Genomic DNA, 72,089 nt, shown 5'->3' with positions numbered 1-72,089 from the left:
AATTAGTCTTCATAAAAATAAAAAATAAAAAATGCTGTTGTTGGAAAGTGATTTGGTTTATTTACTCATAGATGTGCATGCCAAATTGGACCACAACAGAAAAACCGAACCCACATAACTAATTTTTTAAGCTCATTATTGAGTAATTGATGCCCAAAATATTTGTGCTGTATAAATTTTATATATTATTAGTTGATATGATAATATCATCTTATTAATGAAGTGAATTAGATAATGTCACATCATTAATGAGTAAATTTTTAAAAAAAATTAATTTTTATATATTTATTTTAAAAGTTAATATTTATTTATTACTAATGTGATATCATATAATTTATTAATAATATATAAAATTTATACACTGATAATATATCAAATATAAACTATTTTATTTCATTGCACACCTTCGTCTTCACTTCCTCTGGACAATATAAAATGCCGTAAGGATTGATGCCAAAAGGCTTTTCGGTCCCAAAAGGCATCTTTTGCTGAGAAAGATACATGCATGATTGTGACAAGAAACCAACTTTAATTTAATTTAACTTAATTATTATTTGATCCTATAATTTTTATTAAGCAATAACATAATCATATGATTATATCTACTAGTAATTGTTTGATGTGTTTTTCTGTGTAGGTTGTGGTATAATTACCAGTTAAATTGAGCGGCAAACTAAATATGTTTAATGGAATAAATGAGAAGAAAATTGCAGTTGCTAGTAATTCTCACATCAACTGCTCCCAATACTTCTTTTTTTTTTTTTTAAGTTTCTCATTAATTTAGTTTATTCTTATTTCTTTCTCTCTCTTATTTTTTTGACTTTTTATGATTTAATTAAAAAATAAAATTTTTTCATTAAATTAGGCTATTAAATTTGTTTAATGATAACTTATAATTAAATTAAGCTATTTGATTTTTGAGAATTATAATGAAAAGATAAAATAATCATTAAAGACATTAAATTAAAATTTACATATAATAAAATTTATAAAATATATTTGATATTGTGATTTTAATAAATAATTAAAAATTATTAAAATTATTTTATATCAAATAATCTTTTTATTAATAAATTGAAAGATATTAAAATTATTTTTATATTAAATAATAATTTATTATATATTTAAAAACTATTTTTTATTTATTATTTTTTTATAAAATAACAAATTAAAAAATTAAAAAAATAAAAACAAAACTTAAAGCTAAGGGACACTTTTGTTCCTTCACTATTGTTTAAGGGGTAAAAAAGATAAAGAGAAAAGAAAGTAAAGGCATTATAGAAAAGGATGTTGCGGTGGGAGGAATATTTTTCACTGGAGTGGGGACTGGCCAGTGAAAAGAAGGGGATATGGCGCATTGAAACTCAACTCCAATTGCACTAATATTTTTTAACAAATGCATGAATGATGCGTTTGGTACAATTTTTCATACAAAAAGTATCTCTGCTGGACCCCTATTTGATTCCAAACGGAGCTTTAGTATTGAGATAAGGTTTGATTGGCCGAAGAATGATTGACCATTTTTTAATAAAAAAATATTGCAATTGACAACTAATTAGTCTTTCCAAAAAAAAAAGATTTAAATAATTTTGTTATAAGAAATTAAAATTATATAAAATTATGATAAAATAAGATAAAATAATATTATGGATAAGATTAGATTAAATAATTTTATTTTATTTTATTTTTTATATATGCAAAAATTAGAATAAAATAATTTATTTATTTATCAAAATTATCTTTTTTTAAAGTTTATATAATTTAAATTATTGATAAAATTTTTAAAGATATAATTAGATATGTAAGTTTAATCTCATAAATTAAAAATAATCATTTCTATTTTGAAAGAATTGAATCATCTTTTTTAGATACAAATCAAATATGATATAGGATGATTATTATCTTATCCTATCAATAATCTTATACATTAAACAATGACTTAGTCATAGATGTGCATGCCAAATTAATTTCATTTGCACCTTTTACACATATAATGTATGTTTTGAAACTACAAAATGAAGATTTTGAGAGATGCTTCAATGGCAGTCTCAACATCCAATTCATGGCAAAGATCTCGAAACCTCTTCTCACGTGAATTCTTTTCCTTCGTACAAGAAATGTAGAATATGTGAAATTTTTTTCTCAAATCAAATGATTATTGGACTAATTTTATATCTCCGCAAGAGAATAATCATATGCACACAAATCAAAACATCATTGCTATGCTTAAATTCAATGATCAAAACAAAATTTTCGTAGCAAAGGTTTGATGAATTTAGAATTAAAAATTTTCTTTATAATCAAATAATTTAAAAAATAACATATTTCATACATTTATAAAAAAAATAAAAAATTAATTAAATAACTCAAAATAAAATTAAACTAAATTCAAATGCAAAAAGACTTAAATTTAAAAAGCTTATTCTTACTATTTTTCTTCTTAAAAATGACTGACTATTTTTCTGTATAAGATATTACAATTGACGTCTAATTAGTCTTTCTTAGTTTCATTGAAAAAAGAAAAAGTTTTAACCAATATTCTTATAGGAAAGTGATTTAGTTTAATTAGTCGTGGATGTGCACTCCAAATTGGACCACAAAAGAAAAGCCGACCCCACATTGTTAATTTTTTAAGCTAATTATTTATTAGTTGATGCCAAAACACTAGTCAATGAAAGTACAAGGCTTCTTCCACACAACAGAAAACCTACCCCACAAAATTAAGTTTTTTTAGTCACTATTGACTAATTTATCGGTGAAAGCATAATGCATGATGAGCAACTTCCTCTTGGCTGCCTCTGCAAAAAGGTAGATGCCAAAAGCCACCCCGGCCCCAAAGGCATCTTTTGCTCAGAAAATACATGCATGATTGTTGCAAGAAACTAATTTAATATAGTTATTATTTGATCCTAAAAAGATAAATATCATTACGTGTAAATTGTCTAATGTGTTTCTCTCTGTAGGTTGTGGTCTAACTACCAGTTAAATTGGTCGGCCAAAGGAATATTTTTAATGGAGTAAACAACCTTTTGTTTAAGAATCTTTTACAAGGAAGAGGGCAATTGTAAAGTTAAAGCTCGACGTTGACAAATTTTCCAAAATGAAGGTTTTCTTTATCCTCTGCCTTACGACTATATTGATAATTAATTAATTATAATTTTAAATTATATAGAGTTAATCAAAACATAGAGAACATTTTATCTATAATATTTTTATTTATATAATTTTATAATTATTCTAATCTTAATAAAAAATTACATAACATTTATTACTTATATATATGAAATTTATTATTATTTTAATGGATTGTACACCGTTTTAATATATGTAAAATCCACATTTAGATAAAAAATAAAAATTACACATAGAATACACCCCAACCGCTTAATAGAATACACTATTGCTATCTAAAAGGGTGAATATGTCAATGAAGCTTTAGGAATTAATTATCAAGAAAAATGTAGGAAAAAAAGAAAGAACATGTCAAAAATGTTTTTTTTTTAAGTTGAATATATTGAATTTATTCACAATTTAAACTTATAAGCAACAATTCCGCATATGCGATATAAAATATTGGTAACTCCAAAAATACACAAACAATTTTATTGATATTATAAAAAATTTTACGAAACTCCTTTTCCTTTTTTCTTTTTTCTTGTTGAATATTTTTGGCTTTATAGTAAACAGCAAAGAAAATTTCAAGAGTCTTATATATCTCGTAGCTACATGGCCTTTTCTCATAAGTTGCATATCTTTCAAAAAAACTTCCAGGAGATATTCTCTGCCTTCCGTGCACTTCTGCATATCTTTCTTTCATTTTTTCACCCTTTCGCTTGATATTCCAAAAAGCATCTTTGATTTCGTTCCTTTTTCTCCTTTCCAGAAATTGTTCAACTCCCCCTTTAAAACCAAAGCCTAACTATGGGTAACATCTTCTCGATCTCAGCTTCATGCGACACTGTCATTACCCGCTGCTGTGATTGTGTTGCCGGACAAGTACAGTTTGTATGCAAGCTTGAAGAAAACGTAGAAGCTTTAAAAATTGCACTAGCAGAATTGACGGATCTAAGGAATGATGTGATCAGAAGAGTGAAAATAGCTGAAGATCAACAACAGCTGAAGCGGCTAGACCAAGTTCAAGGCTGGCTTTCGAGGGCAGAAACTTTGATTAATGGAGCTCATTTGTTGATTGAGCAAAGTCCTCAGGAAATTAAGAAATTATGTGTAGGAGGTTGTTTTTCTATGAGTCCCAAGTCCAACCTAAAATTTGGGAAGCAAATTACCAAAATGCTCCGAGATGTTGTAGATCATAAGAGCAAGGGAGTTTTTGACAAGGTGGCTGAGGAGGAACCAACACCTCTAGTAACTGAACGACCTACTGGGCATACTGTTGGTTTGGAATCCACATTCGATAAAGCTTGGAGCATCCTTGAAGCTGAACAAGTGGGCATTGTTGGCCTGTATGGCATGGGAGGGGTTGGCAAGACAACCCTCGTGAACAAAATCAACAACAAGTTCTGTGAACCCCCAAATCGATTTGATGTAGTTATTTGGGTTGTAGTATCTAAAGGGTTTTACATCGGAAAGGTCCAAGATGACATTGCTAAAAGGGTGGGAATAGATGATGGAACATGGCAGGACAAAACTCCAGAGGAAAAAGCTCTAAACATCTTCAGGGTTTTAAAGGAAAAGAAATTTGTTATACTGTTAGATGATATATGGGAGCGAGTTGATCTATCTAAGGTTGGGATACCTCTCCCAACTCAAAAAAATGGTTCCAAACTAGTTTTTACAACTCGTTCTATCAAGGTTTGTGGCCAAATGGAAGCTCAAAAGAAGATTGAAGTGCGGTGTTTGCCTGAAGAAAAAGCTTGGGAATTATTTCAAGAAAAAGTTGGTGAAGAAACACTCGATAGTAATCCATGTATTCGTGAGTTGGCTCATGAATTGGCCAAAGAATGTGGAGGCCTACCTCTCGCACTTGTCACCATTGCTCGTGCCATGGCTTGTAAGAACAAAGTTGAAGAATGGAAAGATGCAATTGAAGTGTGTCGGAGATCATCTGCCTCTGTTTTTCCAGACATGGGTGAAGAGGTATATCCACTTCTAAAATTCAGTTTTGATTCTCTTCCCAATGACATGTTTCGAACTTGCCTCTTGTACTGTAGTTTGTTCTCAGAGGACTACCCAATTGATAAAGAGAAGCTTATAGATTTCTGGACAGCAGAGGGGTTTTTGGATGGACATGGGAATACAAGTCTAGCTCGAAACCAAGGCCACCAAATGATTGGTTCTCTTCTTCATGCATGTTTATTGGAAGAAATAGATGAATTTCGCATAAAGATGCATGATGTGATTCGTGACATGAGTTTGTGGATAGCATGTAAGTGTGAAGAAGAAAAGTGGAGGTTTTTTGTGGAGGCAGGTTATCAATTAACTAAGTTACCAGAAGTTCAGAATCGGGGAAGCATACGCAGGATGTCATTGATGAAGAACAGGATAGAAAATCTAGCAGAAGCACCTAACTGTCCTGATCTCCAAACTTTGTTTCTTAACGATAATCCGTTGAAGGTGATCAATAATGACTTCTTCCAATTTATGTGTGGCTTAAAAGTTCTAAACTTGTCAGGCAATAGTGGTATAGGAGAATTGCCAGTGGGAATTTCGAAATTGGTGTCTCTGGAATGTCTCGATCTCTTCCGTACAAGGATAAGACAGCTACCAATTGATTGAAGGCTTTAGAAAAGCTTAAATGCTTGAACTTGGAGATACTTTATTCTACCATAAGAATTCCAAGACAGTTGATATCTGCTTTTTCAAAGCTGTTAGTATTGAGAATGTATGGCTGTGATTATTCTTTGGGCCAGGAAGAGGAAGATGATAATGAATGCTTGGTGGAAGAATTGAAGTGCTTGAACCATTTGAATGTGTTGACTGTCCCTATAACAAGTGCTTTGGGTCTCGATAGACTTTTGAGTACTGAAAGGTTATGCAGCTGCACTTTAAATATTCAGCTTAAATTGTTAAAGGACTCGAAGCGATTGAATATTTTATCTTTAGCGAAAATGAAGAGTCTAGAACATCTAGAACTTAGGAAGTGTGAAAGTTTGGAAGAAGTGGAGATGGAGTGGGGAGGGGAAGGCAGAATGATAAAAACACAGAGCCACATTCAAACCTCTCTGATTGCAGGCAAACATTGCTTCCAAAGCCTTCGGTATGTATTTATAGTCGATTGTTCAAAATTGAAGGACATAACATGGCTAATTCTTGCTCCAAACCTGAGGTCTCTTGGTGTGATGCTCTGCAATAATATGGAAGAAATAATCAATGAGAGAAAACTGAGTCAAGTGGCTGAGCTAGAAGAAACTTTAAGCCTATTTGGAAAACTCGAGTCTCTTTCCTTACAGATTTTGCCAGAGTTGAAGAGCATTTACTGGGATACACTTCCCTTCTCATGTTTGAAAGAAATTTTTGTTTGGCGATGCCCAAAGCTGAAAAGACTTCCACTCAACTCCAACAGTGCAAAGGAAAACAAAATCAGCATTAGGGGAAAGAAAGAATGGTGGAAAGAGCTTCAATGGGAGGATGAATGTGCTCTAAACGGTTTTCTTCCCTCCTTTACGTCTTTTGACTGAAAGTGCAAAGTAAACATATTACTTTTACCATTTGTCTCTGTTATAATTGTTGTGTTTGAAACTGTTGCGGTGCGTTCTAAAATCGTGGATGATTTTCTGATTTGTATCATGTTCATTAAATTGACTAAGTTAATGGTGAATCTTTTGGTTATATGGATTTAAATATAGGCTGCATTTTAATGCTGAGTAAATAATTTTAGCTTCAACCTAAATATCTCAATTTGTTTGATTTTATTTATGGTCAGCTAACATGTTATGCTACCAACTTTTTCTTGATTTAAACACGTGCAGTAACTATTTATATTCTTCTCGTCTTTCTTTAATTATAAACTATTATCTATGTATAAAAGTGTGAATTTTAATATTGTTAAAAGTGATTGACTTAAATACTTTTATAAATCTTTAAATTAACAAATTTATTTTTAAATATATAATTTTTATTAATTTATTTAAATTTAATTTAAATCAACTAAAATTAAAAATAGATTTTCTGCGGAATTAAACTGCTTAAAATTTTGAAATTTTAATTCCAAAAGGATTAAAAATGATTCATTAAAATATTCTTAGTAAATTTTTTATAACTTTTAATTTAAATTAATTTTCTTTTTTATTATTAAATTTTTTATAATTACGCTAAAAAAGTATTAAAAGTGATTGATTAAAATATCCTTATTAAAATTTTTAATTCCCAAAATGTTAAAAATGATTGATTAAAGTACCATAATAAGTTTTTTTTTTATAAATTTTAATTTAAAAGAAGTTTCTTTTCATTATTAGACTCCTAAATCATTAAAGCATATTTGTTTTTATCCCTAATTTTTTTCCTTTCAGGTTTTTATTTTAATTGATTTGCTAACTATATATGTATGTTAATAATTTTATTAATTGCATATTTCATGAGTTGATAATTTGATCATAAATAATATAATTAAATCTTTTTAGTCGCTTGAAATAATTCAAAAGATAAATTAATTAAATTTTTTTTATTTCATTGTAATTTTTAAAATTATGTATTGTAATATTTTTATATAATCAAAATTTTTGTATAATAAAATTTTTAAATAAAAGAAATTTTATGTTTTTAATTGGTAGAATGTAGAATTATATTTAATTGATGGAAGCACCAATAGAAGATTTTCCAAAGCAAAAAAATGAGAAAAAAAAATTGACTGATTATACATAGCTCTATCTTAGTCATATAAATAAAGTAAGTGCTATATGATGTTTTAATGAAAAATATATAATTTTAATGATTTAAAATTTTTTTAGGATCAATATAAAATTCTTTTTTTAGGAAAAACATTGTATAGCTTTCATTTTTCTTTTCATTATATAAGTTAAAGAATGTTCATGATTATATAAAAATTTTTAAGGTTACTATGTTAGGTAATATTTATTCAAAAGTATTGAAATTCATCAAATTAATTTTCACTATTACATTTAACATAAAAATATTATTATACATTATAATTTAACTAAACTTAAATGTGATTTAAAAGCATTAATTAACAAAATTCTTTCGATAAATTTTTATTTAATTGTATATTTAGTATTTCAATTATTTTAAATTTTGACTGCTCATAATTTCAATTTGGGTTTTAATTTTAGAATCAACTATCAATTAGGTTGAGTTAAGTTTTATTTGCATCTATTCATTGTATACTTAATTATTCACTTATCACTTGAACAAATTTGACTCAATAATTGGTGCAAACTTTTCCTTCTTTACAAAGTTAGATTTAAAATCATCTTAAATTCAAATAAAATAAAAAATGTTGGATTCTGATTGGATTGCTATTTCAATTCAAATTTTGGGTTCAATGATTTCATATTTTAAATAACCACCAAGGTTTTGATTGTTTAAAATCAATTGAATCAAGTGAAATTTGTTTATTTTTATAATTATGTGTATTATATTATTTTTAATTATATTAAAATTCAAAAAGCGTAAAAATTTTATGTATACTCAATATGAGTCTTGAATTATTTCAAGTTTGAGTTAATTAATTCATATTATTTTTAATTATACTTTTATGACATTGGTATTAAATTTCAAAATAGAATGAAAAAAAAAATTTAAGTGCAAAAGTTATGGAAATATTAATGATAATTCCAGAAGAAAATTCATATACCCAAATTGTGCAAAGATTAAATGACATATCTTCTTTTAAGGATTTTGAAATTCTTATGCCCAAGTCTTGCTAATCAAGTTGCTGTGATATGGATTGAAGGAAACAACTTAAACATTTCATTTGAAATAGATATTATAGTTCAGACTTATTTAGGAAGATAACATACAGTTAAATATTATTTGGGTCGTTATGACCCCTTATAATCTTTATTCTTTTCAAATGAAAAAGTTGGTTGACATCAAAATATATATAAAAAAAAATGCATTTTGAATGATAGTAATAAAAATAAAATAACAATTAGAAATATACTATCTTTTCATTTAATAAAAGAAATTTTTGAAAGAGAATGTGAAAGTAATTATTATAAACTTTATATTTTTTAAAATTATTGTCTATATATTTTTTATAAATTTTATTTAGTAAATTTTTTCTCATTGCTTTTGCATAATTAAACTTTACCTAAAATTATATACTTAAAGATAGAAACATAAGGTAAAGTTTATTATTTTCATTGTTGGCATAATACTTCAATTTTTTCAATCTTTTATAAGAAATTGTACTTCGCTAACAAGTATAAAAATATATAACAAATCATTCAATCAAATTATTAACAAAACTTATCTTAATATGTACTATTTTACAATGAATTAAAAAATTTAAAGAATATCTTAAAAATATTAACTTAATATATATTATACATTAATTTAACTTTGCTTTGATACTTACATTAGTATAAAAAGTTATGATTTTAACTTATTATTTTATGCTAAACTACAAATAGCAAATTAAGAGCATTTACTTATTGTTTTTCAAGTCATTTACGTTTAAACATTTTCTTACTTCTTTCTCTATCTTATAAATTACATCATTTAGCATTCATTGCGGATGCTTTCTTTTTTAATATATGCAAATTAATGACAACATAATAGTATATGATTGCTAATTTAGTAATTAATAATGAAAGCTAAAAGTAATCAGTATAACTTAGTAGTAATTATTGATAACTTAATAATTAATCAATAATAACTTAATAGTAAATCATGCATAAATTAGTATATGAATAATAATTTAATAGTCAATAATTGATAACTTAGTAATAAATCAATAATAATATAATAGTAAATGCATAATAATTTAGTAATAAATTAATTGTAATATAATTGTAAATGCATAACAAGAGAGTAGTAAATAAAGAATAATTTAATGAAAAATAAGTGACAACTTAATAGTTAATCATTGATAACTTAATAATAAATTAATAATAACTTAATAGTAAATTAGTGATAATTTAATAATAAATCAATTTTATTTTAATAGTAATTAATTAATAGTAGTGAATTATAAATAACTTTTTTTATATTGTTAATAATAACTTAATATTAAATAATTGATAATTTAATAGTTACTCATTACGTTAAAAGTAAATTAATATAATTTAATAGTAAATCATCAATAACTTAATTGTTAATCAATGATAAATTAATAGTAAATTTGGATAATGTAATATAAATTAATGATAACTTGGTAATGAATCATGGATAATTTAATAGTAAATTAATAATAATTTTGTAGTATATAATCGAAAATTAAATTGTAAATCAATTATGATATAATAGTAAATATATAATAATATAATAATAAATCATTGATAATTTAGTAGTAAATTACCAATAACGCAGTAATAAATTATTAATAACTTAACTATAAATGAGTAACAATATAGCAGTAAATTAGTTAATCATTGATAATTTTATAATAAATTATTCATAAATTAATAATAAATAAGTTATAACTTTATAATAACTTATCAGTAACTTAGTAATAAATAATTCATAATTTAATGATAAATCATTTATAAATATGTAATAAATTATTGATAATTTAATAGTAAATTATTGGTAGCTTAATAATAAATGATTAATAACATAATAGTAAATAAACAATAATTTAATTATTAATCATTGATAATTTTTTTTATTATTAAGGATTGAACCTAGTTCATGGCGGAAATGAATCAAAAACTTTCATCTTAGGGGCTAAAATCAACCTATATCAAATCTATTCAATAAAAAATTTAGTAAAAAATTTTTAAATTTGAATAAAATAATAATATTATCGTATAAAAATAAAATTATCTTATATATTGTTAGTAACTTTTTAAATTCCATATTTCATAATTGTAAATATATAGTAGCATATTAATAAATCAAGGATATGTTAATAAAAAATAAATAGTAACTTAGTAGTTAATCATATATATCTTAACAATAAATCAATGATAACTTAACAGTAAATCAATTTTGCTTTAATAGTAATTAATTGATAAAGGGTTAATGTTATGAATGGCTCTTAAACTATAGTGAAATATATAATGTGGTACTTGAACTATAAAATTATTAACTAATGCAGTACCTGGAAAGTTGCTTGTATGCCATGTATCATCATTTGAAACTAATTATGTTAGGGATAAGTACCATATTAATTAACAAATTCATAGTTTAGATATCACATTAAAGATTTTTAAAATTTAAATACCATATTGAACATTTCACTATAATTCAAGAGTCATTTGTAACATTATCCCAATGACAAATTTAGTAGTAAATCATAAATAACTTAATAGTATCAATAATAATTAAGTAGTTAATTATTAAAAACTTGAAAGTAAATCAATATAACTTAGTAGTAAATTATCGATGACTTAATTTTTTTTGAATAATCTATAACTTAATAGTTAACCACTAGTAATATTATAGTAAATCATGGATAATTTAATATAAATAAGTGATAACTTGATGGCGAATCATGATTAATTTAATAATAAATTATAATAATTTCATAGTAAATAATCGAAAACTACGTATTAAATCAATGATAACATGTAATAAATGCATAATAATCATTGGGGATTTAGTAATAAATCACTAATAACATAGTTATAAATTAGTGATAATTTAGTTGTAAATTAGAGATAATTTAGCAATAAATTAGTTAATAATTGGTAAGTTTGTAATAAATAATCGATAACTTAATAGTAAATCAGTTATAACTTTATAATAAATCTTTAGTAATTTAGTGATAAATTATCAATAATTTAATGGTAAATCATTTATAATTTAGTGATAAATTATTTATAAATTAGTTGTAAATTAATGTTATTTTAGTAATAAATCATTAATAACTTAGTAGTAAATCATTGATAATATAATGATAAATCAATGATAACTTAATTGTCAATATTTGATAATTTTTTTTATATTCAAAGTTGTCGGGTATTGAACTTTGGTTACTACTAAAAATGAAACTAGAACTTTTATCTTAAGAGGCTAGGATAAATCTACCATGAGCTTATTTAATAAAAAAATTAGTAAAAAAAATCTAAATTTAAATGAAGCAATAATGTTACTTTATAAAAAAGAAAATTATCTTATACTAACATGAAACCTACGCTTTATTGCAGGAATCCAATATTTAATATATGATGGTATAAATTTTATCAATAATTACCAAAAAAATAAGTTAAATACTTAATTTAGGATTAAACGTTTGCATGGTTACTCAATTTAAGATTAAACGATTACAATTAAGAATATAAATAAGGATTAAACATTATTGAACGTTTACAATTAAGGATATATTTAGATGACAAATTGTTCTCCATGTGGTTTAATTGCATTGTTTAGTTGTGTATTATACTAATTTTTTCCCTAAAACCCCAAAAAAATTAAAAGATAATAAAAACATCAGTTTTATAAGAACACAACAACTTTTCTTTCTTCTTTCTTTCCAAATTTTTTTCTTTTTATCTTAACTTCAAAATTTTCTCCTTTCAACTCTTGTTTCTCTACAAAGCATCCCATTGTTTTGTTCTTGCAAAGGGCTATCTTTTTTTTTTTTATTTCATTCAATTTTTTTCTCCATTCAACTACTTTCTCTTAGTGTTCACTTTCTCTCTTTAGCTGTAACTCCTTTATTGACAATATAAAAAAACTAGAAATTTTAAACCTTGCCTTGTTGAGCCGTTAAAAGGTTGTGCATGCTCAATCTTTGCCAAATTTGAAATTTTGGAAGAAAACCAGATTAACAAACACCTAATCAATGAATCTCTTTCTGTAATTTTATAATTAAGAAGTTGGAGATGGAAAAGGTGTCTCGAAGAAATGAATCAAGGGGAGGTGAGGGTTATGAGGTGTGCCTAATAAGTTTAAAGACAGAACCGAGAAAGAGAACTCAAGACAATCCTAGTTATTTGAAAAGGAAAAGAATATAGTGAAACACGTAAGCGAGAATTAAGTAAAAATAAATTTTTTTGCAAAATTAAGTCACCTAAAATTGTAAACTTTTAATTCCAAGATTGTAAGTGATTCACTAAAATATTATTATTAAATTTTTTATAACTTTTAATTTAAATTAATTTTCATTTTTACTATTAAAATTTTAATAATTACAGTAAAAAAGTATTAAAAGTGATTGATGAAAATATCTTCATTAAAATTTTTAATTCCTAAAATGTTAAAAATGATTGATTAAAGTACTATAATAAATTTTTTTATAAATTTTAATTTAAATGAAGTTTCTTTTTCATTATTAGACTCCTAAATCATTAAAGCATATTTGCTTTATCTCTATTTTTTTTTCCTTTCAAGTTTTTATTTTAATTGATTTGCTAACCATATATGTATGTTAATAATTTTATTATTTGTATATTTTATGAGTTGATAATTTGATCATTAATAACACAATTAAATCTTTTTATTTGCTTGAAATAATTCAAAAGGGAAATTAATTAAATCTTTTTTTATTTCATTGTAATTTTTAAAATTATATATTGTAATATTTTTATACAATCAAAATTTATGCATAATAAAATTTTTAAATAAAAGAAATTTTATGTTTTTAATTGGTAGAATGTAGAATTATAATTTATTGATGGAAACACCAATAGAAGATTATTCAGAGCAAAAAAATGAGACAAAAAATTGACTGGTTATACATAACTCTATTTTATTCATATAAATAAGGTTAGTGCTATATAATATTTCAATAAAAAAAATTTAATTTTAATGATTTCAAATTATTTTAGGATCAACATAAAACTATTTTGTTGGGAGAAACATTGAACACCTTTCATTCTTTTTTCATTATATAAGTTAAAGAATGTTCATGGTTATATACAAATTTTTAATGTTACTATATTGGATAATATTTATTTAAAAGTATTGAAATTCATCAAATTAATTATCACTATTACATTTAATATAAAAATATTATTATAAATTATAATTTAACTAAACTTAAATAACCACAAAGGTTTTGATTTTTTTAAATCAATTGAATATACTGAAATTTGTTTATTTTTATAATTATGTGTATTATATTATTTTTAATTATATTAAAATTTATAAAGCATAAAAATTTTATGTATACTCAATTTTAGTTTTGAATTGTTTCAAATTTAAGTTAATTAATTCATATTATTTTTAACTATACTTTTATGATACTGGTAATAAATTTCAAAATAGAATGAAAAAACAAAAAAAATTTAAATGCAAAAGTTATGAAAATATTAATGATAATTCTAGAAGAAAATTCATATGCCCAAATTGTGCAAAGATTAAATGATATATCTTCTTTTGAGAATTTTGAAATTCTTATGCTCCAATCTTGCTAATCAAGTTGCTACAATATGCATTGAAAGAAACAACTTAAACATTTCATTTGAAATAAATATTATAGTTCAGACTTATTTAGGAAGATAATATACAATTAAACATTATTTGGGTAATTATGACTCCTTATAATCCTTATTCTTTTTAAATGAAAAAGTTGGTTGATATTAAAAAATAAAAAAGTCATTTTGAATGATAGTAATAAAAACGAAATAACAATTATAAATATACTATCTTTTCATTTAATAAAAGAAAATTTTGAAGAATAATGTGAAAGTAATTATTATAAACTTAATATTTTTAAAAATTATTGTCTATTTTATTTTTTTATAAATTTTATTTCATAAATTTTTTCTAATTGCTTTTATATAATTCAATTTTTACCTATAATTATATACTTAAAGATAGTAACATAGGGTAAAGTTTATTATTTTCATTGTTGGCACAACACTTCAATTTTTTCAATCTTTCATAAGAAATTGTACTTTGCCAACAAGTGTAGACACCCTAAGTGGTCCGATCCTAAGCCCATTGGGCTTGGTACAATAAGATCCATATTATTAGGCCCAATTATCCATTTTCATTTTTATTTCATATTTTGTTTTTGTTATTATTTTTGGTTTTTTCTTTTCTGATTATTTATTTGATTTATCTTTGGTTTTCTGTTTAGGCGTTAAGATTATAGGATAATGATAAGATAATAGTTAAAAAAAGGGGGGGGGAAGATAAAATTTTACCCTGTGAATGCATGTTAGTAGAATTTTAAAAGGGATTAAATTTGTATTCGAAAAATCCAAAGTTTTTTACAATATCAAAATCTTGTCAAAGGTTGAGTTAATCAGGGATTCTTCTGAATTTTCCTATAAACTTGGCACAAATATTTTAGAGTAGGGAGATCAAGAAAGATCACTGAGAAAAACAGAAGTACATGGCACCACCGATTCCCACCAAGCCAATTTTGTGGCCATCTCCGCATTGCCATCCTTCCCATCATTGGCAATCCACACCAAAGCAACCTAGCCTTGAAATTCAATACTGTCTCCATTACCAGTCGAGTCCTTATTCATTTTTTTTTTCATTATATAAGTTAAAGAATGTTCAAAAATTTTTAAGTTACTATATTGGGTAATATTAATTCAAAAGTATTGAAATTTATCAAATTAATTATCACTATTACATTTAATATAAAAATATTATTGTAAATTATAATTTAACTAAACTTAAATGTGATTTAAAAGCTTTAATTAACAAAATTCTTTTGATAGATTTTTATTTAATTATGTATTTAGTATTTTAATTATTTTGAATTTTAACTATTCATAATTTCGAGTTGAGTTTTAATTTTAGAGTCAACAATCAATTAGGTTGACTCAAGTTTTATCCATGTCTATTTATTGTGTACTTAATTATTTACTCATCGCTTGAGCAAATCTAACTCAATAATTGGTGTAAACTTTTCGTTCTTTAAAAAGTTAGATTTAAAATCATCTTAAATCCAAATGAAAAATAAGTATAATCAATTGCTTATAATTTTAATTTCACTTTAGAAATATTCTTAAAAATTAGTTAACTAATTCAAATACAAAGATAATAAAAATGAGACATTGAAGATGAAAGAAAAAAAACTTAAATAAGAAAATTTTGAATTGATGTGAAAGATGAATAAAAATATTGGATTCTAATTGGATTGCTATTTTAATTCAAATTTTGGGTCCAATAATTTCGGATTTTAAATAACCACTAAGGTTTTGATTTTTTAAAATCAATTGAATTGAGTGAAATTTGTTTATTTTTATAATTATGTGTATTATATTATTTTTAATTATATTAAAATTCAAAAAGCATAAAAATATTATGTATACTCAATTTGAGTTTTGAATTGTTTCAAGTTTGAGTTAGTTAATTTATATTATTTTTAACTATACTTTTATGACACTAGTAATAAATTTCAAAGTAGAATGAAAAAGCAAAAAAGAAATTTAAAAGTTATTGAGATATTAATGATAATGCTAGAAGAAAATTCTTATACCCAAATCATGCAAAGATTAAATGATATATCTTCTTTTGAGGATTTTGAAATTCTTATGCTGAAGTCTTGCTGCTCAAGTTGCTGCAATATAGATTGAAGGAAACAACTTAAACATTTCCTTTGAAATAGATGTCATAGTTATACCCATTCAACAAGACAACATACATTTAAACATTATTTAGGTCATTATGACCCTTATAATCTTTATTCTTTTCAAATGAAAAAGTTGGTTGACATCAACATATCAAAAAAGTAATTTTGAATGATAGTAATAAGAAGAAATAACAATCAGAAATATACTATCTTTTCATTTAATAAAAGAAATTTTTTAAGGAAAATGTAAAAGTAATTATTGTAAACTTAATATTTTTTAAAATTATTGTCTATTTTTTTTATAAATTTTGTTTAGTAAATTTTTTCTCATTGCTTTTATATAATTAAATTTTTACCTAAAATTATATACTTAAAGATAGAAAGAAGGATAAAGTTTATTACTTTCATTGTTGGCACAACACTTCAATTTTTTCAATCTTTCATAAGAAATTGTACTTCTCTAACAAGCATAAAAATGCATAACAAATCATTCAATCAAATTATTAATAAAACTTATCTTAATACGTATTATTTTTCTATGAATTAAAAAATTTGAAGAATATCTTTAAAATATTAACTTAATATATATTATATATTAATTTAATTTTGCTTTGATACTTACATTAGTATAAAAAGTTATGATTTTAACTTATTATTACATGCTAAACTATGAATAGCAAATTAAGAGCATTTGTTTATTGTTTTTCAAGTCATCTATGTTTAAACGTTTTCTTACTTCTTTCTCTATCTTATAAATTACATCATTTAGCATTCATTGCAGTTACTTTCTTTTTGAATATATGCAAATTAATGACAACATAATAGTAGATGATTGCTAATTTTGTAATTAATCCATGAAAGTTAAAAGTAATCAGTATAACTTAATAGTTAATTAATAATAACTTAATAGTAAATCATGCAAAACTCAATAAATGAATAATAATTTAGTAATCAATAATTAATAACTTAGTAATAAAACAATAATAATATAATCGTAAATGCATAATAATTTAGTAATAAATTAATTGTAATATAATTGTAAATGTATAACAGAGAGTAGTAAATCAAGAATAATTTAATGAAAAATAAGTGACGACTTAATAGTTAAACATTGATAACTTAATAATAAATTAATAATAATTTAATAGTAAATTAGTGATAATTTGAATAGTAAATTAATTTCAGTTTAATCATAATTAATTAATAGTAATAAATCATAAATAGCTTTTTTATACTGTGAATAATAACTTAATATTAAATAATTGATAATTTAATAGTTAGTCATTACCTTAAGAGTAAATCAATATAATTTAATAGTAAATCATCAATAACTTAATTGTTAATCAATGATAAATTAATAGTAAATATGGATAATGTAAGATAAATTAATGATAACTTGGTAATGAATCATAGATAATTTAGTAGTAAATTAATAATAATTTTGTAGTATATAATCAGAAATTAAATTGTAAATCAATTATGACATAATAGTAAATATATAATAATATAATAGAAAATCATTAATAATTTAGTAATAAATTATTGATAATTTAATAGTAAATTACTAATAACGTAGTAATAAATTATTGATAACTTAGCAATAAATGAGTAACAATATAATAGTAAATTAGTTTAATCATTGATAATTTTGTAATAAAATCATTCATAAATTAGTAATAAACAAGTTATAACTTTATAATAAATTATCAATAACTTAGTGATAAATAATTTTCAATTTAAGGAAAAATCATTTATAAATGTGTAATAAATTATTGATAGCTTAGTAATAAACGATTGATAACATAATAGTAAATAAATAATAACTTAATTATTAATCATTGATAAATTTTTTTATTGTTATGGATTGAACCTTGGTTCGTGGCAGAAATGAATAAAAAAATTTCATCTTAAGGGCTAGAATAAACCTACCACGAATCTATCAAATAAAAATTTAGTAAAAAAAATTTTAAATTTGAATAAAATAATAATATTATTATATAAAAATAAAATTATCTTATATATTGTTAGCAACTTTTTAAACTCCATATTTCATAATTGTAAATATATAGCAGCATACTAATAAATCAAGGATATATTAATAAAAAATAAATAGTAACTTAGTAGTTAATCATATATATCTAAGTAATAAATCAATAATAACTTAATAATAAATCAATTTTATTTTAATAGTAATTAATTGATAAATGGTTAATGCTATGAATGACTCCTGAACTATAGTGAAATGTATAATGTGGTACTTGAACTATGAAATTATTAACTAATGTAGTGCTTGGAAGGTTGCTTGTACACCATGTATCATCATTTGAAACTAACTATGTTAGGGATAAATATCATATTAATTAATAAATTTATAGTTTAGGTATCGCATCAGAGACTTAAAATTTAGATATCATATTGAACATTTCACTATAATTCAAGGGTCATTTATAACATTATCTCATTGATAAATTTAGTAGTATATCATAAATAACTTAATAGTATCAATAATAATTTAGTAGTTAATTATTAAAAACTTAAAAGTAAATCAATATCACTTAGTAGTAAGTTATCGACAACTTTTTTTTTTGAATAATCTATAACTTAATAGTTAATCACTAGTAATATTATAGTAAATTATGGATAATTTAATATAAATCAGTGATAACTTGATGGTGAATCATGATTAATTTAATAATAAATTGTAATAATTTAGTAAATAATTGAAAACTAAGTATTAAATCAATGATAACATATAGTAAATGCATAATAGTATAATAGTAAATCATTGGTGATTTAGTAATAAATCAAATAACATAGTTATAAATTACTAATAATTTAGTTATAAATTATTGATAATTTAGCAGTAAATTAGTTAATAATTGATAATTTTGTAATAAATAATCAATAACTTAGTAGTAAATTAGTTATAACTTTATAATAAATCTTTAGTAACTTAGTGATAAATTATCAATAATTTAGTAGTAAATCATTTATAATTTAGTGATAAATCATTTATAAATTAGTTGTAAATCAATATTATTTTAGTAGTAAATCATTAATAATTTAGTAGTAAATCACTAGTAATATAATAATAAATCAATGATGACTTAATTTTTAATCTTTGGTAACTTTTTTATATTTGAAATTGTCAAAGATTAAACCTTGGTTATTAATAAGAACGAAACTAAAACTTTTATCTTAAGAGATAGGATCAATCTACCATGAATTTATTTAATAAAAAAGTTAGTAAAAAAATCTAAATTTAAATGAAGCAATAAAGTTACCATATAAAAAAGAAATTATCTTATACTAAAATGAAACCTACTCTCTATTGCAAGAATCGATTATTTAATATATGATAGCACAAATTTTATCAATAATTACCAAAAGTATAGGCTAAATACTCAATTTAAGATTAAACATTTATATGGTTGCTCAATTTAAGACTAAATAATTTATTTTATATAAATAAAGATTAAGTGTTATCGAATTTTTACAATTAAAGATATATTTAGATAAAAATTTGTGTGTGTCTCTTACGTGTGATTTAATTGCATGGTTAATTGTGTAATATACTGATTTATTCCCCAAAACCGAAAAAAAAAAGAAAAAAATAATAAAAACTCTTATTTTCTCCTTTCAACTCTTGTTTCTCTACGAAGCCTCCTATTGTTCTATTCTTGCAAAGGGCTATCTTTTCTTTTTCATTCATTTTTTTCTCTATTCAACTACTTTCTCTAAGTATTTACTTTATCTCTTTAGCTGTAACTCCTTTATTTACAATACAAAAAACCTAGAAATTTTAAACCTTACCTTGTTGAGCCATCAGAAGGTTGTCCATGCTCAATCTTTGCCACTTTTGAAAATTTAGAAGAAACCTATATTAACAAACACCTAATCAATGAACCTCTTTTTTGTAATTTTATAATTGAGAAGTTGGAGATGGAAAAGGTGTCTCGAAGAAATGAATCAAGGGGAGGTAAAGGTTATGAGGTGTGCCTAACAAGTTCAAAGACAGAACTGAGAAAGAGAACTGAAGACAATCCCAGCTGTTTGAAAAGAAAAAGAATATAGTGAAACACATAAACGAGAAACCTGCAGCTGAGAAAAGCGATTTGTAATTGAAAGCAAAAATGGGGGAAGTGTGTGTCCGAAATCCAAGCCGTTGTCACCTCGTTTACGAACTCAGAGCCTCTCAGGACCCATGCGGAGCAATCCACCTTTGGGTTTCAAGCAGAGTCCCCATCACGCTTGATTTTAGATGGAACCGTATAGTTGAACAGTGAGTTGCCTACGGACAAGTCGTTTCTGGATCTTTTGACAATGGGTTTGGGTAATTACGCTTCAGATTATGGGATGTTCCCTGGATTTGATGATTTTTCAAGGAGTTTATGATCCTGGAGCTCTATAATTGGGATAATGTTAGATCATTGGTCTCAGTTTTTTTGTCTTTTTCATAAATGTTTTAATTCCAAATTTCTAGACAAAAAAAATTTTATATGGTTTAGTTATGGGTTTTGAATTTCATGGGTATTATAGTATGGATTGGTGATTTTTTTTTTTGGGTATAGATTAATATTGAGTAATTGAAATTTTAATGATTGTGAAAAAAATACCAGAACTTTAAATTTTTATTTTCTTACTTTTTATTTTTAAACTGTATTTAAAATAGTAAGAAAAAATGAAATGATTTTTTTATTTTTTTATTTTTTTTCCAAAAAATAAATCTCCATTTTAGGATTATTTTTAATTTTTTATTTAAATTAATACTTAAACACTAAAAAAATTACACATAACCAGTTTTTTCATTTAATTATATTTTTTTTAGAGTTAACAGTGTGTGTGAAATGAGCATAAATTTTCATCCACATATATTCTTAATTGTAAATATTCGATGACATTTAATCTTTATTCGTATAAAATAAAATGTTTAATTTTGAATTCAGTAACCCCATAAAAGTCTCATATCTCAAATTGAATATTTAGCCAAAGTATATCATAAATGTTACCATAATTACATAAAAAAGTTATCAAAATTTTATCAAAAAGTATTAAAATTGTATCAATGGTTACCAAAATTATATAATAAGTTATTAAATATTGAAAGTTAACAAAATTATATAGAAAGTACCAAAATTTTATCAAAAGTTACCAAACTTCTAACAAATGTTATCAAAATCAAAATTAAGTTGTTCGTATTTATCATTATTATCATAGAAACCAAAAAAATTTTATTAAATTAAAATTTTAAATATATAAATGACATGTACATCATGCATATGTCAAAAATTAATGCACTGAAAGTATTGTAATTTATACAAGCACAAGATATTGAAAATTTCAAATTTATATCATTTACTCAGAAATTTCTAATTTCTATTAAGTTAGTATTGATACAATCTAATAATTGTAGTTGCAAATGCTCTTTGGAAGCTGTTATGAGGAAATATAGCTTTCTCAACTTCTCTCATTTTTGTTAGGCTAATTTATTTTTATTTTCATGGTGGTAAAACTTCCACTTAAACAGTTAAAAGGATCCAAAAATCATGATACAGGGAGTGAAAGATGATGGAAAGATTTATGATGAGGGATCAGGCAAACCATACTTCTAGGCAACAAAGAATATTTGATTGAATGGTTCTGCTTGTGTCTTCATCTCTTCCTAATTTTCTTATTTAATGCTTGCAGTAATGGTCCATAGCAACAATGCATGATCTCAGGGTAAATGAAAGAAACTGTTCTTTTATTAACATGAACTAGAAATAGTCTAGAACGATACGCACTTTAAATTTTTTTATTTGTAATAAACAATGTTCAAGATAAATTTAATAAATCAATGAGTATGGTTTCATTTATAATATTTTTAATAAATGCAATGATCAATGACAATCTATAAATTAATCTTTTTGCAATGTGTGCATTTTATTCTGACATTTTATATAACAAATCAAATCAAAATCCACTCTTTCAAATTTATTTTTTCAAACATAATTAAAAAATAAAATAGACAATTAAAAAAACAAAGCTAAAAAAAAAAGGAACAAAATTGAGGTGCTATGTCGATGCCTTTGTTTAGGGTGATAATAGGTTAGGTTAAGGCAAGCTTTTTCTAGCTTTGACTTTGACCTAATTTTTTAATAATTTAATCTAAATCTAACTCATACCAAATATTGGATTATTATTTTAATATTCGATCTCGTTTAAAGACATATATGTATAATCACATTGACCTAATTTAAAGTGAAATAAATTTAACAATTTTAATTTAGTATAATGTTTATAAAAATATTTTTTTGTATAAATTATATTTGAATTATATATAAATGTAGTATTTTGATTTAATTAAGTTATTAAATAATAATTTTATTATTAATATAATGCATATATACAAATATAATATTAAATAAATAATAAAATATATATTTTTTATATATCTTGAAAAGGTCGTGGCAAACTACCTTGAACTCACCTAAGTCTCGATCCTTATTTTAAAAACTAAAAAAGCATCCCCACCCAACTCTATCTCAATTTTAAAAAGAAAAATCGCTTTTGATAGATGAATATCATATGTTAATTATTTTATTATTCATATTCTAGTGACCCATTTTTTATATAATTTATCTAATTAAAAAATAAAATAAATAAAATCTAAAAAAAATTAAAATAAAATATGCTATTAGCCACTCAATTATATAAATATTTTAAAAAATCATCAAACTATTAATTTTTTTCGATTTAATCATTGTTTGAATAAATATTTTTTTTAAATCTTTGAAACATTAATATCTAACAGATTTCTGTGAGACATGCCGTATATGGTGTCAGAAACAACGTGGCATGTCTACGTAAGAAAAAATTGCCATGTGAGATTGGATTGGGTTAACTAACCATGTTCTTTTCTCTTCCTTCTTTTTTTATTTCCTTCTTTTTTTTTTCTTTTTTGTTTTTTTCTAAATCTCATTGTTTTATATAAACAATAAAAACCAAAATTTTCATTTCTTTCGGTTTCTATTTTTGTTTCTCCCTCTAAAAACCTTACTTCTTTCCCTTCTCCCTTTCTCTAACCTTTCAATCAGCAACCATCGTTTTTCCCGAATCTGGTGCTTCCCATTGCCAACGCCACCTTTCATCACTAATCGTCACCATTCACTGGCAGTTAGAAAACCCATAAAATTTCCTTTTTGATTCCTCTTCACCTCTCTGAGACTTGAGTAAGGTTAGATTTTTTAAAATCCTCTCAAAATGTTTAAGATCTAGATCCAAAGAAAAAGATTCCCCAATGCCAAGACCACCATCACCTTTCCGAATGCCCAAATTCTCTTCCTTCTTCTACTTCTTTTATTTGATCTAGAAACCCTAGCAAGAAACCTCAAACAACTAAGCTGAGATTTCATAATATCCATCACAACTCCACTGTATTCTGTTAATTAAAAAGCCCAAAATTACAAATAAAAAGAATTCTCAAAAAAAACCTCAAAACAAAACCCTTAGAATCCCTTATTTTATGTATATTTGCTATTAAATATTTTTTTGAATTCTGTTGTTAATGAAGCCTGATTGCTGAAAATTGTGTTTGTGGGTTGTTGTTTATTATGGCTATAATGTGTCATTAGGTCTTGTTCCTGTATATGATTGTCCTTAGATTTTTTAGGTGAATTGATAGTTGATGCCTAAAATTTGTTGTTGATGCTTGCTGTTTTCTGTTTATTGTTAATAGAAATTGTGTATTTGAATGGTTTGTTTATGGTCAATCGATTGTAGTTTTATTTGTGTCGAGGCTATCTGCTGTATGATTGAAGATTTAAATTGCTTCTCCTGGGGACTGCGTTTTCTCCAAATTGTTTCTTTCCAAAATGCTCCACTGATTGTTGTTGGGTTTTAAAGAGAAAAACCAAAAAGAAGGTCGCGAGAATGGGCAGGAGAGAGAAAGGAAAAGAAAAATGTGAATTTAGCAACTGATATAAATAACATCTTAATTATATAGAAATGTAGCATTTTTATTAAATTAATATATTAAAAAATAAAATTTAATTTATAAATTTAAAAAATAAAAAAATAAAAACTAAAAATGAAAGACCTAAAAAGAAAAAAATAAAAAGAAGTCAAATTTGAATGTTACGTAGATACATCTCTTAACATTTTTTTATAAAATTATTTAATTAAAAATAAAAAAATAAAAAATATTTTTAATCAATAATGTCATATGATCTCACTTTAAATTTTAAAAAGAATAAAAATAGATTATTTATTAAAAGTTGAGAAAATAAAAAAAGAAAAAGATGACATGTGGCAAATCTTGAGAATGGTCAAAATTGATGAAATTAATTGTATAGATGAATTTGATTGACCTGATAAGGATAAGTAATGTGCAAGATCAATGAAATTCTTATAAATAACAAAACATTCAATCTAAAATCAAATGAAAATTTGGGACAAAGTGTGAAAACAACAAAATAAAACTTTAATGTAAGGTGAAATATCAAATTTAAAATCAATTGCTAATAAATAAAAAGACTCAATTTAAATATAAAATTATAAATATTTAATATTTAAAAAATTCAAAATGATTATTCTTTAACGGTAGATATATAAAGCAGAATCCTGCATAAAACTCTTTGAAGATAAGTAAATATTGAAACCCGTTCACTCGAACAACAAGATTCTTGTTCTTACATATTTGGCCCTTTGCATGGTCAAAAAGAGGATTAAAAGGAAGAAAAACTTGAAGCTGCTTGTTTCAATATAACCCAACTATCCAACAAATTGATAATATAGAAAATTAATATATTTTGCTTAATTCATTAACGTAGTTACATTAATCAACTTTATAAAACATTAATTTAACTCGATTTTATTTTATATATATTTATTGTTTCGTTTCATCAATGTGAAATCTGAAAACCACTTTGATGTTCATGTCCATTTTTCTATTCAGAAGCGGCTGGAGCCTGGAAGCAGTGATGAAATCAATACTTTAATAAAAAAATATTTACTCATGGTTCTCATTGTGTTGCTACGCCAAATTACAATCAAACATTCTAGATTGCTAATTAGCATTTTCAAACTTCAATCCTTTCTGTTTGCTTGTTCTCTTTCCAACACAAGTTGATAGGTAAATCTGTTCTTTTCACCCCTTAGACAATTTATTTGTGTACTATAGAAGGGTTGTGCTCTATCTGGATTTCGATTAAGAATACCTTCTCTTTTTGCTGCAATCACGCAGCAACGCACGCGAGTTATGCCTGCAGACAGGGAAACATATAAGTGTTCTTGAAACCAAAATGAAAGAACGAAAAGCATTAAGAAATGACGTGAAGAGAAGAGTTCAGATTGCTGAAAGGCAGCATATGAAGCTGCCTAACCAAATTGAATGGTGGCTTTCAAGGGTTGAAGTTTTGGAAGAAGAAGTTGATGATCTGATAAAGAAAATTGATCATGAAAAAAAAAAAGCGCTGGATGTTGCTGCCCTAAGAATTGCTAACCCAGTTACAAGCTAGGAAAAAATGCTACCAAGATGTTAAAAAAGGTGAGAAGACACATAAAGAAAGGCCAATTGAAAAATGTGACTAAAACACTACCTTCAGTACCATGGGATATAAAGCCTTGTGAACAAATTGTGGGCATGGAGTCCATGTTTACTACCATTTGGAACTGCCTCAGTGAAGATCAAGCAAGAATCATTGCCTTTTATGGAATGAGAGGCATTGGCAAAACTACTCTTGTGACTCAATCAACAAGATGCTCCTTAGCCATCCTAGCAATGTTGATTTTGTGATCTGGGCAGTGGCTTCTAAAGACCTAAAACCTAAAATATTCAAGAAGAGATTGGGGAAAATATAGGATATTTTGGCAATAGGTGGAGAAATAAAAGTATTGAGCAAAAGGCTATAGACATATACAAAGTCCTAAGTACTAAGAAATTTATTTTGCTATTGGATGATTTATGGGACCAAATTAATCTAACAAAAATTGGAGTTCCTATACCAGACCAACAAAAAAACTGCAAGGTAGTTTTCACTAAACATTCCAAAGAGGTGTGTAGTCTCATGGAAGCGCATAAAAGTTTCAAAATAAAGTGCTTGCCATCACCTTTTGATTGGCATTTGTTTCAGAAGAAGATTAGAAATGATACTCTGAACCTGCATCCAGATATTCTTATGCTATTAGAAATTATGGCCAAAGAGTGTGTTGCTATGCCACTAGCACTTATCACCATTGGTCGAGCCATGGCCTGCAAGAAGACACCACAAGAATGGATTCATGCAATTGAGGTTTTAAGAAAATATGCCTCAGAATTTTCAAGCATGGGGGATAAGGTCTTTCCTCTTATGAAGTTCTTTGATCATTTACCTAATGAGAAAGTGAGATCTTGCTTCTTATATTATACTTTATCTCCAAAAGACTTTGTCATTCGCAAAACTAATTTAATAGATTATAGGATTTGTGAGGGACTTTTAAATGAATGTAATGGCAGAAATGGAGCTCAAAACCGAAGGTATGACTTTATTGGGACACTTGTATATACATGTTTGTTGGAAGAAGAAGGTCATTATGTGAAAATGCACGATTTGATTTGTGATATAGCTTTGCGGATAGCCGATGGGTTCAATATTTTCAAGGAAGGTATTTTAGTGCTATAGACACCTCATTTTGTCCGAGATTCTTTGTCATTTGAGACTAATCCAAGCTCAGTTGCATGGATTTTTATTCATTTTTATTTTAGATTTTGTTTATTTCATATTTATCATTTTTTTTATTTTATGATTTATTTTCTTTTTCTTTCTTTTGATTATCTGATTATTTAAAAAAAAAAAAAGAAAGATTGAGATTAAGTTTGATGATGATCAAAAAATTAGGTGCTAATCTTTAGCATTTGATGACTAATGGGAATCAAACTGAAACACAATCACTTGGTTTTATATGCCATTACAATTCACAGCAATAGAAAAAAAAAAAACAAAACAGAAAAAAAGATAGAGGAGGAATCTGGATAGCGGGAGAAAAGATAGAAGAAGAGTCCGAATAGGAGACGAAAAAAAAGGAGAAAAAGATAGAAGGAGAATCCGAATAGGAGAGGGGAGGTCGCAAAAGAAAAGGTCAAACAGAAACTAAGAAAAAGGGATGAGCGAAAAAAAAATGAGGAAGAACGGGACGTGAGTTTCCTGGACGAACTTATACAAGTTAAAGAAACTTTTTTTGCTCTCCTGCTAACCGAAACAGCCCTCCTTTTTCCTCCTGTTTACCACCTTTGCCACGGCCACCACCACCAATATCGTCACATCATTAATCCCCGTGTTAAGATAGCAAGGCTTCCTCCCTTTGAAAGTCCCTGAAAACCGTTCGCCCTTTCAGAACCCACCCGTGAAATATTTTGTGGAGTTTGTGTGGCAATGTTCTGGTGCCCCGATTGTTCTTGAACCCAGGTTAGTACTCCAGAACTTAGTGATATCATCAACAACGACCAGATCAGAGTCCAAATAAATGTACTACTCCTTTGACTCCTGTGTGGCTAGTTCACGGTTTTGAAAACGCTAAGAATCTCGAGGTTGAGTGCTTAAAGAAGGAGTTGGGACAAATTTCAAAACAGCTAGCAGATCTGGAACGAGAGTGTTCATAGTTTAAGAAGGAAAAAAATAAGAAGGAAACAGCTTCTTTGTTATTTGAAGGTTGTAATACATCGGGGCTGATCGGATGTGAGCAGCCTAATAGGAATATTTATGAGTTCACAGCCAACATGGAGTTTAATGGATAAAAATTCCCCTTCAGCCAATCAAACATTGTTTTACGGGGTTATCAGCTGAAGAACATGGATTGGATATTAGGCGTGGTGGTTTATGCTGGGCAGGAAACAAAAGCAATGCTAAACAGTGCAGTTTCTCCTTCAAAGCGAAGCAAGTCAATGGAACGACTTTGAAACATCGGAATCTCCGCTCACATCGACTCGGGCAAGACCACGCTAACGGAGTGGATTCTCTATTATACGGGTCGGATCCATGACATCCATGAAGTTCGTGGCAAAGACGGCGTCAGAGCAGAGATGGACTCCAAGGATTCAGAAAGAGAGAAAGGAATTATTATCCAATCTGTTGTCCCGTGTTGCACCTGGAAAGATTATCAGATTAATATAATTGATACGCCTGGTCATGTTGATTTTACGATTGAAGTGGAAAGGGCGCTGCATATTCTTGACGGTGCCATTTGGGTTCTGTGTAGTATTGGTGGTGTACAAAGTCAGTCAATTACTGTTGATCGACAAATGAGAAGATATGAGGTTCTGAGACTCACCTTTATTAACAAACTCGATCGAATGGGAGCTGATCCATGGAAAGTTCTCAACCAGCGGAGAAAAAGTTGATGCTAAAAAAGTACCAACAGAAATGGAAGCCACAGTTGCAGAAAAAAGATGGGAACTGATTGAAATGGTTTTTGAAGTGGATGATAAACTTGCTGAAGCATTTCTAAATGTTTTCTGAAAACAGTCAGTTGCTGCCACCCTTTGCTCAGAAGGACGTGGAGACTGTTCGTGTGTCATCTCTAGAATTGACGTTAGCACCAGACATCTCTGCATTTATTCGAAGAGGGGTAGCTGCTTATCCTATGTTTGTGATGATAGAGAGAAAAATACAGTTAGCAAAAACAGCTTCAAGACAGGCTCACCCAAGACCTTAAACCCGAGCCATTCGCTAATCAAAACCAAAGCCTTGAGTTGGAATCCATTTTAAGAAACAATCTAAGCTTGAATCAGAAAGTTGACTTAAATTGATTTTGATCTGGGATTAAGCTCAACTTTTAGTAAGATATTTTCTTTCCCGTTTTGAATTTTTTTGGCTGTAGCATGTCATTTATTCACTCATTTTATTTTATGTTTTCATGATTTAAAAACATTGGTTAATAATAAAAATAATAATTTCAAAAAAAAAATTTTTTTTTGAGGAAAAGTTGAAAGTATCAATTTTCCTTAAAAATAAATTTCAAAAAAAGGTTTTTGAGGAAAAGTTGAAAGTATCAATTTTCCTTGAAAATCAAAATTTCCAAAAAAATATTTTGAGGAAAAGTTGAAAGTATCAATTTTCCTTGGAAATCAAAGTTTCAAAAAAAAATATTTTTGGGGAAAAGTTGAAAGTATCAATTTTCCTTACACAAAAACAATCAATTCTTTCCTTCCTTTCTATTTTGATTTTTATTTTGATTTTTCTTTAACTAATCCGACGATGGAGCCTCTGCAAGTGAAACAGTAGTTTTTCTTGCATACTCTTGAGGTGAAGGAATTTTCTCAATTTTCTGCTAAAAGTATTAGAGTCAATTGAGAATAATTTCCAATAATTAATTACTTGGTAAAATTTTAAGGCTTTTGGATAATACAAATCTAAGCTAGTACCATCTTTTGATGGGCGTTGTGAGGGTGCTATAACCTTCCTCACACGTAACTGAACTCTCGAACTTTGTTCTGGTTAGCAGACCTGAACCTATTCTTTTAGGGACCCTTAAGCTTAGGTGTTCCCTGAAAGGACAGATTCCTTAGGTGGCCAATCGCACCTAGATAAAAAAGATTGGTGGCGACTCCCTATAAGTCAATGTCTAGCGATAGATCCCCGGATCTAGATGTTATGACAGCTTGGCGACTCCACTGGGGACGTGAGAGTCAGGCCAGCAAATAATTTGTGTTATCCAAAAGCCAAATGAAATTGAACCTTGTTGTATATATGTGTTGTTATTCATTCATGTTTTATTTACTTTGTTAATTATGTCATTCATGTGCATGTGCATAACATGAGCTCTACACCCGAGCTCCGTCCCTCTAAGAGGGAGTAAAGTACCTATTGCTTTCGTGAGGTCTAATGCCTCCGCAGTGGCTAGCGAAATACTCCCACTCAAATTGAACCTTTTCCGCTTGTAGCCTGTAATGGGTAAGGATTAGGGTGCCTTACTAGTCTGTGATGGACAAGGATGTAAGGAACAATTTGAGGACCTTTAGACTTTGACCCTAAAACCACATATAGTGAACCTTAAGAATGTCTAACCTATAGATAGAGCTATCACTCTTCCTTTTTAGAATTGACCAAAAGCATAGGATTCATCCCTTTTACTTTGTGTGATGTGTGATATGTAAAATTACTTAGTTATTTGTTCTTTTTCTGGGTATACTAACCTTTTTCTTATTTCTTTTGCATTGGTTCATACGCATATCATAAGGTTGCATAAAAGAACATTTGCTTGAAAAACGGTCTTCAACAAATTTTTTTCATGGACACCAATGAACACCTAGTTTGCTCTTCATCAGTATTAGCACCCTGTGGGACACCTAATGAAGTTAGGGCCCTATCAGAAAAGACTCAATTGAAGATGGGAGATTGCTTGCCAATTGGGTATGAGTCTACTCTGTCTCAAGAAACATCTGTCCTCCTCAAACAGAACAATTTAGAAGATTTGGTTGACATCTGGAAAAAGATGAGTCTGTCAAGACAAGGGCAGTTTTGTCAGAAGCATGGGCATATAGCACACCTTCTAGCAGTGGCTGTTGATGATCAACTAATTAGAGCTGCAACACGGTTTTGGGATCCTGCATACAGGTGTTTCATCTTTAATGAAGCTGATATGACTCCCACCATAGAAGAATATTCGGTCTTATTGGGTTTGCATCTAAAGACTCCTGACAAGGTATATGTCAAAAAACATAAGTCAGGATTTCGTAAAAGTCTGGCTCAACTCATGGGGATAGACAAGGAAGTTGTGGATTCTCATACAAAGAAGAAACAAGAACAGGTTTGCTTACCTTGAAAGTTCTTTCATGAGTTTCTGATGCAACACGTCAATGAAGAACGAGGGTTAGACATATTTGCCTTGGCTATATACGGACTGGTAATCTTTCCAAAGGTTTTGGGATATATTGAGATAGCAGTGGTTGATTTCTTTGAGAGTGTGATCAATGGCTGTAATCCTTCAACGGTAATATTAGCAGAGACTATCAGATCTTTGAGTTATTGTCATCGAAATGGAAGGCGCTTCACAGGATGCATACAGCTATTGTACGTGTGGATGAAAAGCCATTTTGAACAAAGAAATGGTGCTTTCTCGAAGATTTATATCCGTAACCGCTTTCCGATCAAAGAGTTCTGTGAAAGTGGGTGGTCAAAGCAGAAGTCTAAATAAGAATGGATAACTTTCTTGCAAAAGTTGGAAGGTGCCAGAGTGAGATGGTTAGCCCCATGGATGAATCGAGAGCCTATGTTATACCAATGTAGAGATAGTACAGTGGTTCCACTTCTGGGTTTATGGGGAGTGACGAATTATGCACCACTCTTAGTGAGGAGACAATTGGGGGGAGAACAGTTTATTCCTATGACTTATGGGCTTCATCAGTTAGATTTCTCTTACAGTGAGCCTAAAGCATTTCAGAGGATGAATGGGATGATCAAAGCATGGAAAAATCCCCAAAGAGTGAGTCCTGGACCATTCACTGAAAAAGTCACTCCAGGTTACTTGGTTTGGAGAACAAAGAGAAGACAAGAAATGGTATTCACTTATGAAGTCTCTCAACCACCGACAGAAGAAAAGCTTGAAGAGATACCATCAGAGTTAGAGCTGGCAACAAAAGAATTTGAATTTGAAAAGATCAAGTTAAAGAAAGAGATTCAAGAACTCCAAGAAGAAAAAGCCCAGTGGAAAGGTAGAGCTGAAAATTATGAAGTTAAAGTTCATAAGATTGCTAGAGAACGTGATGCAGCTACTGAAGATCTAGTAAGGTTACACCAGGAGCATAAGAGGCTATGTGTGAGAGAAAGGGCCAAAGAGATAACCATTGTCGAGCTGACTGAGGAAAACACAAGACCGAAGCAAGAGTATGCCAAATTGAAAGAAGAAAGTACTGAAGCACAGGCAGAAATTAACATGCTAAACAGTTATTTGAGCGGGCTAAGTCAAAGGTTGGATGAACAAGGAGACCACATTGCTGCATTGGTTAGAGAACATAGAGAATTATCATACCAAGTCTGGTGTGGTAAAAGAGAGAACCTAGGGAGGCAGAAATACATTGAGCACTTAACAACCCAAATTCATAAAGGGGTGCGTAAGGCAAGAGAGATGGTGGAAGAGGTAGAGGCATTAAGACAAGTGGTGCCCCCAGTAGGAGAACATGGACAGCGTCTCTTGAACTTCATAGAAGAAGCCAAAGCTCAGTATGAACAGATCAAACAATTTTATGGCTATAATGCTAGGATGATAAACTCAATGTAGACCAAAGTTTTTTTTTGGAATAAATGAAATTTTTTAGTTGAATACCGTTTTGAGGCAAATGTTCTTTGCATACATGCATTTCTCATTCATTACATTCTCATTCATTGCATTCTCATTCATTACACTTACAAAATAACCATGTGATGATCATGCCAATTTATTGATTCTAAGATATGGTACTCAAGGTTCCATGATAGCTCCGTCTAGCGAAAATCCTGCCCATCGATTCAACACAAGATTCAGAGTAAAGCAAATGGAGCAGGAAAATTCCCAAAGATTTGAAAAGATAGAGAAAGCCCAGGAGAAGATTGAGGGTGAGCTAAGCAAGATTCTGGAGGCTCTTAATAACATGAACAAAGAAAAAGGAGTTAAAGGAAGTACAAGCCAGCAAATTCCCCCATTACAAGAAATAGCTGACCCCCTGTACCCTCCAGGTTGTGGCCCACCCCAAGCTCAGTCTGCTCAAGAGGTCCCACCACAACACTTCGTATATCCAACATATCCTGGAATGCCATCGACTTTCAACCCCGAGCAGTATAACAGCTATATAAATCCTGTCTTCACTGAAAAGGCAGTAGAACCAATTCCTGATCTAGATGATTTAAAAGAGAAGGAGAAGGAAAAGATGAGAGTAGAGGCTGAGGAAAGTTCCAAGATTAGCATGCTAGAGCAAAGGCTAAGGGCTGTGGAAGGATTTAGCTTCTATGGGTCAGTTGATGCCGCTGGGCTCTGCCTAGTTCCTGATGTGGTTATCCCCCATAAGTTTAAAGTACCAAAATTTGAAAAATATGATGGTACAAAGTGCCCCAAAACCCACATCACCATGTATTGCAGGAAGATGACAGCTCATGCACAGGATGAGAAACTCTTGATGCATGTTTTCCAAGACAGTCTTACTGGCTCTGCGGCCAGATGGTATGTTCAGCTGGACAGGACTCGCATTCGCTCTTGGAGCGATATGGCGCATGACTTTATCAGTCAATACCGACATATCATCGATTTGGCCCCAGATCGTTTATCTTTGCAGAATCTGGAGAAAAAGGCAAACGAATCTTTTAAAGAGTATGCCCAGAGCTGGAGAGATATTGCTTCTCAGGTACAACCTCCTCTGACCGAGAAAGAAACTACAGTGCTATTTGTTAGCACTTTAAAACCTCCCTATTATGAAAAGATGATAAGGAATGCAACAAAAAATTTTACTGATATGGTAATCTCGGGAGAGATCATTGAGAGTGCCATCAAGAATGGTAAGCTAGAAGGAAATGAAGCATCTGGTAAAAGAATCCTGAAGAAGAAAAAAACTGAAGCTCAGGCTGTGAGCTTTGATAGACAGCAACTTAGGGGTTATTCACCTTACCCCCCACCAGAATATCTACCCTATCACCCCACTGTAAATAACACTTCTTTTCACCCATACCAACCACCATACCCCCAAACCTATCAAACCTCTCATAGACCCCAAAACACCATGTACAGTTCTAACATTCAACCTACCCCAAAACCACAAATTCGCCCAACTAACCCTGCTGGTGGCTCGCGGGAGCAACGAACCACTCGCGAAAGACCTATTTTTGACCCTATTCCCATGACCTATACGGAATTATACAAGGAGCTCTACAACAATCATTTGATTGCTCCAAGTAAATTGGAACCCCTCAAGCCACCTTACCCCAAGTGGTATGATCCCACTGCCCACTGTGACTACCATTATGGGATTGCTGGTCACTCCATCGAAAATTGCACTACTCTGAAATATAAAGTGCAACGGTTGATCAAGGATGGGATGATCTGCTTTGACACTGGAGGGATGACTGCACCAAATGTTAATGGCAATCCTTTGCCAAATCATAATGTGAATGCTATAGGTGAAGAGCATGAGCGCCAAGTGAAGAAAGAAGTGGTAGATATTAAGACACCTCTCGATCAATTGTTTGATGTCTTACGAAAAGTAGACATGATACAACTGGTAAGTCCACACAGCTATCATGAAGCATATATAGCTGGTACTAGTTGTAAGTATCATAGTGGGGCAAGAGGCCACTCTATTGAGACCTGTAAACAGTTTCACCAAGAGGTGCAAAAACTCCTGAATTCACATCAGTTGGAGGTCTACGAAGAAAAAGAAGGCTTGAAAAATGCTGAGGTGTGCATGACTGATAGGCTTGAAAAGCTATTTCCCAAACCAGTGACAATTAGGTGTGGAAACAAACCAAAATCAGTCATAGACAAGCTCCTTCCTAGGTCGGTAACTTTTAAAGTCCCGACTCCTTTTCCATACAAAGATGATAAAGCTGTGCCCTGGAGATATGGATGTGACACTGTAGTGCAGGGGCAAAAAGAAGAGGTCTCCAAAGCTGATGCTTCCAATATTACTGGTGTAGGAGGCATTACTCGAAGTGGGAGATGTTACACCCCAGAAATGCTAGAAAAGGCTAGAAAAGAGAAGGCTAAAGAAGGAGAAAGATGAAATAATCCAGAGATAGAGCCTGAAGAAGATCAGCCAAAGCCAGTATCAGAAAGGAATGTTTGTGAATTCCTGAAGCTGGTAAAACATAGCGAATATTCAATTGTGGAACAGTTGAATAAAATGCCAGCTCGAATCTCATTGTTATCACTGTTGCTAAACTCAGAGCCACATCGAAATGCCTTGCTGAAAGTGTTGAATCAGGCATACGTGGCACATAACGTGTCTGTCGAATATGTGAATCACTTGGCTGGAAACTTAGTCATGCCAAATCACATTTCATTCAGTGATGATGAGATTTCTTTGGAGGGAAAGAGAAATGCTAAGGCCTTGCATATCACAGTAAAGTGCCAGAGCCATATCATAGCTAAAGTCTTTATCGATAATGGTTCTGCCATCAATGTCATGCCTATGTCAACTTTGGCAAGGCTACCCATCGATTATTCTCATATGAAGGATAGTCAGATGATTGTGAGAGCCTTTGATGGGACCAGAAAAGAAGTCCTGGGGGATATTGAGATGCCCTTACAAATTGGGCCATGCACCTTCAATATAAAATTCCAAGTGATGGATATCTCTCCATCCTATAACTGTCTGTTAGGAAGACCATGGATTCACATGGCAGGAGCTGTGCCTTCTACTTTGCACTAGAAGATCAAGTTTAATGTAAAAGGTCAATTGATAGTGGTAGTTAGGGAGGAAGACATACTGGTGACTCAACCATTGAACACCCCATATGTAGAGGCTACCGAAGAAGCATTGGAATGCTCCTATCGATCTTTTGAATTGGTCAATACTGTAGGTGAAAGATTTCAAAGTCAGCCTTTTTCAAAGATAGTGGTGAGCCAAGTCATCAATAAAGACTGGTGTCCAGGACTAGGACTAGGCAAAAATTTACAGGGAATTAAAGAACCTCCAACAATAACAGACAATAGCGATAGGGCAGGCTTAGGCTATGAGATGACAGAGTGGGAAGTCAAAAGGAGGCCATCAAGAAAGACACCAAGACTGATGTCTATCCCACATTTATATGAAACCTTCAGACCTGGAGGATTCATGAACCCAGATGCTAGAAAAAGTGTGGAAGATGATTTTACCCAGTTAGCCATTAATGCTGTTGAAGATGAGGTGAGGGTAAATCAAGAAGAGTGGGTTCGTCTCTATCCACCAGATTATGAGCTGAACAATTGGAGTGCTATCGAGATGCCTTCGACTTTTGATTTAGATGCAATGTAATTGTAGCATCCCAATAGCTATTGCCCAAGGCATTGGGGTGATCTTTTTGTTCGGGCCATTCATCATTTATTATTTTTAATAAAATTAGGAAGTATGCATTTTCATTCATTTCTTCTTGTGTTTTCATTATTTCCATCTTCCCAAGCACATCTTTCCAACATATCCCATTTCATTCAATTGCAGGTCTTTAAATGAACATGAGGATAATCATGATAACAATCAAGAGGTTAGCTTTGAGAATTCAATTAATACTAATGAATTTGATAATGAAGAGAATTCTGAAGAATATATTATGCCTCCGGACCTAATGAGGATGATTGAACAAGAAAATAAGCCGATTGAGCCCCATCAAGAGTTAGTGGACTTAGTGAATCTGGGAGATGTAAAAAATAAGAAAGAGGTCAGAATGGGCACTTCACTTTCATATGAAGATAGACAACGACTGACAGACCTACTCCGAGAATTTATAGATATATTCGCTTGGTCTTATCAGGATATGCCAGGGCTGAGCACAGAGATAGTGGAGCACAGATTGCCTCTAAGGCCAGAATGTAAGCCAGTTCAACAGAAATTGAGACGGATGAAGCTCGAAATGCTACTAAAGATTAAAGAGGAGGTAAAGAAACAATTCGATGCAGGTTTTCTACAAGTGGCTAAGTATCCAGAATGGGTAGCCAATATAGTCCCAGTTCTTAAGAAAGATGGAAAAGTACGAATGTGTGTGGACTATCGAGATTTGAATAAGGCTAGCCCAAAGGATAACTTTCCTTTGCCTCATATTGACACACTAGTAGATAACACGGCTAAGCATTCGATTTTCTCCTTTATGGATGGTTTCTCGGGGTATAATCAGATAAAGATGGCTGCAGATGATATGGAAAAGACTACTTTTGTGACCATGTGGGGAACTTTCTGCTACAAAGTCATGCCTTTTGGGTTAAAGAATGCTGGGGTAACATATCAAAGGGCCATGGTAACACTCTTCCATGACATGATGCACAAAGAGATCGAAGTGTATGTAGATGATATGATTGCAAAGTCTTGTGGGGATGAAGATCATGTCACCAGCCTTAGAAAGTTATTTGAGAGGTTGAGAAAATTTTAGCTAAAATTAAACCCAACCAAGTGCACCTTTGGGGTAAAGTCAGGGAAGTTGCTAGGCTTTGTAGTCAATGAAAGAGGAATTGAAGTCGATCTCGATAAGATACGAGCCATCCAGAATTTGTCACCTCCCAGCACACTAAAAGAAGTTCGAGATTTTTTGGGTAGATTGAACTACATTTCTCGGTTCATCTCTCAGCTTACTTACAAATGTGATCCCATCTTTAAGCTTCTTCGTAAAGATAATCCTGGAAAATGGAATGAAGAATGTCAAAAGGCGTTTGATAAAATCAAGCAATATTTATCGAACCCTCCAGTATTGGTGCCACCTATTTCAGGAAAACCTTTAATTTTGTACCTAACTGTATATGAAAATTCAATGAGATGTGTGTTGGGGCAGCAAGATGAGGCTAGCCGGAAGGAGAGAGCTATTTATTATCTGAGTAAAAAGTTCACGGAATACGAATCCAAGTATTCTTCATTGGAGAAAATGTGTTGTGCATTAGCGTGGACTACCAAAAGACTTAGACAGTACATGCTCTATCACACTACATGGCTCATAGCAAAATTAGATCCCATTAAGTACATCTTCGAGAAACCTTCTTTGTCTGGGAGAATCGCTAGATGGCAAGTAATGCTCTCGAAATACGACATTATATACGTGAGCCAAAAAGTAATAAAAGGGGGTGCTATAGCAAAATTTCTTGCAGATCGTGCTACTGAAGAGTATGAGCCGATGAAGCTAGAATTTTTTGATGAAGACTTGATGACTATTTTTCAACTGGAAGAAAAGGAGCATGGAGAAAAATGTTGGAGAATGTACTTTGATGGAGCTGCCAATGCCTTGGGGCATGGAATTGGGGCAATTTTGATTTCTCTAGAAGAACAGTACTATCCTGTAACAGCGGGGTTAAATTTTAATTGCACAAATAACATCGCTGAGTATGAGGCATGTGTTATGGGCCTGCAAGCTGCTATAGAAAGAAGAGTGAAAGCACTGAAAGTGTTTGGAGACTCAGCTCTAGTTATATACCAGTTGAAAGGAGAATGGGAGACGAGAGACTCAAAACTCGTTCCATATCATAAGTATATTCTAGAGTTGACGAAATAATTTGAAGATGTCCAGTTCGATCACTTACCTCGGGAAGAAAATGTGATTGCTGATGCATTGGCTACTCTGGCTGCAATGATTCGAATTAATGATGACACCGACATTCAGCCCATAAAGTTAGATGTTAAGGATATACCAGTGTATTGTTCTAATGTAGAGGGGGAAGAAGATGGAAAACCCTGGTATTATGACATCTTACAGTATGTCAAGGATCAGCAGTATCCAGTTCATGCAACAGAAAATGATAAAAGGGTCATCCGAAGATTGGCTATGAGCTTTTTCCTGGACGGGGATATCCTTTACAAAAGAAGCAAGGATCAAGTACTATTGAGGTGTGTAAATGAGACTGAAGCGAAAAAAATCATTGAAGAGGTGCATGATGGAATATGTGGGGCACATACTAGTGGACATATGATGGCAAGACAGATTATGAGAGTGGGATATTACTGGTTGACGATGGAGAATGATTGCATTGACTATGCTCGTAAATGCCATAAATGCCAGATATATGCTGATAAGATTCATGCTCCGTCGTCTGCTTTACATGTTATGGCACCACCATGGCCATTTTCAATGTGGGGCATGGATGACATTGGTCCAATCACCCCAAAGGCTTCTAACAGGCACAGATTCATTTTTGTGATGATAGATTACTTCACAAAATGGGTAGAAGCAGCTTCATATGCAAATGTGACACACTCTGTGGTTTGCAAGTTCATAAAAAAAGAGATCATCTGTAGATATGAACTTTCAGAAAAAATCATTTCAGACAATGCCAAGAATCTAAATAGCAAGATGATGCAAGAAATATGTGCTCAATATAAGATCAAGCATCATAACTCGGCACCATACCGTCCAAAAATGAATGGGGCAGTTGAGGCAGCCAATAAGAACATAAAGAGGATTTTGGAAAAAATGACCGAGACTTACAAAGATTGGCATGAGAAGTTACCATTCGCATTGCATGCATATCGAACGTCAGTTCGCACCTCTACTGGGGCAACCTCATTTTCGTTGGTTTATGGGATGGAGGCTGTACTACCAATGGAAGTAGAGATCCCCTCTTTGAGAGTCTTAAAAGAAGTTGAGTTAGAAGAGGCTGAATGGATTCGAGAACGTTATGAGCAGTTAAATTTCATAGAAGAAAAGAGATTGACTGCACTGTGCCATGGTCAGCTATACCAAAGAAGAATGATGAGGGCTCATGATAAGAAAACTCGGCCTCGTTGCTTTCGAGAAGAAGAGTTGGTTTTGAAAAGAATTCTCCCAATCCAGCATGATAGTAGAGGAAAATGGACTCTGAATTGGGAACGGCCGTATGTGGTGAAATGGGCCTTTTCGGGTGGAGCGTTGATACTGACTGAGATGGATGGAAATGATTTACCCCATCCTGTAAATTCTGATGCTGTGAAGAAATACTATGCTTAAAAAAAAATGAAAAATGAAAAAATGAAAAATAAAAAAATGAAAATGATGAAAAAGTGAACAGGGAGGACTCAAGGCGAAAACCCCAAAAGGGCGGTTTGAGTCATAGGGGGTTTGTCTAAGTTGAAAACCTGAAAAGGTGACTTAGATAAGTAGAATACAGCATTGAATTTGAAAGTCTGCTGATATGGAGGTTAGCAAATTCAAAAGAGTTCCAAGTTGTTAAATACATCAGAGGGTTGAGTTTTCAGAAAAAACTTTGAGATATGTTATCATGATTATCTTATTGTTCATTTTGGGCTTTGTCCCCATACCTATCCTTGTAATTCTTTCTTGGCCAAAGTTTACCGACATTTGCTAATAAAGAAACATTTTATTTCATTTTTTGCTCCTTTTTCTGATGACTGTTTCCTTACTATTCATATCCTTTTCTTCTTAATACCCCATCATGGAGGGAATGTGTAAATGCATTCTCCCTTTCTGAGTTGAAAATAATGATTGATGAATGAATAACAACATAAAAAGATTTTTACATTACATTGAATAAATCGAGAGTGATAAAGGCAGAATCGAGATGTTCAGCTCCTGATTAGGACATTGAATTTGGGAAGAGATTTTTGTTACAGGAAGAATATGAATGGAAGAAATAATTAAGAGTCACACTGGTTCGATCTTAGAAGAACAGTGTCATTGGATCTTTGAGGAATCAAAGGGCTTGATGCCCAAAAAAAGAGCTTGAGAAACTTGAGTACCATACATTGAACAGGAATTAATTGGCCAACATTTGCATAGCATGCATTGAAATTCATATGCATTTGCATAACATACACTACTTTTAGGAAAGTATAGTGTACAAATTCAAGAAGCAGGGGTGTTCCAACATCCCACATGAAAAAGACAGATATGAAAAGACTTTGCAAGTTTGAGAAGAAACTTGTCAGGTAAGTTCCTAATCCTTGAAATAGGATGTCTCTTGGTATCGGGGTTGATTTATAAGACCTTTGGGCATAATCTCCTGAAATCCCTTCAAACACAACTTTCAACTCCTTTGGACATGATTGTCAAGGAGCAATTTACTTTTTCAAAGTTCGTTGCCTCTGTTTAGAGGAGTAATTTACTTTTTCAAAGTCGTGGTACCTCTGTTTAGAGGAGCAATTTACTTTTCAAGTTCGTTGCCTCTGTTTAGAGGAGCAATTTACTTTTCAAAGTTGTGGTACCCTGTTTAGAGGAGCAATTTATTTTTCAAAAGTTCGTTGCCTCTGTTTAGAGGAGCAATTTACTTTTCCAAAGTCGTGGTGCCTCTGTTTAGAGGAGCAATTTACTTTCCAAAGTTTCGTTGCCTCTGTTTAGAGGAGCAATTTACTTTTCCCAAAGTCGTGGTACCTCTGTTTAGAGGAGCAATTTACTTTTCAAAGTTCGTTGCCTCTGTTTAGATGAGCAATTTACTTTTCCAAAGTCGTGGTACCTCTGTTTAGAGAAGCAATTTACTTTTCAAAGTTCGTTGCCTCTGTTTAGAGGAGCAATTTACTTTTCAAAAGTCGTGGTGCCTCTGTTTAGAGGAGCAATTTATTTTTCAAAAGTTCGTTGCCTCTGTTTAGAGGAGCAATTTACTTTTCCAAAGTCGTGGTACCTCTGTTTAGAGGAGCAATTTATTTTTCAAAAGTTCGTTGCCTCTGTTTAGAGGAGCAATTTACTTTCCAAAGTCGTGGTACCTCTGTTTAGAGGAGCAATTTACTTTTCAAAGTTCGTTGCCTCTGTTTAGAGGAGCAATTTACTTTTCAAAAGTCATGGTGCCTCTGTTTAGAGGAGCAATTTATTTTTCAAAAGTTCGTTGCCTCTGTTTAGAGGAGCAATTTACTTTTCCAAAGTCGTGGTACCTCTGTTTAGAGGAGCAATTTATTTTTCAAAAGTTCGTTGCCTCTGTTTAGAGGAGCAATTTACTTTTCCAAAGTCGTGGTACCTCTGTTTAGAGGAGCAATTTACTTTTCAAAAGTTCGTTGCCTCTGTTTAGAGGAGCAATTTACTTTCCAAAGTCGTGGTACCTTTGCTTAGAGGAGCTTTGATCATTTTTAAAAAAAAAAAAAGCAAAAAAAGCAAAAAAGCAAAAAAAATGGACAAAAAAAAGTTACCTCTATTTAGAGGAGCTTTGTTTATGTTTCTCAAAATCATTGAGCCTTTGCTTAGAGGAGCTTTGATCAAAATTTAAAAAAAAAAAAGAAGCAAGAAAAAATGGGCAAAAAAAAAAATCCAGTTGAGTCATAAAGGGGTGTCTACGTCTTTGCACAATTTTTGTTTCCCAAAAAATGTGCAAAGAGGGGCAGCTGTAGACACCTCATTTTGTCCGAGATTCTTTGTCATTTGAGACTAATCCAAGCTCAGTTGCATGGATTTTTATTCATTTTTATTTTAGATTTTGTTTATTTCATATTTATCATTTTTTTTATTTTATGATTTATTTTCTTTTTCTTTCTTTTGATTATCTGATTATTTAAAAAAAAAAAAAGAAAGATTGAGATTAAGTTTGATGATGATCAAAAAATTAGGTGCTAATCTTTAGCATTTGATGACTAATGGGAATCAAACTGAAACACAATCACTTGGTTTTATATGCCATTACAATTCACAGCAATAGAAAAAAAAAAAACAAAACAGAAAAAAGGATAGAGGAGAAATCTGGATAGGGGGAGGAAAGATAGAAGAAGAGTCCGAATAGGAGACGAAAAAAAAGGAGAAAAAGATAGAAGAAGAGTCCGAATAGGAGACGAAAAAAAAGGAGAAAAAGATAGAAGGAGAATCCGAATAGGAAAGGGGAGGTCGCAAAAAAAAAGGTCAAACAGAAACTAAGAAAAAGGGATGAGCGAAAAAAAAATGAGGAAGAACGGGACGTGAGTTTCCTGGACGAACTTATACAAGTTAAAGAAACTTTTTTTGCTCTCCTGCTAACCGAAACAGCCCTCCTTTTTCCTCCTGTTTACCACCTTTGCCACGGCCACCACCACCAATATCGTCACATCATTAATCCCCGTGTTAAGATAGCAAGGCTTCCTCCCTTTGAAAGTCCCTGAAAATCGTTCGCCCTTTCAGAACCCACCCGTGAAATATTTTGTGGAGTTTGTGTGGCAATGTTCTGGTGCCCCGATTGTTCTTGAACCCAGGTTAGTACTCCAGAACTTAGTGATATCATCAACAACGACCAGATCAGAGTCCAAATAAATGTACTACTCCTTTGACTCCTGTGTGGCTAGTTCACGGTTTTGAAAACGCTAAGAATCTCGAGGTTGAGTGCTTAAAGAAGGAGTTGGGACAAATTTTAAAGCAGCTAGCAGATCTGGAACGAGAGTGTTCATAGTTTAAGAAGGAAAAAAATAAGAAGGAAACAGCTTCTTTGTTATTTGAAGGTTGTAATACATCGGGGCTGAGCGGATGTGAGCAGCCTAATAGGAATATTTATGAGTTCACAGCCAACATGGAGTTTAATGGATAAAAATTCCCCTTCAGCCAATCAAACATTGTTTTACGGGGTTATCAGCTGAAGAACATGGATTGGATATTAGGCGTGGTGGTTTATGCTGGGCAGGAAACAAAAGCAATGCTAAACAGTGCAGTTTCTCCTTCAAAGCGAAGCAAGTCAATGGAACGACTTTGAAACATCAGAATCTCCGCTCACATCGACTCGGGCAAGACCACGCTAACGGAGTGGATTCTCTATTATACGGGTCGGATCCATGACATCCATGAAGTTCGTGGCAAAGACGGCGTCAGAGCAGAGATGGACTCCATGGATTCAAAAAGAGAGAAAGGAATTATTATCCAATCTGTTGTCCCGTGTTGCACCTGGAAAGATTATCAGATTAATATAATTGATACGCCTGGTCATGTTGATTTTACGATTGAAGTGGAGAGGGCGCTACATATTCTTGACGGTGCCATTTGGGTTCTGTGTAGTATTGGTGGTGTACAAAGTCAGTCAATTACTGTTGATCGACAAATGAGAAGATATGAGGTTCTAAGACTCACCTTTATTAACAAACTCGATCGAATGGGAGCTGATCCATGGAAAGTTCTCAACCAGCGGAGAAAAAGTTGATGCTAAAAAAGTACCAACAGAAATGGAAGCCACAGTTGCAGAAAAAAGATAGGAACTGATTGAAATGGTTTTTGAAGTGGATGATAAACTTGCTGAAGCATTTCTAAATGTTTTCTGAAAACAGTCAGTTGCTGCCACCCTTTGCTCAGAAAGACGTGGAGACTGTTCGTGTGTCATCTCCAGAATTGACGTTAGCACCAGACATCTCTGCATTTATTCGAAGAGGGGTAGCTGCTTATCCTATGTTTGTGATGATAGAGAGAAAAATACAGTTAGCAAAAACGGCTTCAAGACAGGCTCACCCAAGACCTTAAACCCGAGCCATTCGCTAATCAAAACCAAAGCCTTGAGTTGGAATCCATTTTCAGAAACAATCTAAGCTTGAATCAGAAAGTTGACTTAAATTGATTTTGATCCGGGATTAAGCTCAACTTTTGGTAAGATATTTTCTTTCCCGTTTTGAATTTTTTTGGCTGTAGCATGTCATTTATTCACTCATTTTATTTTATGTTTTCATGATTTAAAAACATTGGTTAATAATAAAAATAATAATTTCAAAAAAAAAAATTTTTTTTTGAGGAAAAGTTGAAAGTATCAATTTTCCTTGAAAATCAAAATTTCCAAAAAAATATTTTGAGGAAAAGTTGAAAGTATCAATTTTCCTTAAAAATAAATTTTCAAAAAAAGGATTTTTGAGGAAAAGTTGAAAGTATCAATTTTCCTTGGAAATCAAAGTTTCAAAAAAAAATATTTTTGGGGAAAAGTTGAAAGTATCAATTTTCCTTACACAAAAACAATCAATTCTTTCCTTCCTTTCTATTTTGATTTTTATTTTGATTTTTCTTTAACTAATCTGACGATTGAGCCTCTGCAAGTGAAACAGTAGTTTTTCTTACATACTCTTGCGGTGAAGGAATTTTCTCAATTTTCTGCTAAAAGTATTAGAGTCAATTGAGAATAATTTCCAATAATTAATTACTTGGTAAAATTTTAAGGCTTTTGGATAATACAAATCTAAGCTGGTACCATCTTTTGATGGGCGTTGTGAGGGTGCTATAACCTTCCTCACACGTAACTGAACTCCCAAACTTTGTTCTGGTTAGCAGACCTGAACCTATTCTTTTAGGGACCCTTAAGCTTAGGTGTTCCCTGAAAGGACAGATTCCTTAGGTGGCCAATCGCACCTAGATAAAAAAGATTGGTGGCGACTCCCTATAAGTCAATGTCTAGCGATAGATCCCCAGATCTAGACGTTATGACAAGTGCAAACAGGTGATTGATTAAATGAAGCACCAGAGATTACAAAATGGGAAACAGTAAGGACATAACTAATGGCAAATTCCCTTGAGAGTTTAATCGAAACACCTTCATGTCCTAACCTGCTAACCTTGTTTCTCAATGAAAACACAATCAGTAATGACTTTTTCCAATCTATGCCTAATCTAAGAGTGTTAAACCTATCCTGTAACAGTGGCATAACTGAATTAGCCCAGGGAATTTTAAAACTTATTTCCCTGCAATATCTTAATCTATCCAAGACAAGTATAAGACAATTGCCAACTGAGCTAAGTCCCTGCAAAGGCTGAAATATTAGAACTTAGAGGATACATTTGTACTAAATACAATTCCATGCCAACTGATATCTAGCTTTCCATTCTGACTAGTGTTAAGAATGCTTAATTGCGGTTCTTCTGATCTGATTGTACAAGGTAATATTCTATCTGGGGGAAATGAGTGATGGGTTAAGGAATTATAGTGTTTGAAATAATTGAGTATGTTGAGTCTTACATTAAGGAGCATTTTTGCACTTGAAAGACTTTTAAGCTCCCAAAAGTTCATAAGCTGCACTCAAGACCTATGCATTCAGTTTTTAAGTGGTTCAAATATTCTAAATATTTCATGTTTAACATATGTGAAGCAGCTTAATATGCTAGATATCTCAGACTGTAAGAGTTTAGAAGAGTTGAAGCATGATTGGTTGCAAGAACCAAGAAAAAAACTAACATCTGAAGGACAGATGGTTCGACAGCCCTCAAAAAGTAAGTGTAGACAACTGTATGCAATTAGAGGATTTGACATGGCTCATGTTTACCCCAAACCTTACTAGTCTTTGCATATCAAGATGCTTACAAATCAAATAAATAATCTGCATAGCCAAATGTGCAGGACTTCCAGAGAAAGTAGGAAGTATTAAGCCATTTAAAAAGCTTGAAGTTCTCCATTTGTCTTACCTACCATAACTAAAATGCATTTACCCCTTCCATTTTTAAGTTTCAAGAAAATCTCCATATTTGGGTGTCCAAATTGAAGAAGCTTCCATTCAATGCAAAGAATGGTGAAAGACATGGCATTGCCATTCATGGATGGGAATTTTGGTGGAAAGAATTATAATGGGATGATGTGATAACTAGGAATGCTTTCGCTTCCTGTTTCAAATCTAAGCCGCTAAACATCTCCGCACAATGACTTATCAGAATAGCTTCGAATTACAGATGATTGCTTCTCTTCATCATTGATTACTTTTTCTTGATAACAAAAAATCTATATGTTTGTTGCATCGTTCTCCTTTTTCTTTTATAGTAAGAGAATCATACCTTTAATGAACTCACAGAACTTGGATTTATGCTGTAATAAACCATATGATTAGAGATTTTCTATGTTAATGCAACTTTATTTATCATCAGGTCATATACGGCTTGAAATTTAATATTTAAGATAGTTTAAAAAGTAGTAAAAAAAATAGTTATAGTCAAGGTCTAATCTTTAACTTTCATGGACTGACATCTATCTCTTTTGTGGAAGACATACACACACAAATATTAAAGTGAAACATACATGCCATGAACCTAAAATCTGACTTGTTAAAACATACTTAAAGTGTTGAACACATCATAAATTTTTACTTGCTATTTGATAATACCATTATTTACTTTTTCGCACAAAACTTTTTTTTTATTTACTTACTTTTAAAATCATGATATTATAAAATAAAATAAAAATAGCATTCGAAGGGAATAATTCTCGATACTCTGCTTAGATGTTTGAGAGTCACTAATAATCATTTCTTGCAAAGAGTGTTATTTTAAGGGATATTATATTAAATCTCAAGTGAAAAGAGTCATCTTAAGTTCTGCCTAGATGTTGGAGAATTTTAAGATAATTTTTTAACTTAAAGATTTTCTAAATATTTCTAAATAAAGAATTTTAGCAAAAAAATATTTTTTCAAACGAAGGGAATTAGTATTAAATTTCAAGTAAAAACCATTTTATCCAACACCGAAAATAGCGCATAATTAAATGGTATAAATTTATGGATATTGTGGGAGTGCTAATCCTTCCTCACACGTAACCAACTCCTAGACCCAACCTGATTTTCGTAGACCAACATTTATCTTTTTGATAAACTTTAAACCTGCTTTTATAGTTTAATTAAAAAGATAATTTTTTGGGTGGCCAATCACACCCTAACAAAGATTGGTGGCAACTTCTTTTTTATTTTTTTCAATTTTAAAATACTTTACGTCTAGCAATCCCAAAACCGTTACGACGATGTTCGACTCCAATCCTAACTATATATGTTCAGTATGCATTTAACTTGACTTAACCTAAAATTAATTTAATAATTTTAATTTAACATAATTTTTATAAAAATATAATTTTTAAATATAAATAACATTTAATTATATATAAATGAAGTATTTTTATTAAATTAGTGTATTACAAAATAAAATTGTGCTATAAGGTATGTCGATATAAAGAGTTGACATAATGAACTTTTGTGCTCTCAATAATAGTGTTGATTCTTGAAGAAATACATTTCACATTATAGCAGTCTCATGAACACATATATTTTATGTTACTCTGCTTGTTTTAGATTTAGTAAAATTTTACCCTTGAATTGCTTTACAGACTAATCTTTCCAAAGTCTTTGGTAAGTGTTTGGTAAATAAGTACTGTATACGTCTATTTATGCACAGTAGTTGTGCACATGTATAGCAAATGAAATCTACATAAACACGCAACACATGCATAATGCATTAGTGCATAAATAAAGAAGTAGTTTTAGTTTATTTATTTTGGAGGTGAATGACGCCGAAAATTGATGTTTAAGATGTAAAAATTAATTGCAAATAGAAAAACTCATAAAGAAGATAACTCATAAAGATTTAAATAATGGCAAAAGATGATTATTGGATTAAAAGGAATAAAAGTTCACAACCAAGACTAGAAACTAAAGGATACAAAAACACCACCTTAAGAATTTTAATCAGGGATATAGAATAATAAAAGTTCATCACTCTAGGAAATCCACCAAGAGTTGCAGAACTTGAGAAACAATCTTAAATATTGCTTAATGACAAAGAAAACTCTATTATACCTTTTACCAAAGAATAATAGAAAATATATAGGCTAGAAACATCTCTCAAAGCATGAAAACTTTCAAATTACATTGCTAGAATCATGCCTAAAATCATGAGATTTGTATGTAAACATAATCTGCTCATTTACTCTTGAACCTAACCATAATCCCATTCATATTCATGATTTTATTTTTCAGCTAGTGTTAATGCAATTTTCCTATTCTAGCCCACCTTATTTATATGTGGATTTTGACCAAGGTGTGGATTTGGACCAAGCATAAGCTTATCTTATTTTTGGATAAGTTTTCCTTAGTTTTAGCCTAAGTTGTATAATGTGCAAACACTCTGATATCAATCTCTTTTAGTTGGAAAAGAGTTGTCCTCAAGTTTAAACTAGTATTCTTGCCATGGTGGGGTGAAAAATTAGCAATAGTGAAGGTGGAAGATACTCCACAAGTGTCAAAAAGATCTATCTCATAGGTATTCTCTCCAATTTGTTAGAGAACTCTAAATGGACCATCTGCCTTAGGTTGTAATTTGCCAAACTTTCCTAGAGGAAATCTTTCTTTTCACAAGTTAATCCACACCAAATCATGTTATTTGAACTTCACATATCTTCGATGCTTGATTATTACCCTTTTGTATTTTTTATTTTTTTGCAAAATTATATTTTGATACCTTTGGCTATTTCTTTTACATCTCTATCAAATTTTTGACTAGTATAAAGTTGAATTAAATCCTAATGACATATTGCATTCTTACCAAGAACAATTTCAAAAGGGCTGCAACAATGGGTAGAACGGTTCTTGGGATAAGGTTTATGCAATGTTGAATTTCCCTCAATGGTCGTAGACTAGCTGGTAACTCCTTCTGAACAGCTTCTTGAACTTCTGCCAATAATTGTTGTATCACTACAAGGGGCTCTTCACTATCTTTATTCTTCTCAATCAACACCAGTACATACATAGTATCACCCATCTTAATTTTCTTTTTGTAATTGGCCTTGGTAAATAAACTACTTCCTTACCTTTTGGTTAGTTTGGATATCACTATGGGCTTGGTAGGGCTTATAATGATTTTGCATACATCTTTCACAAATGTGTAAGTGTTGCTGTAACCATTATAAATAACCATCCTATCATAATGCCAAGGTCTTCTGAGTAGTAAACGACAAACATCTATCGGAGCTACATCACACCATACTTTGTCCTTGTAATTCTTTACTATGGAAAAATGATCCAAACAGCTCTTGCTAACCATGATTTCATTCTTTTTTTATAGCTAAGACAATTCATATAGTTGGGGGTGATCCATTATTTTAAGATCTAATTTCTGCATCATAAAAGTAGAAACAACATTTTCAAAGCTTTCACTATCAATTATAACATCACATACCTTATTATGAGTAGTGCTTTTAATGCAAAATTTATTCTTGTGCAACTAGTCTCCTTTCTCTATATACACATCACTCAAGTTGTATTGTATAACAAGTGAGGATTCAAGATCACCATAGGTCTTTTTAACATTTACTTTAAGATCCCAGGGTACTTTAATAGGTTCTCCATCAACATCTTCAAGTTTTTCATTTTCAACCAATGTAATTATCTTGAGATTTGGACACTTAAAATGTGTATGCCTAATTCCTTGGCTCTTGAAGTCTCTTTGGGTTTGAGTGTTGATAGTACTAAATTGTGGTTTGATGAGAATGGCTTCTTCCTTTTTTAAGGATAGAGTTGAAGAAGGTTTGGTAGAAACACTGGTCTTGGATGTGTTTCCCTTGTTAATGCATTATTCTACCGAAATATCCCTTTGCTTCAAGTTATGAAGCCTAAGGAAAAATCTTATCGAAAGTTATCTGAGAGATACTTTCTCTTTAACTCTCTTTTCATCTTCTCTCATGTTGTAATTTTTCTCCTGCTATCACTTTCTTTTTGCTTTTTTAGATTTTCCCACTAAAAAGATGCATGCTTCTTGAGTTTGATGGCCACTAGTTTCACTTTGCAATGTTCAGAGGCATCATGGTATTCAAATATATGTTCCACCATATGTAGCCAATCTAAAAATTCTTCAAGTTGCATCTTTCCCTCGAACTTAAGTATTTCTATCTTTGGATTGGATATGCTAGGTTGAAGCTAGTTTTTGCATTGATAGTCTCTAACTTGTCATGGGTGAGATAGGGTACTGTCATCAGAATCACTGTTGTTTCCACGATATGGATTAGTTTCTCCTTTACCTTTTTCGTTCCTCTTTCATTGCCACCTTATCTTCGATCTTTCTTTTTGTAGATGCAGCTTACGTTGTAGTTGAAGTATCTGTTGTCATATCTCTTCAATGAGGGCATTCTTTAGGTCAACATTGGTAGTTGTTACAACATTGATGTTGGCTTTAACATCTTCTATTGGTGCTTGATGATGACAACCTACCATAGCTCTGATACCAATTTGATGTTGGAAATTAATGTTTGAGATGTGGAGATTAACTGCAAACAAAAAAAAGTCACAAAGAAGACAACTCACAAGATTTTGAATAATGGTAAAATATGATTATTAGATTAAAAAGGATAAAAGTTCACAACCAATACTAGAAACTAAGGGATACAAAATACCACCCTAAAAATTCTAATCAATGATACATAATAATAAAAATTCACAACTCTAGAAAATCCACCTAAGAGATACAGAACTTAAAGAACAATCTAAAAGATTGCTTAAGGACAAAAAAAACTCTATTATGCTTTTTACCAAAGAATAAAAGAAAATATATAGGCTAGGAACATCCCTCCAAGCATGGAAACTTTCATATTACATTGCTAGAATCATGCCTAAAATCATGAGATTTGCATGTAAAAATAATCTTCCCATTTACTCCTGAACCTAACCACAATCCCATTCATATTTATGATCTTCTTTTTCAACTAGTGTGAATGCAATCTCCTTATTCCAGCTCACCTTATTTATGTGTGGATTTTGACCAAGGATAGGCCCATCTTATTTTAGGATAATTCTACCTTAGTCTCAGCCCAAGTTATATAATGTGCAGACACTCTAGCGTCAGTGAATAATGTGATTGAACGACAGTGCCTATGGTGCAAGTTGATAATATTCAATTCAGCTCTCTTTCTGGTTTTATTGTCCACTCAAATTTGTCGAAATAAGGATTTTCTATAATGTTTCTGCAATTTAAAGTCATTCTCACTTCATTATAGAGGTTATAAAAATCTCTAATCTGTCAGTATGCTGTAAAGTCTTGAGAGAAAAAAGTACAAAAAAAAATAAAGGGTGAGGTAAGGAGGAAAAGAAAAGAACTGCTGTAACTATTGAAGCTTGTGTCTCAACTGCTCAATCCTAATGCATTTAAGGTTGATGTACATGCTACTCATTGGAAAACAAATCTTGTTCCCGATTGTTTCTAGTCGTTTGTCACTTTTTTTGCTGTCTTATCTCAGAGTAACCACTGTCAAACGTGGAAATGAAGTGCCCCACTGATTAAAGTGTATAAATTTTGTTGGAATTTACCTTGAATCTCAGAATCCCACATCGAAAGTTAAGTGAGTTTGAGTTTATCCTGTATCCCACATCAGGAGTTTAGTAAAAGTATAAAGGGTTTCACCCTTATAAATAAGATGTTTTGGTTTTAGTTTAGTAACCCCAGAGAGTTAGACACCAAGAGAATAGCTAAATGAGTAGGCTATTAAAGGGTGTAATTGGGTTTTGGGTTATGTTTTGAGTAAGGAGTTTTAGGAGACTTTTCTCATTCTAAAAGTCTCACAATTGTAAAGATTTATCTGATAGTGGATTAGGTTTGGAGTAGGCCATTTTGAGTTAGGCTGAACCAAATATATTTGTGTTTTCTTATTCTTGATTTGAGCTTGTTATTTTGTGTGTGTGGTTGCTGTGCGTGGGTGTTGTTTTTTCCAACAAGTGGTATCAGAGCTGAAGGTTTGAAATGTGAGAAGAGTTGAAGATTCAAGATGTGAAAGAGCTGAAAGTTCGAGATGTGGGAAGCTTGCAAGAGAAGAATTCTAAAAGGAAAGGGATTCTTAATAGGCAAGTTTGACTTACAGGAGAAGAATTCTAAGAGGAGAGGGATTCTTAATGGGCAAGTTTGTATGGTTATAAATAGGTGAAGTCTCTACAGGGTTAGGTATGAGAAAAAGATGTAAGAGAGTTGTAGGGTTTTGTGGGATAGACACCCCATAAGAGTATCGGGGTTCTACGTCTTATGGGTGTGTATGCTTGTTTGTGAGTGGACTAGAGGAGACTGAGAGGGTCCACATAGGTATGATGTATGGGAGTATATGGGTATGTGTTTGGTTATGTTGAAAGGGTGCACAAGGGTTTGGGTTTGTGTTTGTTTGGGTTGAGAATACTTCATAGGACTAGAGGAGATTGAGAGTGTCTTATGAGTATTGATTGTTGAGTGAGGTTGATGATTTGATGTATGTTTGTAATTCTCTACAACTAGTGGATCTTTTTTTTCTCATCCGTGGATGTAGGTCAGTTGGACCGAACCACGTTAAATTGTTGTCTCTTGTGTGTTTGATTTATTGTTTGATTTCGCTTCCGTTGGTGTGATTGGATTGGAGGCTTTTAGCCCAACAAATTTGAATGTTTTGAAGTTTTGCCATCATCTCTGTTTTTTCCTTTTTAAGTTTTCTAAACTACATGATTTGTTGCAATGTCTCCATCATTTTGGTTGCTGACTTGCAGCTACTACAAATTTAGCAGATGATTCTGAAGAGACTAAAATGTCTTGTTTGACCAGCGAGCTTATTCCAAATTCATCTGCGGTGAGTTCATAATTATCTTTTTGTAAATCATTAATGCAAGCATATATGTTATGCCACATCATTATTGCCATTCTTTTTTTCACCTTTAAATTAAAAATATTTTATCTAGTAGACCTTTGAAGTTTACTGGGTAATTAGTGAACTATGCTTAGCTATTTCAAGTTTCAACGATGTTTTAAGCCGCTGTGAAGAAACAATATATGGGATTTGGAGAAAATGAAGTAATTGATTTCTTCTTTTTCTTTAATGTATTCAAACGTTAGAAATTGGAATAAATATGTGAATATTGCCTGCATAGGGACTTCTTTCAAAAATGAATGAAAAATCTTACCTTTAGCTTATATTTTAGAAGCTGGTAGTTTACAATTTCTAACTGCAGGTGGAATCTCTGGTCAGAGATATATGCAATGCAACTTCAATTGCAGAGTTTGAACTAAAAGTAAGCAGGTTTTAATTTCTTGTGCCTCAAATAGCAAGATAATGTTAATGGCTTTTCTACTTGAATTGTTTCTGTTTCGTATCCAAAGCAATTACAGATATTGTGGTTTTGAGTGGCTTTCTGTTCTGTCTCCATTTGTTAGCTAGGTGGATTTCGGCTATACATAGTGAGGGACTTGGCGGGAAAAAGTGAACATCCACCTGCGACCCCAAGTCCTCCTCCTGTCAGTGTCAGCACCAATAGAACTGTTGAAGCAACTGACTCAAATGGGGCTGTTTCTTCACCTTCTTTAGCTGTCACCAAATCACTATCTTCTTCAGGGAGAATCCAATCCTTACTTGCTAAAGCTGCAGATGAAGGCTTGGTGATACTTCAGTCTCCGAAAGTGAGAATATGAAATTTAAATTCTTCTCTTGCTTTGAACTCATAGAAATAAGATGATAAATTGAGCAGGTTGGTTTCTTCAGGAGATCACGAACCATAAAGGGGAAGCGTGCTCCACCATCGTGTAAAGCGGTAATACTTCAATGGATTTTGGTAAGAGTATTTGTTTATTTTAGGGGCCCAAATAATAGATTGCTTTGATTACATTATCAGAAAGAGATAGTGTTTTTTTCTCATTTGGCCATAGCATTCAAAATGGATTTACTGTTTTTGATCCTTTTATTTTCCAATGTGTTGTCTTGAGGAGATAAAACATAGATGAAACCATTGATTTGGAAGCCATCATTGGTTCCCTTGTACTCTCAAGTGTGGCTTCGTTTCCATATGTTAGAGGTTCTGTTGAGAAATTCTGAGTTTTTTTTTGCGACAAAGGCAAATAGTGAAGGAGGGACAGGTGCTTTGCTACATTGAACAACTAGGTGGTGAAATTCCAACTGAAGTATAAATCTTGACTTGTTGGGATTACCATGTGTTTACTTTTGTATGTTGACTGATGGAAATGAGGGGTTGATTTCACTCTACGTGTCTTGCTGCTTACTTTTCATGCATGTTTATGTTTATATGATCAATGAATCTGGGTTTTGTTTCTAATTCTGATCATTCTTTCACCAGTCGAATGTGTCCGCGGAGGTCATAAAAGTTCTAAGAGAGGATGGTGGTATGTGTTGTCACTTTTCAGTCCATTTCAGTCTCACCTCGTCATCTATTCTTGCATGTTATGCTTACGTGACAGATCCCGCAGGATATGGTGATGCTCTTTTCGCACTACTCCCTTCTTTTCCGGGCATAAAGAAGCTCCAGAAGATGATTTAGTTAATTTGATTGCTATCCCAACATGGTGCTTAATAGTTTGTCACAGTTGTAAGCTTTTAATAGAATCAATGCCACATGCCTCTAGCTAGCTCTAGCATTCCTCCAGTGGTACAGGAGGATTTATTTAAAAAAAATAAATAAATAGCTTGATCAAAATAAAATTTTCATGTAATCGATGAATTTAATAATTGTAAAAATTATTTATCACAAAAGTAATGTTTCATTTTTTGTATGTATTAATATACATCACGCATTCATTTGCTATTACATATTTGATTGTGCAATCAATATTTCTTTATCACATAATGTTGTATCATTGTATAATTATAATTTTTTTTTAGAATTTTTCTAGTAAAGTAAAATTGAAAATTTTCACTTGTCAATTTTATATAAACTTTTATTTTTAGAATTACTTTTACAATACTTTATTTTTCATAGTAAAAAATTATTAAACAAGAATTTTATATTTTAAACTTATTCTTGATCCATACTAAACATATAATCTTTATATAGTTAAATGATGATAATTTTTTTAACTTATTTTTTGAACTTATTATAAATATATTTAATTGTATAATTCATTATATGATATTATAAGTCAAAATTAACTCATCAAATTTTTAAGTTTTTTAGGAGTTTATTAAGTTTAATTAAGAACTTAACTAATTTACTTGCTTTTATAATCTTCTCTTGAAAAAGGTTATTCCATCCACATCCTTTTGTCTAATTCATCATTTTATAAACATGTGAATTTCATTTCCTTTGCTGAATTAACATCAATGCTATAAGTTTTTTTTTCGGTAGTAATTAATTCTTTTTACGGTGTAAATATATCAAGACAATCATTTTATATTTGTGTAAATTCTCTAAATAATACTTAGCTTCAGTGTTTGTCTAGAATTATATGAACTTTTATTTTCTATTAAGTTTCTTTTGTAATTTATTGGTTTGCAAAAAAAAAATTAAGCCGTTAACACACACACACACAAATATATATATATATATTATTAACCATAATTGTAAAATAATTAATCATTTATAATTTCTTTCGAGAATGCTATTCCTTGAATTTCATTTGTTTCCACAAAGCATTAAAATTGGATTTCATAACAAACCTTGTTGTATAGATTTATGTGCAACTTGTTCTTTAAACAAGTATCATTAAAAAATATGAGTCATATGATTCTTATTATTTTAATAAAAAACTTAAATCATAATTTTACTTTTTTAACTCTATATTTTAAAATGTACAAGGTCTTTATATTCTTCGATTTAGAAGAATTCTGTTTCAAGTTCATATGAATTTTTCTTAGTAACTTGATGAATTACCTTGAATATATATTCTTTCAAAATGATATGAATCTACATACTTTATTGTATGTAATTATGCATAACCAATGCACTTAATTCATCTTTAATTTCCTGGTTTTGAAAACTTTTACTATTGCTTCATGTTCCTGAACCTTTAGATAATTTGGATTTGGTTTTATTTCTTTTATAATTAATGAGAATAACTTTTTTTTGTCTGAAATTTTATTTTAATCATGATATAATATCATTAATATTTTTACCTTATGATCTTATCTTGTTTAAGGAGACTGAATCATTTGGGTTAATTCTCAGATTTAGAAAATAGAAATGTTTATATGCTTGACTACTATGTCTTTCGATGGCATCTCTCTATGAGAGCTTAGTCATTTGTAGACCAATCAAAACATTGTTGCTAAGCTTAAATTTAGATTTGATAATTTAACTATGAAATAAAAATAATATGAAAAAAATATAAAAACAAAATAATTTGAAATTTTAGTAAAAATTATATATGGATTTGATAAAAAAAAATTTTTTTTCTATCGGGCGCTGATACAAATTTGATACTGCAATTTTTTATGTTTTACATATGTTTGACTTGATAAAAATACGATATAGATATACTCTATTTAAATTCATTGGTTTTGTTTTTATTATCATTTATATTTTACAAAAATAAATAACTTGATGAAAATAAAATTTTCATGTGGTTGATGAATTTGTTAGAATTATCATTTTTGTTCCTTCACTATTGTTTAAGGGGTAAAAAAGATAAAAAGAAAAGAAGTAAGGGCATTATAGAAAAGGATGTTGCGGTGGTGAGGAGAATTTTTCATGGGCAGCGAAAAAAAAAAAGGGATATAACGCATTGAAACTCTCCAATTGCACTAATATTGTTTACCAAATGCAATCATGATACGTTTAGCATAATTTTCATAAAAAAAATCTTCACTTGACTCCTATTTGATTTCAGACGGACCCTTAGTATTGAGATAAGATTTGATTGGCCAAAGAATGACTAACCATTTGTCAATGAAAAATATTGCAATTGACATCTAATTAGTCTTCATTATAAAAAATAAAATTAAGCAATGTTGTTTTAGGAAAGTGATTTGGTTTAATTAGTCGTAGATGTGCACGTCAAATTGAACCACGACAGAAAAACCAACCCCACATAATTAATCTTTTAAGCTCATTATTGACTAACTGATGCCCAAAATATTTGCCCATGAAAGTATAAAAATTTATTGTTATGTATTGTTAGTGTATAAATTTTATATACTATCAATGAATATGATGCTACCATCTCATTAATGAAGAGAAATAGATGATACTACCTTATTAATGAGTAAGTTTTTTTTTTTAAATATTAATTTTTTTATATATATTTTAAGAATTAATATTTATGCATTAATGAGATGATATCATTTAATTTATTAATATTATATAAAATTTATACGTTAATAATACATTAAATATAAACTATTTTGTTTTATTGTGCACCTTCCTCTTCACTTCCTCTGGCCAATATAAAATGCCATAAGGAAAGCTTTCTCAGCCCCAAAAGACATCTTTTGCTGAGAAAAATACATGCATGATTGTGACAAGAAACCAACTTTAATTTAATTTAACTTAATTATTATTTGATCCTATAATTTTTATTGAGAAAAAACATAATCATATGATTATATCTACTAGTAATTGTCTGATATGTTTTTCTGTGTAGGTTGTGGTATAATTACCAGTTAAATTGATTAGCAAACTAAATATTTTTAATGGAAAAAACTAGTGGAAAATTGCAAATACTAGTAATTCCCACATCAAATGCTCCCAAGACTTATTGATATTATTTATAAAAATGAAATTTATTATTATTTTAATGGATTGTACACCGTTTTAATATCTGTAGAACGCACATTTGACAAAAAATAAAAATCTTATATAGAATACAACCCAACCGCTTAATGGAACACACAATTGCTATCTAAAAGGGTGAATATGTCAATGAAGCTTTAGGAATTAATTATCAAGAAAAATGGAGGAAAAGAAGAAAGAACATGTCAAAAAGGTTTTTTTTTTTTTAAGTTGAATATATTGAATTTATTCACAATTTAAACTTATAAACAACAATTCCGCCTATGCAATGTAAAATATTGGTAACTCCAAAAATATTCAAACATTTTATTGATATTATAAAAAATTTAATGAAATTCCTTCTTTTTTTTTCTTATTGAAAATTTTTGGCTTTATAGTAAACAGCAAAGAAAATTTCAAGAGTCTTATAAATCTTGGAGCTACATGGCCTTTTCTCATAAGTTGTTTTTTCCCCTTTAAAAGTCCTTTGCCTAACAAGCATATGCTATGCGTCCAATTTTTGCTTTTGTCAAGGATAGACAGCTCCCAGCTCCAATCAAAACACCTCCTCTTCTCACCCTATTTCAATCAGTACAGGTGCTTAGCTGCCTTCGAAATTGAATTCCATGAATTTTCTAACATGGAAAATTCAATTTAATTCGCACCTTTTACACAAATAATGTATGTTTTGAAACTACAAAATGAAGGTTTTCAGTGATGCTTCAATGGCAGCCTCAACATCCAATTCTGGACAAAGACCCTGGAACCTCTTCTCATACTGAATTCCTTTCCTTCGTACAAAAAACGTAGAATCTGTTAAATTTTTTTCCCAAATCAAAGAATTATTGGGCCAATTTTATCTCTCTATGAGAGATTAATTATGTGGACATGGATCAAAACACCCTTACTATGCTTCAATTATCAAAACAAAGTTTCCATAACCAAGGTTGATAAATTTAGTATTCGGAGGAACCATCTTTTTTTATTGAATGTAATTACAATTAAAATTTTCAATTATAATCAAATAATTTCAAAAATCACATATTTCATTCGTTTATAAGAAAATTATTAAATAAATAAATTAACATAAAATAAACTAAATTCAAATACAATAAAACTTAAATTTGAAACTTTAAGATTTTAAAAACTCATTCTTTCTATTTTTCTTCTTCGAAATGACTGACTATTTTTCCACATATGATATTTCAATTATGTCTAATTATTCTTCTTTAGGTCCAGTGAAAAAGTTAAAAATTTTAACCAATGTTCTTAAAGGAAAGTGATTTGGTTTATTTAGTCGCCGATGTGCACGCCGAATTGGACCAAGTTTGTGCATATTCCACACAACAGAAAACCCACCCCGCTAAATTAATTTTTTAAAGTCATTATTGACTAATTTGTCACTAAGTATAATGCATTGTTTTGATGTGCAACTTCCTCTTGACCGCCTCTGCCGAATGGTAGATGCCAAAAGCCACCCCGGCCCCAAGGCCATCTTTTGCTCGGAAAACATACACGCATGATTGTTACAAGAACCAATTTAACATAATTATTATTTGATCCTACCAAAATTAAAAAAAAAAAAATCATATCATTACATGTAAATTGTCTGATGTGTTTTTCTCTGTAGGTTGTGGTATAATTACCAGTTAAATCGATTAGCAAACAGAATATTTTTAATGGAGTAAACAAGTAGAAAGTGGCAAATAGTAGTAATCCCACAGCAACTACTCCCAACACCCTTGGTTAAGTTAGAATTAGCAAACAAAAAAAAACTTCCAGGAGATATTCTCTGCCTTCTGTGCACTTCTGCATATCTTTCTTTCATTTTTTCATCCTTTGGCTTGATATTCCAAAAAGCATCTTTGATTTCGTTCCTTTTTCTCCTTTCCAGAAATTGTTCAACTCCCCCTTTAAAACCAAAGCCTAACTATGGGTAACATCTTCTCGATCTCAGCTTCATGCGACACTGTCATTACCCGCTGCTGTGATTGTGTTACCGGACAAGCACAGTTTGTATGCAAGCTTGAAGAAAACGTAGAAGCTTTAAAAATTGCACTAGCAGAATTGACGGATCTAAGGAATGATGTGATCAGAAGAGTGAAAATAGCTGAAGATCAACAACAGCTGAAGCGGCTAGACCAAGTTCAAGGCTGGCTTTCGAGGGCAGAAACTTTGATTAATGGAGCTCATTTGTTGATTGAGCAAAGTCCTCAGGAAATTAAGAAATTATGTGTAGGAGGTTGTTTTTCTATGAGTCCCAAGTCCAACCTGAAGTTTGGGAAGCAAATTACCAAAATGCTCTGAGATGTTGTAGATCATAAGAGCAAGGGAGTTTTTGACAAGGTGGCTGAGGAGGAACCAACACCTCTAGTAACTGAACGACCTACTGAGCATACTGTTGGTTTGGAATCCACATTCGATAAGGCTTGGAGCATCCTTGAAGCTGAACAAGTGGGAATTGTTGGCCTGTATGGCATGGGAGGGGTTGGCAAGACAACCCTCCTGAACAAAATCAACAACAAGTTCTGTGAACCCCCAAATCGATTTGATGTAGTTATTTGGATTGAAGTATCTAAAGGGTTTTATATCGGAAAGGTCCAAGATGACATTGCTAAAAGGGTGGGAATAGCTGATGGAACATGGCAGGACAAAACTCCAGAGGAAAAAGCTCTAAACATCTTCAGGGTTTTAAAGAAAAAGAAATTTGTCATATTGTTAGATGATATATGGGAGCGAGTTGATCTATATAAGGTTGGGATACCTCTCCCAACTCAAAAAAATGGTTCCAAACTAGTTTTTACAACTCGTTCTATCAAGGTTTGTGGCCAAATGGAAGCTCAAAAGAAGATTGAAGTGCGGTGTTTGCCTGAAGAAAAAGCTTGGGAATTATTTCAAGAAAAAGTTGGTCAAGAAACACTTGATAGTAATCCATGTATTCGTGAGTTGGCTCTTGAATTGGCCAAAGAATGTGGAGGCCTACCTCTCGCACTTGTCACCATTGCTCGTGCCATGGCTTGTAAGAAGAAAGTTGAAGAATGGAAAGATGCAATTGAAGTGTGTCGGAGATCATCTGCCTCTGTTTTTCCAGACATGGGTGAAGAGGTATATCCACTTCTAAAATTCAGTTTTGATTCTCTTCCCAATGACATGTTTCGAACTTGCCGCTTGTACTGTAGTTTGTTCTCAGAGGATTACCCAATTAATAAAGATGAGCTTATAGATTTCTGGATAGGAGAGGGGTTTTTGGATGGACATGGGAATACAAGTCTAGCTCGAAACCAAGGCCACCAAATGATTGGTTCTCTTCTTCATGCATGTTTATTGGAAGAAATAAATGAATTTTGCATAAAGATGCATGATGTGATTCGTGACATGAGTTTGTGGATAGCATGTGAATGTGAAGAAGAAAAGTGGAGGTTTTTTGTGCAGGCAGGTTATCAATTAACTAAGTTACCAGAAGTTCAGAATTGGGGAAGTATACGCAGGATGTCATTGATGAAGAACAGGATTGAAAATATAGTACAAGCACCTAACTGTCCTGATCTCCAAACTCTGTTTCTTAACAATAATCAGTTGAAGGTGATCAATAATGACTTCTTCCAATTTATGTGCGGCTTAAAAGTTCTAAACTTGTCAGGCAATAGTGGTCTAGAAGAATTGCCAGTGGGAATTTCGAAATTGGTGTCTCTGGAATGTCTCGATCTCTCCCGTACAAGGATAAGACAGCTACCAATTGGTTTGAAGGCTTTAGAAAAGCTTAAATGCTTGAATTTGGAATACTGTGAGTCTACCATAAGAATTCCAAGACAGTTGATATCTACTTTTTCAAAGTTGCAAGTATTGAGAATGTTTGGCTGTGATTATTCTTTGGGCCAGGAAGTGGAAGATAATAGTGACTGTTTGGAGGAAGAATTGAAGTGCTTGAACCATTTGAATGTGTTGACTGTCAATATAACAAGTGCTTTGGGTCTCGATAGACTTTTGAGTTCTGAAAGGTTATGCAGCTGCACTTTAGATATTCAGCTTCAATTGTTAAAGGACTCGAAGCGATTGAATATTTTATCTTCAGCGAATATGAAGAGTCTAGAATCTCTACACCTTCGGAAGTGTGAAAGTTTGGAAGAAGTGGAGATGGAGTGGGAAGGGGAAGGCAGAATGATAAAAACACAGAGCCACATTCAAACCTCTCTGATTGCAGGCAAACATTGCTTCCAAAGCCTTCGCTATGTATTTATAGTCGATTGTTCAAAATTGAAGGACATAACATGGCTAATTCTAGCTCCAAACCTGAGGCGTCTTATTGTGTTGTTGTGCTACAATATGGAAGAAATAATCAATGAGAGAAAATTGGGTCAAGTGGCTGAGCTAGTAGAAACTTTAAACCTATTTGGAAAACTCGAGTCTCTTTCGTTAGAGCAGTTGCCAGAGTTGAAGAGCATTTACTGGGATACACTTCCCTTCTCATGTTTGAAAGAAATTTTGGTTCGTGGATGCCCAAAGCTGAAAAGACTTCCACTCAACTCCAGCAGTGCAAAGGAAAACAAAATCAGCATTGACGGTGAGGAAGAATGGTGGAAACAGCTTCAATGGGAGGATGAATGAGCTCTAAACGATTTTCTTCCCTACTTTACGTCTTTTGACTGAAAGTGCAAAGTAAACATATTACTTTTACCTTTAGTCTCTGTTATAATTGTTGTGTTTGAAGCTGTTGCGGTGTGTTCTAAAATCGTGGATGATCTTCTCATTTGTATGATGTTCATTAAATTGACTAAGTTAATGGTGAATCTTTTGCTTATATGGATTTAAATATAGGCTGCATTTTAATGCTGAGTAAATAATTTTAGCTTCAACCTAAATATCTCAATTTGTTTGATTTTATTTATGGTCAGCTAACATGTTATGCTACCAACTTTTTCTTGATTTAAACCCGTGCAGTAATTATTTATATTCTTCTCGTCTTTCTTTAATTATAAACTATTATCTATGTATAAAAGAGTGAATTTTAATTTTGTTAAAAGTGATTGACTTAAATACTTTTATAAATCTTTAAATTAACAAATTTATTTTTAAATATATAATTTTTATTAATTTATTTAAATTTAATTTAAATCAACTAAAATTAAAAATAGATTTTTTGTGAAATTAAACTGCTTAAAATTTTAATTTAAATGTAGTTTCTTTTCATTATTAGACTCCTAAATCATTAAAGCATATTTGTTTTTATCCCTAATTTTTTTCCTTTCAGGTTTTTATTTTAGTTGATTTGCTAACTATATATGTATGTTAATAATTTTATTATTTGTATATTTTATGAGTTGATAATTTGATCATAAATAATATAATTGAATCTTTTTAGTCACTTGAAATAATTCAAAAGAGAAATTAATTAAATCTTTTTTATTTCATTGTAATTTTTAAAATTATGTATTGTGATATTTTTATATAATCAAAATTTATGTATAATAAAATTTTTAAATAAAAGAAATTTTATGTTTTTAATTGGTAGAATGTAGAATTACATTTAATTGATGGAAGCACCAATAAAAGATTTTCCAAAGCAAAAACATGAGAGAAAAATTTGACTGATTATACATAGTTCTATCTTATTCATATCAATAAGGTTAGTGCTATATGATGTTTCAATGAAAAATATATAATTTTAATGATTTCAAATTTTTTTAGGATCAATATAAAATTCGTTTTTTAGGAAAAACATTGTATAGCTTTCATTTTTCTTTTCATTATATAAGTTAAAGAATGTTCCTGATTATATAAAAATTTTTAAGGTTACTATGTTGGGTAATATTTATTCAAAAGTATTGAAATTCAACAAATTAATTATCACTATTACATTTAATATAAAAATATTATTATACATTATAATTTAACTAAACTTAAATGTGATTTAAAAGCATTAATTAAGAAAATTCTTTCGATAAATTTTTATTTAATTGTGTATCTAGTATTTCAATTATTTTGAATTTTGACTACTCATAATTTCAAGTTGAGTTTTAATTTTAGAATCAATATCAATTAGGTTGAGTTAAGTTTTATTTGCTTCTATTCATTGTATACTTAATTATTCACTTATCACTTGAATAAATTTGACATAATAATTGATGCAAACTTTTCGTTCTTTAAAAAGCCGGATTTAAAATCAACTTAAATTCAAATAAAATAAAAATTGTTGGATTTTGATTGTATTGCTATGTCAATTCAAATTTTGGGTTCAGTGATTTCATATTTTAAATAACCACTAAGGTTTTGATTGTTTAAAATCAATTCAATCAAGTGAAATTTGTTTATTTTTATAATTATGTGTATTATATTATTTTTAATTATATTAAAATTCAAAAAGTGTAAAAATTTTATGTATACTCAATATGAGTCTTGAATTATTTCAAGTTTGAGTTAATTAATTCATATTATTTTTAATTATACTTTTATGACACTGGTATTAAATTTCAAAATAGAATGAAAAAATAATTTAAGTGCAAAAGTTATGGAACTATTAATGATAATTCTAGAAGGAAATTCATATACCCAAATTGTGCAAAGATTAAATGATATATCTTCTTTTAAGGATTTTGAAATTCTTATGCCCAAGTCTTGTTAATCAAGTTGCTGTGATATAGATTGAAGGAAACAATTTAAACATTTCATTTGAAATAGATATTATAGTTCAAACTTATTTAGGAATATAACATACAGTTAAATATTATTTGAGTCGTTATGACCCCTTATAATCTTTATTCTTTTCAAATGAAAAAGTTGGTTGACATCAAAATATATAAAAAGAAAAATGCATTTTGAATGGTAGTAATAAAAATGAAATAACAATTAGAAATATACTATCTTTTCATTTAATAAAAGAAATTTTTGAAAGAGAATGTGACAGTAATTATTATAAACTTAATATTTTTTAAATTTATTATCTATTTATTTTTTATAAATTTTATTTAGTAAATTTTTTCTCATTGCTTTTACATAATTAAATTTTACCTAAAATTATATACTTAAAGATAGAAACATAAGGAAAAGTTTATTATTTTCATTGTTGGCATAATACTTCAATTTTTTCAATCTTTTATAAGAAATTGTACTTCGCTAACAAGTATAAAAATATATAACAAAATCATTCAACCAAATTATCAACAAAACTTATCTTAATATGTACTATTTTACAATGAATTAAAAAATTTAAAGAATATTTTAAAAATATTAACTTAATATATATTATACATTAATTTAACTTTGCTTTGATACTTACATTAGTATAAAAAGTTATAATTTTAACTTATTATTATATGCTAAACTACAAATAGCAAATTAAGAGCATTTACTTATTGTTTTTCAAGTCATCTACATTTAAACATTTTCTTACTTCTTTCTCTATCTTATAAATTACATCATTTAGCATTCATTGCAGTTGCTTTCTTTTTGAATGTATGCAAATTAATGACAACATAATAGTATATGATTGCTAATTTGGTAATTAATCAATGAAAGCTAAAAGTAATCAGTATAACTCAGTAGTAATTATTGATAACTTAATAATTAATCAATAATAACTTAATAGTAAATCATGCATAAATCAATATATGAATAATAATTTAATAGTCAATAATTGATAACTTAGTAATAAATCAATAATAATATAATAGTAAATGCATAATAATTTAGTAATAAATTAATTGTAATATAATTGTAAATGCATAACAAGAGAGTAGTAAATCAAGAATAATTTAATGAAAAATAAGTGACAACTTAATAGTTAATCATTGATAACTTAATAATAAATTAAAAATAACTTAATAGTAAACTAGTGATAATTTAATAATAAATCAATTTTATTTTAATAGTAATTAATTAATAGTAGTGAATTATAAATAACTTTTTTTATATTGTGAATAATAACTTAATATTAAATAATTGATAATTTAATAGTTACTCATTACGTTAAAAGTAAATTAATATAATTTAATAGTAAATCATCAATAACTTAATTGTTAATCAATGATAAATTAATAGTAAATTTGGATAATGTAATATAAATTAATGATAACTTGGTAATGAAACATGGATAATTTAATACTAAATTAATAATAATTTTGTAGTATATAATCGAAAATTAAATTGTAAATCAATTATGACATAATAGTAAATATATAATAATATAATAATAAATCATTGATAATTTAGTAGTAAATCACCAATAACGTAGTAATAAATTATGAACAACTTAACTACAAATGAGTAACAATATAGCAGTAAATTAGTTAATCATTGATAATTTTATAATAAGTCATTCATAAATTAATAATAAAAAAGTTATAACTTTATAATAAATTATCCGTAACTTAGTGATAAATAATTCATAATTTAAGGATAAATCATTTATAAATATGTAATAAATTATTGATAATTTAGTAGTAAATTATTGGTAGCTTAGTAATAAATGATTAATAACATAATAATAAATAAATAATAATTTAATTAGTAATCATTGATAATTTTTTTTATTATTAGGGATTGAACCTAGTTCATGGCGGAAACGAATAAAAAACTTTCATCTTAGGGGTTAGAATAAACCTATCACAAATCTATTCAATAAAAAATTTAGTAAAAAAATTTTTAAATTTGAATAAAATAATAATATTATCGTATAAAAATAAAATTATCTTATATATTGTTACTAACTTTTTAAATTCCATATTTCATAATTGTAAATATATAGTAGCATATTAATAAATCAAGGATATGTTAATAAAAAATAAATAGTAACTTAGTAGTTAATCATATATATCTTAATAATAAATCAATGATAACTTAACAGTAAATTAATTTTGCTTTAATAGTAATTAATTGATAAAGGGTTAATGTTATGAATGGCTCTTAAACTATAGTGAAATATATAATGTGATACCTGAACTATAAAATTATTAACTAATGCAGTACTTGGAAAGTTGCTTGTATGCCATGTATCATCATTTGAAACTAATTACGTTAGGGATAAGTACCATATTAATTAATAAATTCATAGTTTAGGTATCACATTAAAGATTTTTAAAATTTAAATACCATATTGAACATTTCACTATAATTCAAGAGTCATTTGTAACATTATCCCAATGATAAATTTAGTATTAAATCATAAATAACTTAACAGTATCAATAATAATTAAGTAGTTAATTATTAAAAACTTGAAAGTAAATCAATATAACTTAGTAGTAAATTATCGATAACTTAATTTTTTTTTGAATAATCTATAACTTAATAGTTAACCACTAGTTATATTATAGTAAATCATGGATAATTTAATATAAATAAGTGATAACTTGATGGTGAATCATGATTAATTTAATAATAAATTATAATAATTTCATAGTAAATAATCGAAAACTACGTATTAAATCAATGATAACATGTAATAAATGCATAATAGTATAATAGTAAATCATTGGGGATTTAGTAATAAATCACTAATAACATAGTTATAAATTAGTGATAATTTAGTTGTAAATTAGAGATAATTTAGCAATAAATTAGTTAATAATTGATAAGTTTGTAATAAATAATCGATAACTTAGTAGTAAATCAATTATAACTTTATAATAAAATTTTAGTAATTTAGTGATAAATTATCGATAATTTAATGGTAAATCATTTTATAATTTAGTGATAAATCATTTATGAATTAGTTGTAAATTAATGTTATTTTAGTAATAAATTATTAATAACTTAGTAGTAAATCATTGATAACATAATAATAACTTAATTGTCAATATTTGATAATTTTTTTATATTCAAAGTTGTCAGGTATTGAACCTTGGTTACTACTAAAAACGAAACTAGAACTTTTATCTTAAGAGGCTAGGATAAATCTACCATGAGCTTATTTAATAAAAAATTAGTAAAGAAAATCTAAATTTAAATGAAGCAATAATGTTACTTTATAAAAAAGGAAATTATCTTATACTAACATGAAGCCTACACTTTATTGCAAAAATCCAATATTTAATATATGATGGCGCAAATTTTATCAATAATTATAAAAAAAATAGATTAAATACTCAATTTAAGATTAAACGTTTGCATGGTTACTTAATTTAAAATTAAACGATTACAATTAAGAATATAAATAAGGATTAAACATTATTGAACGTTTACAATTAAGGATATATTTAGAAGACAAATTGTGCGTGTCTTCTCCATGTGGTTTAATTGCATTGTTTAGTTGTGTATTATACTAATTTATTCCCTAAAACCCCAAAAAAATTAAAAGATAATAAAAACATCAGTTTTATAAGAACACAACAACTTTTCTTTCTTCTTTCTTTCCAAATTTTTTTCTTTCTATCTTAACTTCAAAATTTTCTCCTTTCAACTCTTGTTTCTCTACAAAGCCTCCCATTGTTCTGTTCTTGCAAAGGGCTATCCTTTTTTTTTATTATTTCATTCAATTTTTTCTCTATTCAACTACTTTCTCTTAGTGTTTACTTTCTCTCTTTAGCTGTAACTCCTTTATTTACAATATAAAAAAACTAGAAATTTTAAACCTTGTCTTGTTGAGCCGTTAAAAGGTTGTGCATGATCAATCTTTGCCAAATTTGAAAATTTGGAAGAAAACCAGATTAACAAACACCTAATCAATGAATCTCTTTTTGTAATTTTATAATTAAGAAGTTGGAGATGGAAAAGGTGTCTCGAAGAAATGAATCAAGGGGAGGTGAGGGTTATGAGGTGTGCCTAATAAGTTTAAAGACAGAACCGAGAAAGAGAACTCAAGACAATCCTAGATATTTGAAAAGGAAAAGAATATAGTGAAACACATAAGCGAGAAACCTGCAGCTGAGAAAAGCAATTTGCAATTCAAGGGTGTTCGAAAGTGAAAATGGGGGAAGTGTATGTTCGAAATCCAAGCAGTTGTTGCCTAGTTTGCAAACTCAGAGCCTCCCAGGACCCATTCGGAGCAATCCACCATTGGGTTTCAAGTGGAGTCCCCATCACGCTTGATTTTAGACGGAACAGTACAGTTGAACAGTGAATTGCCTAAAGACGGGTCGTTTCTAGATCTTTTGACGATGGGTTCAGGTAATTACACTTCGGATCATGGGATATTCCTTGGATTTGATGATTTTTCAAGGGGTTTATGATCCTTGAGCTCTATAATTGGGATGACGTTAGATCATTGGTTTCAGTTTTTTGTCTCTTTCATACATGTTTTAATTCAAAATTTCTAGACGAACAAAAATTTATATAGTTTAGTTTTGGGTTTTGAATTTCATGAGTATTATAGTATGGAGTGGTGATTTTTTTCTTTTTTTGTAGATTAATATTGAATAATTGAAAATTTAATAATTGTGAAAAAAATACTAGAACTTTTAAGTCGATAGCATTTAATTTTTATTCATATAAAATAAAATATTTAATTCTAAATTGAGTAATCATATAAACGTTTCATCTTTCAAATTGAGTATTTAACCAAAGTATATCATAAAGGTTATCAAAATTACATCAAAAAATTAACAAAATTTTATTAAAAAAATATTAAAATTATATCAATTGTTACCAAAATTATATAATAAGTTATTAAATATTAAAAGTTAACAAAATTGCATAAAAGATACCAAAATTTTATGAAAAGTGATCAAACTTCTAACAAATGTTATCAAAATATATAAAAAGTTATCAAAATCAAAATTAAGTTGTTCATATTTATCATTATTATTATAAAAATCAAAAAAATATTTATTTAATTAAATTTTTTAAATATAAAAATGACATGTAGATTACGCATATGTCAAAAATTAATACACTGTAGGTATTGTAATTTATACGAGCAGAAGATACTAAAAATTTCAAATTTATATCATTTACTCAGAAATTTCTAATTTCTATTAAGTTAGTATTGATACAATCTATTAATTGTGGTTGCAAATGCTCTTTGGAAGCTGTTATGAGGAAATATAGCTTTCTCAACTTCTCTCTTTTTTGTTAGGCTAATTTATTTTTATTTTCATGGTGGTAAAACTTCCACTTCAACAGTTAAAAGGATCCAAAAATTATGATATGGGGAGTGAAAGACGATGGAAAGATTTATAATGAGGGATCAGGCAAACCATACTTTTGGGCAACAAAGAATATTTAATGGTCCATAGCAACAATGCATGATCTCAGGGTATAGGAATGAAACTGTTGTTTTATTATTAGCATGAACTAGAAATACTCTCGTACGTTACTGCACGTTAACTTTTTTTATTTGTAATAAACAATGTTCAAGATAAATTTACTAAATCAATGAGTATGGTTTCATTTATAATATTTTTAATAAATGCAATGATAAGTGAAAATCTATAAATTAATTTTTATAATGTGTGCATTTTGTTCTGACATTTTATATAACAAATCCAATCAAAATCCACTCTTTTAATTTTATTTTTTCAAATATAATTAAGAAAAATAAAATTAAAAATTAAAAAAACAAAATAAAACAAAAAAAAAAAAAGAACCAAATTGAGGTGCTATGTGGACGCCTTCGTTCAGGTGATAATAGGTTAGGTTAAGGCAAGCTTTTTCTAGCTTCAACTTCGACCCAAATTTTTAATAATTTAATCCAAATCTAACTCAGACCAAACATTGGGTTATTGTTTTAATATTCAATCTCGAACTAAATACATATATGTATAACTACATTCGATTTAATTTAAACAGAAATGAATTTAATAATTTTAATTTAGTATAATGTTCATAAAAATATTTTTTTAATATAAGTTGTATTTGAATTATATATAAATGTAGCATTTTTATTTAATTAAGTTTTTAAATAATAATTTTATTATTAATATAATACATATATATAATTAAATAAATAATAAAATATATATTTTTTATATATCCCGAAAATGATCATGACAAACCACCTTGAACTTATCTTCAACTCGATCTTGATTTTAAAAAATAAAAAATCATCTTGATCCAATTCAATCCCAATTTAAAACAAAAAAAAAATCTCTTATTGGATGAAGTTGGGTCAAAACTTGTCACATACTAATTATTTTGTTATTCATATTTCTATTGTCCCATTTTTTATACAATTTATCTAATTAAAAAATGAAATAACTGAAATCTAAAAAGATTAGGATAAAATACACTATTAGTTACTCAATTATGTAAGTATTTAAAAAATGATGTCCAAATTTTTAATTTTTCAATTTAATTATTAACGTTTGAATGAATGTTTTTAGGATCTTCGAAACATTAATAACTAACAGATTTCTGACGAGACATGCCATACATGGTGTCAGAAACAACGTGGCATGTCTACGTAAAAAAAAAAAAAAAATTGCAACGTGAGATTGCATTGGGCTAACTGCCCCTATTTTTTTCTCTTTTTTTCTCATTTCTTTCTTTCCTATTTTTGTTTTCTAAAACTCATTGTTTTATATAAGCAATAAAAACCAAAATTTTCATTTCTTTCGGTTTCTATTTTTGTTTCTCCCTTTAAAAACATTACTTCTTTCCCTTCTCCCTAACTTTCTCTAGCCTTTCAATCAGCAACCATCTTTTTCCCAGAATCTAGCGCTTCCCATTGCCAACGCCACCTTTCATCACTAATCGTCACCACACTGGCAGTTAGAAAACCCATAAAATTTCCTTTTTGATTCCTCTTCACCTCTCTGAGACTTTAGTAAGCTTAGATTTTTTAAAATCCTCTCAAAATGTTTAAGATCTAGATCCAAAGAAAAAGATTCCCCAATGCCAAGACCACCATCACCTTTCCGAATGCCCAAATTCTCTTCCTTCTTCTACTTCTTTTATTTGATCTAGAAACCCTAGCAAGAAAACTCAAACAACTA

At 29.8% G+C, this 72,089-nt stretch overlaps 1 protein-coding gene and 2 pseudogenes across 1 annotated transcript; all 3 read left to right on the top strand.

The window, feature by feature from the left end:
* Positions 1 to 3,605: 3,605 nt before the first annotated feature.
* LOC111280901 (disease resistance protein SUMM2 pseudogene) lies at positions 3,606 to 6,798 on the top strand (annotated as a pseudogene).
* A 43,483-nt stretch (positions 6,799 to 50,281) lies between these two features.
* Positions 50,282 to 55,130, top strand: LOC149510758 (uncharacterized). The gene is made up of 8 exons (XM_089757081.1): positions 50,282 to 50,318; positions 53,286 to 53,365; positions 53,745 to 53,804; positions 53,947 to 54,189; positions 54,258 to 54,318; positions 54,617 to 54,687; positions 54,861 to 54,906; positions 54,982 to 55,130. The coding sequence occupies exons 1-8, from the start codon at positions 50,282 to 50,284 to the stop codon at positions 55,059 to 55,061; spliced, it is 678 nt and encodes a 225-aa protein (XP_089613207.1). The 3' UTR covers positions 55,062 to 55,130.
* Positions 55,131 to 59,916: 4,786 nt separating this feature from the next.
* Positions 59,917 to 63,160, top strand: LOC149510757 (putative disease resistance protein At5g63020 pseudogene; annotated as a pseudogene).
* The last annotated feature ends 8,929 nt before the right edge of the window (positions 63,161 to 72,089 follow it).

This window comes from Durio zibethinus, chromosome 28 (assembly GCF_047325235.1).
Source record: "Durio zibethinus cultivar Kanyao isolate XHJ-2024 chromosome 28, ASM4732523v1, whole genome shotgun sequence".
Taxonomy (NCBI): domain Eukaryota; kingdom Viridiplantae; phylum Streptophyta; class Magnoliopsida; order Malvales; family Malvaceae; genus Durio; species Durio zibethinus.
This window is presented reverse-complemented; position numbering and strand designations above follow the sequence as displayed.

Excerpts from the sequence above, each read along its gene's own strand:
- LOC149510758 (XM_089757081.1), top strand. The coding sequence starts at position 50,282 with ATGGCTTCTTCCTTTTTTAAGGATAGAGTTGAAGAAG. Across the intron at positions 53,366-53,744 it reads TTATTCCAAATTCATCTGCG|GTGGAATCTCTGGTCAGAGA; the intron begins GTGAGTTCATAA and ends TTCTAACTGCAG. Across the intron at positions 54,907-54,981 it reads AGTTCTAAGAGAGGATGGTG|ATCCCGCAGGATATGGTGAT; the intron begins GTATGTGTTGTC and ends CTTACGTGACAG.